Source organism: Protopterus annectens, chromosome 2.part0 (genome assembly GCF_019279795.1).
Source record: "Protopterus annectens isolate FY-2018-M chromosome 2.part0, PAN1.0, whole genome shotgun sequence".
Taxonomy (NCBI): Eukaryota; Metazoa; Chordata; order Ceratodontiformes; family Protopteridae; genus Protopterus; species Protopterus annectens.
The window spans coordinates 734,227,458-734,299,546 of NC_056728.1; positions in this window are offsets into that span (position 1 = coordinate 734,227,458).

The following is a 72,089-nucleotide window of genomic DNA, read 5'->3' on the forward strand; positions in this document are numbered from 1 at the left end:
CTTAAAAAGACACAATTTTCTAAGTGGTGTTCAGAAAAGTATATTCTTTAGAGTACAAAGAGTGTGCCTGTCTACACCCAAATCCATGGAGCTATTGGTTCAAGATCCAACCAAATAAATGCAACTGATCAAATATCCTACCCAATTAAAAAAAAGACTAAAATAAACATTTTTTTTGTAAGGGGCAAGCTCTGATGAACCCTGAGGAAGGCTCTGGCTTTACTGCCAACACTGCCTTACTTATGTATATCAGCTCCATAGTCACACCATGACAGAGAAAAGAGAAGCCTCAGCAAAAGAATAAATCACTGCAGCAGTTTTAACAGAAACTTCTTCTTTCGGCTTTTCCCGGTTAGGGGTCGCCACAGTGGATCACCTGTCCGCTCATGATTGGCAGTGGAGTTTTACAGTGTTGAGTTGCCAGCCCAGCGCCCAACCTTCCACAGAAGGCACACACATACACACACTCACACTTGGGGCCAATTTAGAGTGTCCTATCCACCTACAGCATGTCTTTGGTATGTGGGAGGAAACCGGAGCACCCAGAGGAAACCCACGCGACCACAGGGAGGACATGCATACTCCGCACACAAGGCACCCCAGCCAAGAATCGATGTCAGCAATAATTTCTTATGAGAAAACTCAATTGATAAATTGTATCTCACCAATTGTTCCAGACCATTTTTAAACCTGCCACTTCACAATAAACCAATTATAAGTAGTTTATTTTTGTTATTTATAAGGAATTGTAGTTTTTTGTAGCATTTTTATTATGCTTTAAATAATTTGCCACATATACATGCACTTTCTAATCTGGCTGATACATTTATGAGATATCCATATACAGTTTATTTTCATCAAATGGTGAAGCATTATATAACATTGAAATCCTACATATATTAATTACAGTACTTATTCCAACATTTCTGTTGTATAAAGTGCTTTCCACATACATTCATAATATGTGGCCATTATCCTTGCTTATCATTCTCTTAATATATCCACAAATTAAAAAAAAACATGTGCTGTAAGTTTCAGGTATGTATAGGTAAATATTTATTCATTTAATTTCTTCCCGTCTTTCCAACGGCTCCTGTCCATTCAAGTTTGAACTATATACATTATGTTTCTTATTTAAATATCACTTTTTCCTCATTGAATGCTAGCCTTTGTTATCTAATTAACTCAAGTTCACCCAATGTTATGCCCTATTTCTTACTTTATCACCTTCTGATAGGTATCTGTAATATCATCTTCCTTCTTTTCTTCGTTAGACCCTTTCTTAACTTCTCCTTCATTCACCTTTGTTTCATGCTTTATTTTTTTGTTGTTCCCTTCTCTCACATATTCTTTTAAATGCTTTTCCCAAAGTAACTTCCACATGTTTGATTATTTTTTCCTCTGGTCTTGTATTTCTTTACAACCTACAGATTGTCATATTATTTCGTTTCACTGCAATAGGCTCTTTCTCCCTCAGTCCCTTCCAGTTCCATGCTATATAGTGTTTCACTAAGTTGGTGAATGCTTCCATTCTTCCTCCCTGTTAGCATATCAGTAAAAACAAAATGAAAACTCCAGCAAAGCTAGAACTTCCACTGTGTGACCTCCCAAACCTCTTGTATCCGAGGCACATGGGATATATGCAAATGATCCTTATGAACATCAGGTGTTTCAGCTAATTGGTTATTCTGAATGCCCATGACTTGTTTCATCATTTTAATGGACAATTTCAGGCCAATAAAGCCAAACCCCACTAGCTGTGGATATGCATATTTCAGCCTTGTTATGACCTCATCAGCACAGCACAAGCTATATATATATATATATATATATATATATATATATATATATATATATATATATATATATATATATATATTTTAATATATATATGTATATCTGTGTAGAATATATAGGTATGTGTGCACTTCTGCTTGTATGTGTGAACGTTTGTGTATGTTTGTTAAGATTATTTTGAAAAACATTATTGACTGACAACTTCTGACGGTCTTATTTATATATATTTTTTGGATCTTTGCACTCTGGCTATACATGCAGAACTTGGTCACTCAGTATGGGATAGACCTTAGGGATGAGGTGTGGAGTCATAAATCATTCATTTTTCCCTCATCCCAACTGTTTTCCATTCCTAAGTAAATCCATGTCCACTAACTACTAATTGACTTCAAATTGCTAGCTACTACCCACTGTACTCTATCCTATAAACTTTAACTTACAGTGATACTTAGCAGTCGAATCCCCTCACCTGCTGTTCTACCAATCACTGGTATATGGCACTGACTACCACCGCTGCTGCAGATGCTGTTTTCTTTGTAACAGTTACTGATTGCCTTCTCTGTTATTCTCATAGTGCATGACCACTCAGGGGTATATGTTGGTTCCTACATGCAGGTCAGAGGCATCATTTGAATTCCATTGGTAAACTTTGTTTTGTAAAAATGTTTGTAACTCAGTCATACTGAGACGTCCAGCCTCACATAAAATGGGTCTAAACATTTCCAATTATCCTTACAAATCATTGGTTATATCTATCCAAACCCAGCTCTGGACCTTGACAATGCTGGCCTGTCAGATCTACTGGATCTCAACTGGTTTATCAGTCATGGTCCTAAATTATTGTATGTTATAAAATGGTTGAGGAAAACTGACAAATCAGACTGTTAGTTACATTGCATCAAATGTGTTCCAAGTATGGGAAAAAACAATACACATTCAGGCCTCCTAGCCCTGCCATTTAATCACAAAACTTTTCTCTCTCACATCTTTCAAAATCTTACTGGCAGCCATTTTTATCTTAAAGGTTCATAGGTTCATAGGTAGGTACTAGGCTATCTGCCTGAAGGCATTTATAAGCCTAGCCAGAATGTGATGGCTTTCGCTGCCCCCTTAGGTTAGTTCCCTGTACCTCTGTACAGCAGAGCCATTTAAGTGATTCCTGGGGTAAACTTTCTGTTTCCCATCCACTCGTCAAGGTTTCTCTTGAAGATGGTTAGCGAGGAGCTCTGCCTAATGTAGATTGGAATCTTGTTCCAGAGCATGGGAAGTCTTTGGGATGGAAATCTATCACTCCAGCATGTCCTATTTATTATTGTGGTGAGGTTTAGATCCCTGGAGTATGTGGCTTAAGGGGGATATGGTTTTCTTTAGGTGGAGTGTGTCCATCAATTCTGGGTTGGACATGGCCTTGTACATCAGGCAGAGATCACCTCTGAGTAGGCGGTAATGCAACCAAGTACAGCTGGAGTTTCTTCAGTGGAGCTGCATAGGGCATCTGCTTGAGGTCAGTGATCCTCTTGGTGAGGTACTTCTGTGGTCCTTCCAGTTGTTGCAGGTGTCTTGTAAGGTACATCCCAAATGGGGCATTGATCTCTATGATGGGTCTGATGAGTGATGCATAGAGGGGCCCAATGAAATATTTCGATCTGGATGCAAACCGTTTTGTGATTAGGTGGGCCACATAGAAGGATTTTCTAATCACGTTGGCAATGTGATTATCAAAGGAGATGTTACTATCTACTTGGGTCCCCAGATCCCTTATTATGTCTTCCGTATTTAGGGGGCTACCACCTATGTGGTAGTTTGTGGGTACTTTGTTTTTTCCAAAGGGGATGACTATGCACTTTTTGGCATTTAGCTTGAGGCCATGGTTTTGACACCAGGTATCTGTTTCAGTTCAACCCTTTTGGAGGATATTTGTGTCAGCCGGAGAGTCAGTTATAGCCCCTAGTTTGCAGTCATCTGCGAACTTGGTAAGCCATAGTCCTCCTGTGCTTGCCTGTACCTCTGAGAAGTATATGCCAAACAGGAGGGGTCCTAGGACTGAGCCCTGGTCAACACCACTTGTAACCGGTTTAGAGTCAGACCTAGCACCCGCAACTCTTACTATGTGGGTTCTGTCCGTGAGTCAGTTGGCAACCCATCTCATGACGTAGGGGTTTATGTTCAGGCTGGTGAGCTTGTCTATAATACCTGAGTGGGGAATGGTGTTGAAGGCCTTTGCGAAGTCTAGGTAGGCTGTGTGGACCACCTTTCCCTCATCTATAGCCTTGGTAACTGTCTCAAAGAAGTCTACCAGGTTTAGGAGGCATAATCTGCCCTTAACAAAGCCGAACTGGGTAGGGTCCAGTGTTTGGAGGTTTCCTATGTCTCTGTTAATGACATTCATGATGATGCGCTCCATAGCTTTGCAGACCAAGCTAGTCAGGCTTATAGGGTGATAGTTCCCAGGGTAGGTTGTGGCTCCACCTTTGTGGAGCAGAATAACCATTGCTGTGTGCCACTCTGTGGGCATGTAGCCTGTGGAGAGGCTGAGTTTAAACAGTGTGTTTAGGTGAGTTCATCTTTGAGCTCGTGTAGGATGCAGCCTGGGACACCGTCCAGTCCCATTGATGCTGTGCTTTTGGCTTTGGAGGGGGCTGTTTTAACCTGAGTGTCTGTGATTTCAGGGGCACTACATTCTTCTGGTATAGTTATAGGCCCTTTTGGGTGTGGGGGGGGGGTGAAGTTTGCACTGAACCTGTCTGCCAGGATGTTGGCTATATCGATCGATTCAGTGTATTTTATGCCATTCTGCACTAACTCTGAGCAGATCTGAGAATTGCTACTTAGATTCTTGACATAGCTAAAGAATGCCTTATGGTTATCTTTGGAGTCCATGGCAATTTTTCTTTTGAAGCTCCCCTTGGATGATTTTATGAGGGAATGTAGTTTCTTGCTGATACTGATCAGGAATGTCTTCCCTTCTTGGGATTTTACTCTTTTCTGTACTAGTTTCCTCCTTCTATTGTATAGCTTGTTTATGGCAGGGGTCCACCAGACTGGTTTCTTTTTCTTGGAGGAGTAAGTCTTGGTTTTGTTTTTAGCATGGGGGCTTTGAAACTTCCCACCTCGGTCTTAAGTAATGTGAAGTTTGCTTTTGAAAAGTTTTTCACAGTGGTTTCTTTGACCAGGGGTGATGGCGGAATGTGGATATCCCGAGTGATTAGTTTATGGTCAGATCTAACCAGTGAGGGGTTGACCTCCGGTGTGGAACACCGGTTGCCCATGTTGGTAATGACCAGGTCCAATATGTTGTCACCTCTGGTGGAGCTGTTGACCAGTTGATCCAGGGCAATTGAGTTTATAAATTCTAGGAAATGTTGGGCAAGGGAGTTTGTACTTGAGTAGTTCTCCCAGTTAATGTTTGGGTAATTGAAATCACCCAATATCAGGGTGTTTGGTAGGACCTTTATGTTTCCCAGTGTTTCTAGGAATGTGGAGTGGGGGTCATGGGACATGGTGGGTGATCTGTAGCAAGCTATAATTTGAATAGCAGTTTTGCCTGTTGCTTGTTACACATGGATGATCTCTGAAGCATCGTGCTGTGCCACTTACCTGGAGGTGTGGGTATCCTTGATGAATATGGATACTCCCCCGCCTTTTGTATTTTGGTCAAGATTTTGTGGCCAAAATATATGGTATGCGTTGTAGCCTGGTAGTGCTGGGGTGCTCTCTGGAGCCTTAAACCAGATTTCTGTTACTGCACATATATCGATTTTCTCCATACTAAGGAGTACCTCGAGTGCATGCATTTTGAGGTTTAGACTTCTGGCATTAAGTAGCATTACCCTCAGTTTTCTGTTACTTTTGCTATTTACAGTGGTGGGTTTGTCTTTTGAGCCTTGCCTAAAAAAGGCACTATGGGGGTGGCAAGAGCCTTGGCCAGTATTCGAAAGCCTAAGGGTGACAGGTGCAAGCTGTCTCTAGTGAAGCAGTGTGACTTGTCGAGCATGTCATCCCAGGCTGACAGACACTGGATCCCCTTTGAATGACACCAGAAGCTTAGCCAATTGTTGAAACTAATCACTTTTTCTCTATACCGTGGTATCATTCTTGGTGCGGGCAGGATGCTACTCAGGGTCAGGGTCATACCGGCTTGAGCTACATGATCAGAGAGCTCCTTCATGTCTCTTTTCATGTAGTCCAGGGAGGTACGGCTCAGGTCATTCACACCAACATGGACAATGACAGAGTCATATTTGTACTTGTTCTGGAGTGACCTGAGTGTGTGCGTTATGTGGCGGTTCCTAGCACCCGATAGGCAGCTAACAGTAACCTTCTCCTTGTTCAGCCTAGTGAGTGGAATGTCAGTGTGTATGACTATAGATTCACCTATTACTAGTGTGTTGGGTATGTTATTTTGCCTTAAGGGCTGTGATTGTGTGGCACACTGGTTTTGTGAAGTATGTGTTTAATGGTTTGTGTTGGGGGTGGAGGTTGTTTGGATGTCTGCTTTGAAGGTCTCTGTTGGAGGTCTCTGTTGCTTTTGCAGATTTTTATTTAGAGCCTCTGAGTATGTTTTCATGTATTTATGTGTGTTTTTTGCCGGTGCTGGTTTCATAGGTTTATGTGAGACTGGTGGTGTGATGCAAACAATTCCATTCTCCTCTTGACTGCCTGGTCCAGTCTTGGGTTGAGAGAGCTTAGCCTCCAGTTTGGCTGTATAATTGCATCTCTCACATGTATTAGTGTTTGGTGGAAGGAGGAGAGAATTGTCTGTGTACATGAGACAACTGTAACATTGCTTCAAAATGCCTAGATTCACCAGTTGGACTGGAGAGTACACCTGAAACTGCCCTTTTTGGACATGCCTGGATAGGTACAGTGAACTGTTTTACTGACTGGCTGGTAAGGTCGAATAGAGAGCCTTGTCCTTCTCTACAGTATAGGAGGGTCTAGTGCTAAGGTTTATTAGTGCTTGCTATGAGTTTTGAGCAAGTGCCAGGATGAGAAGTGAGTGGTTTGAGTGCTTAAGTTGAAAGTTTGCCTAGTTGTAAGGGAAAAGTTGAGGAGTAGACTTTGTGGAGCCGGGAATAGTTATACCCTAGCTAACCAGCGCCATCGGGCACGCAAAACCTTGAAAATGCAGGTTTTATACTAGGGAAATGAAAGAGATAGAAATTAGCCCAAAATGGCCAATAAACTACTAATTTCTGGGCTGAAACCACTCCTCCAGGGACAGATAGGCTGCTCAAAGCTCCTTCTCTCACAGTGATCAGAGAAACTTCCTTCTGTTCAAGTAAGGTATGGGCAAATACAGAAACTTGTAACACAGTCCTGAATTCAGCACTAACCTGAAAACTGGACTATACTAGCTTAGAAAGGTGGGAAAACAAATATTTTATTTTTTTTTTTTTTTCAGAAAATAAAGCAGATACAATAAAAAACAGTTTAAATGTACAGAAATGGCTATCACACTTGAGTGTGTAGCCTACAACAGTTAAACAGGTAATTTAAGCACAGAAACAACTTTGTTAAAGTCCAGGCAGTAAAATAAGTACAATATGTAGCTGAAACAAGCTTTCTAAATCACAGAAACTCTAGAAAATCAGCATTTTAGGTGGAATTAGCTAAAGGCAGCAAGAAAATGCAGAAAAATGATACTTAATCACTCCAAAGTCTTTCTTTTGTCTCTCTGCTGCTGTAGAACTCTGCAGGGCACCAGGCAGGAGCTTGCTGAGCTATATACTACCACAAAAGCCTTGCAAATGCGGGTTTTATAGCAGGGAAATGAAAGAGATAGAAATTAGCCCAAAATGGCCAATAAACTACTAATTTCTGGGCTGAAACCACTCCTCCAGGGACAGATAGGCTGCTCAAAGCTCCCTCTCTCACAGTGATCAGAGAAACTTCCTTTTATCCAAATAAGGTATGGGCAAACACAGAAACTTGTAACACAGCCCTGAATTCAGCACTAACCTGAAAACTGGACTAAACTAGTTTAGAAAGGCAGGAAAACAAGTATATTTTTTGGGTTTTTTTTTTTTTTTTTTTCAGAAAATAAAGCAGATACAATAAAAAAAAAAACTTTAAATGCACAGAAATGGCTATCACACTTGAGTGTGTTGCCCATAACAGTTAAACAGATAATTTAAACACAAAAACGACTTTGTTAAAGTGCAGACAGTAAAAAAGTACAATATGTAGCTGAAACAAGCTTTTTAAATCACAGAAACTCTAGAAAATCAGTATTTTGCCACTAACTCTGACTTGCAATAGAGGAAGACTTTTCTATCACCTTCCGGATATATTTAAGAAAATATCAAAGAACATATTCAGAAAAATGGACAAAAAAAAGAATGTCCAAAAATAAAAACTGTTATTACAAAAACTGAAATCACAACTATCTAATCCATTTCAGTGCATGCTTAATGTTAATATTTTCATTTAATCCAGTAAGTGCATCTGAATTTAAAAGGATTTGCCACATGAGTTCCAACACTGCTAATAACCCTTTGACATCACCAACAAATTCTCGAATAATTTAAACCCTTTAAACTCCTTACATTGAGTACTATGTTTAGCACATTCTTCACATCCTTGTTTTTGATTGCAAAACGATATTTTCTAATTCTTTCAGAAAGCTTTCTAACAGTCTTTCCAAAATGAAAAGAATTACAGGTTTCACAAAACTGAGGTATCCAATGTTAATTGTATTACAGTTGTTATACCCCTTAAATTTAATTCTGAAATCATTATGCTTAAGAACAAACTCTTTACAAATGTGAACATACTTAACAATAAGAACAACTTTCACGTTTATACGTACTAATGTTTGTAAATTTGTGCTTGTGGTTTCTACAAGAACTAGAATCAAAAAGGACTTGAAAGTTTTTGTTATCTTATAACTAAATTGAGGGAAATTGCTTAACACTCCCATTAAATCTTTGTTACCTTCAATAATACAGCATTTTTTCTTAAAATAGTTCTTAAATCAAACATATCTTGACTAATTGGTATCGGAAAACTTAATCTCATGTCTTGTACTGGGTCAGACTTTTTAAAAATGAAACCATGCTTAAGTATCGGAAAATATTTAATATACCTTAACTGAGATACCTCTTGGAATCATTTATCTACTAAGGCTTCAGGATAATTCAGGTAATGAAATAACTTTTTTCAAAAATAGACCTTCTTGAAAAAATAAAAAGATCATTGCTAATAAGTCTTGACAGCCTTATAAATTGTCTTTTAATTATATTTACTTTCATAAAAAATGGATGCTGGTTAGAGAAATCCAGGAAATTATTTTTAAAGGTTTTCTTCCTAAAACGAATAGATTGAAAATGCAGACGTTCTTTATCTAGGCTCAATTCTACATTCAAAAATTAGATGGTAGCACCTAACCCTGAAAAAGTAATCTTCAAAAAATCTATACTATTTTCTAGTTCTCTCAAGAATAAATCCAATTGTGCACTGCCAAAACAAAAAACATATCATCAATTTATCTCTTGTATAGTTCCACGAGAAAAAAATGGACTTCCCAGATTAAATGAAAATCTTAACATTGTGTGCACTGAAATGGATTAGATAGGATGTGAGATTTATTACATATTTTAGAGAGTAAGAAATGATATGTTCATCAGTTTTAATTTAATTGTTTGGATTTATATATAAGATCTACCAGAAAACCAATAAATCATGATGAAAGCACATTTAAGGGTATTCAGAAAAATATAGCAAACAGCATTGCTTGAAATAGCACAAGGAGTGTCAGCATGAAGGGAGAGGGCAATTCAGAGAGACACACAATGCAATCACCTTATGGGAGAAATAGCGCAATATTCATGGTATGCAAATTACTATATACTATCATTACAATGAGCGCCATCCTGGGAATGAGACTCAGAACAAATTATGATGAAATCAAACATGGTGGAGCAATCCAGAGATTCATAAATCCACCATTAAGAGCTGTGGTGCTCATCTGCTCTGAATGCCAGAATTTCTTAGAGTATAGGAGCTTTACAGACTTTAATATGCTAGGTATATCAGCAGCCTTAGCTAAACATCAAGTCCTAATGGCAACTCTCAGAGTCGATGCCTGCTATATTGCATGTCATCACCCTCCAGGTCACAGACAGATCCACTAGCAGTTAATTACAATCACTTACATGACCAATCTATTGTCATTCACTACTGTGTGGACAGAGCTACCATATAGGAGTTAGCACATGTGTTGCCCACTCATGGAATTGAGGAGGATGCACAGACTATCTATTCCAGTGGAAATTAAGGTTTGTGTAGTATTAACTATCTTTGCCATGGGTACCTATTTGCATCTGACAAGAGATATGCTAGAAATTTCACAAGTATCAGTCTCATGAGTCCTTCACCAATTCCTGGATATGGAGGAACATATACATCTGCCTTGGACAGGACAGGAAAGAACCAGTACTATGTAGGCATGTTATAATATAGCTCATGTTTCTGAGATTTTGTTCCATTGGCTGCACCCACACTGCCATCAAAGTGCCACCTTCATCACATTGACATCTAATACATTAATGAACAGCCTCCACTATACTAACTGCCCAGTGGTGTAAAATGCACAAGTTATGTTTCACTGTGCCACCAATTTCAACATCTCACAAATGTCCAATCTCCACCATAGTTTTGTATGGGGTGAGTTCCCGCAGAGTCATCTAGCTGATGGGTGTAAACATTGTCATGTAAAAAGGCCAGGATAAGCAGCAGTCATTTAAGTAGGAAGAAGGCCACATATAATGATGTCCATTGCTGGATGTTTGCTGCAGGCACTGCTTGGCTATACATTAGAACAGTGGCTGCTGATCTCTTCTGATACCCTGAGACCTTGGCTGAGAGTATAATACCACATATTTACAGACAAAGAGCATTGCTGAACAAAGTGTTAGGACTCCTGAAGAGATGCTTCAACTACTTGGATCTAATGAATGGTGCAGAGTAGTAAATATCTAATATCTGCAATAAGTTAGTTGGTGTGTGTGCACCATTCTACAGAACATAGTAGCTACAAACTGGGAGCATTGCAGTATTGCATGGGAGACCTATTGCAGCAATGGATGATGTGTCAGGTGCAGAGTCATCAGAGGGACCAGCTGCTCCAGTACACTATGCCATCGATGCAAGTTAGAGGCAGGTGTGGTATGTTGCATCACTGGAAAAGAGACAAAATGTGGTTCACAGATGTTGGTCATGATAAAGATGACACAGAATAAAACCAATGTATGTATAAAAACACCCAACATATGCATTGCAGTGCAATGACTGACCACACTGTACACATGACATTAACTTGCTCATACATGCTAGATGAATGGGCAAGACAAAGTCATTATCATTTGCACAAGTGGGTTGGGTCACAGTGACAGGTGACAGGAGTGCAATCATATGGGTAGGGCTCACAGAAGGTTATGCAGTAATCACTCAGGTAGGTAGACAATTGGGCCGAGAAAGGGATTAAAATCCTTCAGCATTGGGATGGAACACTGGCTGAATATACCATGTGGCCCAGTAGTTTTAGGGAATTTTGCATGAAGGATGGTGTTGCACTTCTAGAGCATTTACAAAAACTTTAGTATGGATCCCCATGTTGGGAGCCAATAGATGGATGTTGACCCCATACTTGATGATTGTCATTGCAATCTGTGGCAATCTGATTGCCAACAGGGCGCAAAGACAGTGTGGAACTGCAAGAACAAGAATGGCAAGCTTGGTGAGGCAACCTAAGGTGGAGCCAGATATGTATAATGGACCACAACCATGAGAAAGGACACACCTATGTGTGGTGTGTGCCATGGGAAGGGTGACAGTGATGCAGCTTCATGAATAATGTGTGCCATCTTTTTAAGCTGTCCACCTTACATCTGGACACTTGCCTGGCTAAGGCTGGTATGACTTACGATGCACAAAGGACAGCATTTGCCTCATGCTTCATGGGCATCTGTGGATACCATGTGGGCTGCCAGTGACCTGAGCATGCATGTATATTCCAGGTTCCTATATGTTCTATCACTCTACATGTGTTACAGGTCATTTTGCAATCCATGCAGCTGTTGAACATCTTCACAGAGCCACAAAACAGTCTCAACATCTCTACCATGGTGTATCTAGTGGGTGTCTGCACCTGTATCACTGACTTGCATGTCTAAGTATAACATCCAGATCAGAGAATGAAATGGATTCATGTTGGTGATGGTCAACAGAACATCTCTCATCTATGGTGGGCAGCATACACACAGAGCAGAAGTAGTGTAGCTCATGGTTGCTATTCATATTGGTGACTTCTGTGCAGCCTGAGTGGTGCTCACACTGACAAGGCAACCAAGGCTAAACACTGGTGGTATAGGAAGTCTAGCCTTCTCCTGCAAATCATCTCATGAGTGTGTGGGATGTGTTACCATTGCTGATTGAGTCACTGAGTAATCTGACATTGTCATGCACATGTTGTTAGCAGCAGCAGCTATAGGTGACACGCTAGCATCAGGCATGAGCTGTCATCTTGTGCTGGACACTCCATCAATGGAACCTGTGAAAATATGATATCATACCTGTGATAGTGCTAGAATATATGTTACACTCCCCTTATTCCATGCTCCCCATATTGGTGCATGCCAATTATAGGTGTACATGCATACATACCTTGTTATCCAGTATTGCATTTGCACCCCAAATTTATCAGTTGAGCATATATGGATAGGTGTGCTGCTGAATACCTTTCTCACATGAGTGTCACTGTACAGCTTTGCACATTCTTATTGTTAGTAAGCTACTACAGCCCTTTGGACTATATTTTAATACAATAGAGATAATACAAATGGGAAGTGAAAGTTGCTATTAGGTTTACTGACACCATATACTCTTTTCTTCAGCTGAGCTGCTTTGGTAGTCAACATAAGCAGACTTCCTATTGGAATAAATTATGGTCAGTGCCGTTTACAGATTGCAGACTCACCAAACGGATGTACAAAGATGGCTTTTCTTGGCTAACTATTCATGCTTCAAGTGAGTTGAACATAAAATGTGAGGGATCTCATGACTGATTAGAAAGCAACTATTGCTGAATTATTTTACCCATCTATTCAGCTAGGGACCCCAGTTTAGCTTAATACCTTTGCAGTGAGAAAATGTGAGGTATCATAGTGAGAAAGTATAGTAAAGTAACTTTTGCTTTCATTTCCTTCAGACAACACTTCAATTAAAGTTATGGCTAATTTTTCAGTGCCCATTTTCCAGTTCTTTCCCATTGGCCCCAAGACAAAAGTTCCAAAGTAAAGCACTACTGCAAGCCTTGGGACAAAAGTCACTTTATTTCCACTGGTGGCATTGTCAGTGCCCTAAATCATAAGCTTTCCCCAATTGTATTATTTGGATTTTGTATCACCTTTTGCTTTTTTTCTCAGACATCCTCTCATTTCTCATAGGTTTATAGCAGGTTACTAGGCTAATGGCCCTAGGGCCTTTACAAGGCTAGCCATTTGATACCAGTGTTCCCTAACTGACCATTGTTTAATGGTTTGATTATTTGCAGAGTGAATCTAGGATGAACACTGGCTGCCCCTGTCAATGAGGGACATAGGTGCCATCCCAGGGATGAACTTATGGTCTCCCATCCAGTTGTCCAGGTTGCTCTTAAATTGGGTCATTGAGGAACTGTGCTTCATGTGAACTGGGAGCTTATTCCAGAGTAGCATCAGTCTCTGGGAGATATAGCTGTATATCCAGCATGTTTTGTTTAAGTGACAGGCTTGATTGAGATCTCTGGAATGAGTGACTCTTGTCCCGTTTGATTTGGGAATGTGAAGCATTTCCATTAGGGCAGGGACAGAGACTGCTCTGCAGGCCAGGTACAGGTAATTTCTCAGTAGCCTGTAGGACACAGAGTACAGCAACAGGGCTTTCATTCTTTCCATGTAGGTCATGTTTTGGCGTCCCTGAATTCTCTTGATCAGGAACCTCTGTGGTCTTGCTGGCTGCTGCAGGTGTCTAGTGAGGTACATGCAAAAAGAAGCTTTGTACTCTATTAGTGGTCTGATGAGGTTGGAGTATAGAACAGTTATAACATCCGTGACTTGGATGCAATGCCTTTACTTATAAGGTATGCAACATAAAAGGGTTTCCTTACCACTGTGGGCACATGATAATCGAAGTTTAGACTGCTATCAACTTGTGTTCCCGAGTCATGCACCACTGGGTATGAACTTAGGGGGTGGTGCCTATAATGTAATTTGCAGGGGCTACCTCTTAAATAGATGCTACCTCTGAGGCAAAAAAGAGAGCCCAGCCCAGAACACTCCTTGGATCAATCCAGAAAATCATGCACTCATGTCATGGAGACTATAGAATAAAAATAAATCTTCTGAATCCCAAGCTTGGTGCAGACAGTCTTGCCACAATATAAAATGTAGGCTTCTGCAGAGGAAGACAATTGAATTTCTATTTTGGCAAACATCTCATTCTAATTATAATAATGAGTTTGGACATACCATTATTTAATTGCAATCTCCAATAAGGTACTCCAAATCACCGCTGTCCTGAAATCACTTACTTCTCTTGAGGTTGACATACAGAACTACAAATTATTTGCTACCTCTGTACTCTTAACAGGTCCCAAGAAAAACAATATTGCAGTCCTGAAATTGACTAAAGTGTGCTAGCCTGTGTAACTAATTTATCACTGTTTCTGCATTTTCTGTGTGTTTCTACCAAAAAAACAAAAAAATAATCCTTGTTTTCCTGCCTTCCTCGACAAGTTTAGACCAGTTTACAGGCATTGCTGTATTCTGGGCTGTGGTGTAGTTCCTGTGTTGTCCATTACCTTACTTGGATAGAAGGAAGTTTCTTTGCTCACCAGTGGGAGTGGGGAGCCTTGAGCAGTCTACCTGTCCTTGGGGGAAGTGACCTCAGCACAAGAAGCTGTAGTAATTGGTTGTTTTGGACCATTTCTAGCTATTTTGTAGTTCACTGTTTAAAATCCGCCTCTGGGCATTTTTTTCTGGCTATACTGCTCAGACAAGCTCCACGTGGGTTTACAGAGTGGTCCTAGCAGCAGGGAACTCAGAAAAGCGACTACCTTCTGGATTTAAGTATCTTTCCTTTTTTTTCACTTGGAATAGCTTCTGTAGCTTACCTTGAACTAGCCTGAACTGTTTTTTAACTGATTGCTGCATTATTTTAAAATCTGCACTTAAAGTTACATTTTACTCGAATTTGATCGAAAATTTGCTTGTTTGTTTGTTTAATTTAACTGTGGAGGCTGCCCACTAAAGTGTGCTAGCCTGTGTAACTAATTTATCACTGTTTCTGCATTTTCTGTGTGTTTCTACCAAAAAAAACCCAAAAAACAAAAAAATAATCCTTGTTTTCCTGCCTTCCTCGACTAGTTTAGACCAGTTTACAGGCATTGCTGTATTCTGGGCTGTGGTGTAGTTCCTGTGTTGTCCATTACCTTGCTTGGATAGAAGGAAGTTTCTTTGCTCACCAGTGGGAGTGGGGAGCCTTGAGCAGCCTACCTGTCATTGGGGGAAGTGACCTCAGCACAAGAAGCTGTAGTAATTGGTTGTTTTGGACCATTTCTAGCTATTTTGTAGTTCACTGTTTAAAATCCGCGTTTGCACGGCTTTGCGCGGTCGTGCCATAGCGCAGCGCCGGTTAAACAAGGTTAAACTTTTTCTGGCTCCGCCAAGTCTGCTCTTCAAATTTTCCCTTAAGGAAGCTCTACTCTTAGTATAACCAGACTACTCACTCTATTATAAGCCTACCACTTGTTCTCAATACTTCTCTACTAAGTAAGCACTCTCGTACTAAGTAAAGCACTACATCTACTTACCACCCCTGTGAATATCCACTTCCCTTAAAGGTATACCACTCCCTTATACTGTTCTAGCATGTCGAGTGGTAGATTACTGGCGTTGTCTCCAGTTCAGCTGGTCAATCTGGGTATCTTGAGACAATGCTACTATTGTCTCATGTACACAGACAACCCTCTCCTCCTCCCATCAAACACAAATACATGTGAGAGATGAAACTATATAGCCAAACTGGAGGCTGAACTCTCTCAACTCAGGGCTGGCATGACCAGAAAGGAGGAGATGGCAACCACACACACAACAATCCCAATCCCACATAGACCTATCACAACTGCAAACCAAACACATAAAAACACAACGACATACTCGGAGGCTCTAATAAAAAACTTACCAAAACAACAGAGGCTCCCAAAGCAGACATCCAAAAATCCACCACCTCAAAACAAAACACATGCAACACATACTTCAATAAATCAGTGTGTCGACCAATCGCAGCCCTTAAGGCCAAATACCTTGCCTGATACACTAGTAATAGGTGGCTCCATAGTCAGACACACTGATGTCCCACTGACCAGGCTGGACAAGGAGAAGGTGACTGTGAGCTGTCTATCGGGAGCTAGGATCCGCCACATAACACACGCACTCAGGTCACTCCAAAGCAAGTACAAATATGACTCTGTCATTGTCCATGCTGGTGTGAATGACCTAAGATGTACCTCCCTGGACTACATGAAAAGAGACATAGAGGAGCTCTCCAATTATGTAGCCCAGGCTGGTATGACCCTGACCCTGAGCAGCATCTTGCCCTCACCAAGAATGATACCACAATACAAAGACAAGATGATCAGCTTTAACAATTGGCTCAAGTACTGGTGTCATTCTAAGGGGAGCCAAGGTCTGTCTGCCTGGGATGATATGTTGGACAAGCCACGCTGCTTTGCAAGGGATGGCTTACACCTGTCACCACTGGGCTTCCGGATATTGGCTAAGGCTCTTGCCACCCCCATAGTGCCTTTTTTAGGCAAGGCTCAAAAGACAAACCCACCTCCTTAGAAAACAAAAATGGAAAAAAACTAAGGGTAATGCTGCTCAATGCCAGAAGTCTAAATCTCAAGATGCAGGCACTTGATGCACTCCTCAGCATGGAGAACATCGACGTCTGTGCAGTAACTGAAACCTGGTTCAAGGCTCCTGAGAGCACCCCAGCGCTACCAGGCTATACCTTGTATCATGCTTTTCGGCCCCAAAACCCGGGCCGAACCACAAAGGGAGGGGGAGTGTCCATATTCATAAAGGACACCCACACCTCCAGGTTAGTAGCAACACATGAAGCATCAGAGACCATACAGGTGCAACTAACCATAGGCAAAACTGCTATACAACTGGTAGCATGTTACAGACCACCCTCCCAATCTCAAGAACCCCACTCAGCCTTCCTGAAGACATTGGGGGATATGAATGCATCACAAAATACCATCATACTGGGAGACTTCAACTACCCAAATATAGATTGGGTACATTATTCTAGCCCTAATACCCTAGCCCAAAGGTTCCTGGAATTCATAAATTCAAATGCACTGGAACAACTAGTCACCTCTCCCACTAGGGGAGATAATATACTAGACCTGATCATCACAAACATGGGGAAAAAATGCTCCACACCGGATGTATACCCCTCACTAGTGAGATCTGACCACAAACTAATCACCCTGGATATACATATCCCACCTCCACCCCCAGCACAAAAGACCACAGTGAAAAACTTCTCAAAAGCAGACTTCACTCTTCTTAAGACTGAGATGGTATCGTTTAAGCCCACTGTGTCAGTGGATACCACATCCCACAATGCCGAATCCTTCACAAATGCTTTCTATGGACATCTCCAAGAATGCATAGATCATGCAATCCCAAACAAATCCAAGTCCCTCTCCACCAAATGTAAGCGTCCTGTCTGGTGGACCTCAGCCATAAACAAATTGTATAACAAAAGAAGGAAGCTACTGCACGTCAGAGCGAAATCCCATGAAGGGAAGACATCTCTGATCAACATTAGCAGAAAACTACATTCTCTCATAAAAACGTCCAAGGCAAACTTTGAGAGAGAAATCGCTAAGGACACTAAAGATAACCACAAAGCCTTCTTCAGCTATGTTAGAAACCTGGGCGGAAACCCTCAGATATGCTCAGAGTTCGTTCACAACAACAAAAAATACACTGAACCCACAGATATTGCTAACATTCTGGCTGACAGGTTCAGTGCAAATTTCTCCCCTCCTTCACTTCCAAAAGAAGAAATACTTATCCCAGCTGAATGTAATCTCCCTGTCATCTCAGATGTCCAAGTGAGAACCGCCCTAAACAAAGCAAAAAACACAGCATCAATGGGACCTGACGGTATCCCAGGGTGCGTGTTACGTGAACTCCAAGAGGAGCTAAACCCACACATAAAAATGCTATTTAACCTTAGCCTTACTTCGGGATATGTACCTGAACACTGGCGTACAGCAACAGTGGTCCCACTCCACAAGGGGGGTGCCTCTACAGACCCTGGAAACTACCGCCCCATGAGCTTAACTAGCCTGGTCTGCAAAGCTATGGAAAGAATCATTATGGAACTCATAAACAGAGACATAGGGGTCCTACAGTCACTTGACACCACCCAGTTCGGCTTTGTAAAGGGCAGATCCTGCCTTTTAATCCTGGTTGACTTTTTTGAAACAGTCACTAGAGCCATTGATGAGGGCAAAGCAGTCCATACAGCATACCTGGACTTAGCTAAGGCCTTCGACATAATACCCCACTCAGGCATCATAGATAAGCTAAACAGCTTAAAAGTAAACACTTATGTCACTAGATGGGTTGCAAACTGGCTAAAGGACAGAACCCATAAAGTTAAAATCGCTGGAGCAATGTCAGACTCAAAGCCAGTCACAAGTGGTGTCCCACAGGGATCTGTCCTGGGACCCCTCTTGTTCGGCATTTATTTCTCAGATGTTAAAGCAAACATGGGAGGGCTGTGACTGGCAAAGTTCACAGATGACTGCAAACTAGGCGCCATAGACGATACACCAGCAGACACACACATCCTACAAAAAGGCCTCACTGAAATGGACATCTGGTGCCGTAGTCACGGCCTTAAACTAAATGCCAACAAATGTATAGTCATCCCTTTTGGAAAAAACAAAGTACCCACAAATTATCACATAGACAGCAACCCACTGAGTACGGAAAATGTAATCAGAGACCTAGGGACCCAAGTAGACAGCGACCTCTCATTTGACACCCACGTTGCCAAAGTGGTTAGAAAAACATTCTACCTTGCACACCTCATCATGAAGGGATTCACATCCAGATCCAAGGATGTCATTGTACCCCTATATTCCTCCCTCATCAGACCCATGATTGAGTACAATGCCCCATTTGATATGTATCTCACCCGGCATTTGCAACAGCTGGAGAGACCACAAAAGTACCACACCAAAAGGATCAAGGGTCTCCAACATATGTCTTATTCTGCCAGACTAAAGAAATTTCAGCTCTATTCAGTAGCATACCGCCTGCTCAGAGGTGATCTCTGCCTGAAGTACAAGGCCATGTTCAATCAGGATCTGATGGACATGCTCCATCTCAAAAAATCCAAATCCATCAGGACCACGAGAGCTAAAGACTTAAACCTCAGCACAAGTATGAATAGGACATGCTGGAGGGATATATTCATAACCCAGAGGCTTCCCATGCTTTGGAACAGGATCCCAGTTCATATTAGGCAGAGCCCCTCACTGACTCTCTTCAAGAGAAATCTTGATGAGTGGATGGGAGATCGTAAGTTTACCCCAGGGGTCACATCTGTGTCACTGCTAGACAGGGGCACAGTAAACTAATTCTATTATATAAGGGGACCTTCATTGTGTCACTACTAGACAGAGGCACAGTATTCTAGATTTATTCTGTACATTTTTGTACCATTTCATGGGGTGGCAAAAGCCACATCACTATGGCTAGGCTTACAAATGCCCCAGGGCAGATAGCCTAGTACTATACTATGAAACTATGAAACTATATCCCTATTACTGTTCATTGCCTCTAATACTATCACTACCAGAAACTCCTAAACAAATTCACTCACTTTCCACTGATGGTATTCCAGATGACTCCATAAAACTTGCAGCAGACATACGTGAATACCTATCTCCATTCTAATCAATATGTTCATCTCGGATGCCAGCATTTGAAAGTTGTGTAAGGCAGCAGTATATGTGCCATGCTATAAAGGAAATGAGGAGGCATGAATGGGTATAACAACGTCAAGCCAGTTGTCATTCTACCCAACTATCTAAACTCTTTAAAAAGGCAAGTGAATTCAAAATCTTGAACAACTTACAAATCACATCTTGATCTCATCCACCCAGCACTTATTCTGTTCAGGTAATGTCACTGAGCAACACCCAACTTCTATTCCATTCAGGTAATGTCATTGAGCTACAGTCAACATGTGTTCCTATAGGTATTGTCACTGAGCTACACACAGCATGTATAACTTTCAGGTATTGTCACTGAGGTAAACTCAATGTGTATTCTTTTTGGGTAATGTCACTGAGCAACACTCAGCATGCATTCCATTCAGGTAATGTCACTGAGCTGCACTCAACATGCATTCCATTCAAGTGATGTCACTAAGCAACACTCAGCATGAATGCCATTTATGTAATACACTGAACTACATGCAGCATGAATTTAATTCAGGTAATGCACTGAGCAACACTCAGAATGCATTCCATTCAGGTAATGACACTGAGTTGCACTCAATATGCATTCCATTCAGGTAATGTCACTGAGCTGCACTCAACATGCATTCCATTCAGGTAATGTCACTAAGCAACACTCAGCATGAATGTCATTTAGGTAATGCACTGAACTACATGCAGCATGCATTTCATTCAGGTAATGCACCTAGCTGCTCTCAACATGCATTCCATTCAAGTAATGTTACTGAGCTGCACTCAACATGCATTCCATTCAGGTAATGTCATTAAGCAACACTCAGCAGGAATGCCATTTAGGTAATGCATTGAACTACATGCAGCATGCATTTTATTCAGGTAATGCACTGAGCTACACTCAGCATGCATTTTATTCAGGTAATGTCACTGAGCTACAATCTGGATGTATTCCATTCAGGTAATGTCACTAAGCAACACTCAGCATGAATGCAATTTAGGTAATGCACTGAACTACATGCAGCATGCATTTCATTCAGAAAATGCACTGAGCTACACTCAGCATGTATTCTATTCAGGTTATGCGCTGAGCTACACTAAACATGTATTGCATTCCGTCACTGAGCTACACCCAGCAGGTATAACATTCAGGTAATGCACTGAGCTACACATTGCATGCGTTCCATTCAGTCACTGAGCTAGACGCATCAGGTATAACATTCAGGTAATGCACTGAGCTACACACAGCATGCATTCCATTCAGGTAACATACTTGAGCTGCACTCAGAATGCATTCTATTCATGTAATGTCACTAAACTGCACACAGTATATATAACATTCAGTAATGTCACTGAGCTACACTCAGCATGCATTACATTCAGGTAATGTGACTGATTTATATCCAGAATGTATTAAATTCAGGTAAGCTCTCTGAGATACATGCAGCACGCATTCCATTCAGGTAATGTACTGAGCTACACGCAGCATGTATAACATTCAGGTAATGCACTGAGCTACACACAGCATGCATTCCATTCTGATAACGTACTTGAGCTACACTCAGAATGCATTCTATTCACGTAATGTCACTAAGCTATAGTCAGCATGTATTACACTCAGATAATGTGACTGATCTATATCCAGACTGTATTAAATTCAGGTTAGGTCACTGAGATACACTCAGCATGTATTCCATTTGGGTAATGTCTTTGAGCTAGCCCTTTCTGTCTTTGTCAACCATCTCTATTTCTGACGTAACCAAAGTAAGCATGAAAGGCACATTATTTCTAGACCTATCTAATGCATTTGATTCTGCCAGTCATCACATATTACTAGTGTCTTGCTAAAAAACTTCTACTTTACAAATTCAGACTGGAGGTGAAGGATGTTGTTAACTTATAGTTGTAAGTTTAACACAGTAAGAAGAAGCTGAACTATGACCACGGTAAGCATAAAAGGGCTAAAACATTGGACCAGGCTTTCTATATGATTATCAGTGTCAGAGAATAAATGCTATTATTTAAGTTTTTTTAATAACATTTTATTGTGTGTTAGTTACTGCTGTATGATGTTCCAGGATGAGATCTTAACACACTGTAAAATTTTGCTCATGCTCAACAGTATGGTAACAAAAAGAGATGGGTACAATAAAGTCAGTTATATCAGGAATTGGCATACTGTGCTGCAATGCAAGTGGAGAGCTGGAATGTGGAAGGTTGAGAAAATAAGTGATACCCTGGACACCATTGATTCAAATATGTAACAGTTGAAAACGATGTTCCTTCCAAATGGTTTACATCTAAAGCAGAAACATACGTAGTGTGGGCATTTACTGTGCATACAAGAATGAAGTTTGAGAGGATGCCGTTGCAATGAAAAAAGGGAGAGAGCGTTTTAGCAGAAAATTTTATTCAGTTATTGAGGACATCATGGCCAGAGAAGATGATGGTTAGATTAAGGATGAAGCAGTGTGTTTATATGGAAGCCCCAAACACAGAATACAGGAGGGGTTAACTTTATTGTCTGTGGCCTCACATTGTTAAGTAGAAATTATATTTGTATTTTTCTACTGTTCATTCGGCTGATTTTATTTAATGCTCTGGTCATCTAAAATAATAAATATATTCTGAAAAAAGACCAGTATTGTGCAATCTATCACTCAGTTTTATTTCACAATATTCTTTTTTTCTGTCTTACAGTTGCATCCCCTGATTACTTTGCTATGTGATCACTGGATTGTATGGTGACTGGAAATGACAAAGGAAACTAAACTTAACAAACTTTAATGTATTTAAGTTAAACCTAATGTCATACTTATTTGTTCTGTTTTGCCATTTGCTTGGAATGTTGTCTGTGAAATTGCAAATTACCTGGATATGGTAAAAGTGAAGATTTTTTGATGCATTTTATCAAATGTTAAAAAATATATGTGTACCTTTAGAATTATTTACTTTTATGTATTTATTTGCTTACAGTAAAGGCATTTATTCATCCATTGTGTACATAACTCAAGTCTTGCAAATCAATAAACTTGAACATAATTTTGTGACAGAAGTTAGATTTCTCAGTTTGCTGTAAGCATTGAATCACTACTAAAATGCCATTTGTTAGTTTTGGGGTTGATTTGCTGCATACTTTGATATTATCAAGATATAAAAGTAGGTGACTAAATATTAATTGTGTTTGATATCAGAAATGGCAAAAGTGAGGCAAAATGAATCCAAGTGCTGGAAGCTTTGAAAAAAAAACAATAAAAATTGGCAACATTAAGAAATGACAGTCAACTAAACAAGCACATGATCTCGACTACAGTGGCAAAAATTGTCACCATACCATATTCAAAAACTGAAGGAGTGAAAATGTTACATTCTGCTGCATATGCAGTGTTGAACATAATGAATGGAAATGCTACTTTTATGTGGTAAAAAGTAATACTTTGGGCTGGATCTAAGAAATTACAGCAATCACAGTCATGGGGTATCTAGCATGTTTTAAGGTTCTGGCCAATATAGTGGAAATTGTTTGCATCTTGAGGCTATCCTTCCAAACCGTAGGCTAATGAAGAAGGTTTCCAGACTGCCTCTGGCAGTCAACAGGTTCTTTCTTCTTTCCATCTTCTCTGAAAAATATATTGAGTACTTTAATCTTGCTGTGGAAGTGACTTTCAGATAGTGGACACAAAATCATTTTTGGGCAAGAAAAAATAAATTTAGCTTCAATGTAAGACAATGCTACATTTACCATGGTTTGTAGAAATCTTTTGTTGGTAGTGTTGGAAAAGAATGTTGAACATCTCTGGCTGGAATTCACTGACATGGTCTGTACTGCATTATGATAATGCAGAAAACATGCCAAAGAAAAGATTACATGTGATTGTCAGACAAGAGAACATCACAGATATGGAAGAGTTGTGTTACAGCACTGGAGGCAGGTGGGCAGATGACAGACAGAACATATAGACTAATGTGTCACTTAGCATGAATAAAATCACCCATGCATTTCAGAGGTACTCATATTACATACCACAGCTGTCATGCGAACATACATTGCAACATAGTTACTGAGGTCTTTTTACCATCCGGAAGCTACTGTGCTGCTAACACTATACAGGTATTAACATTGTCAGGACCACTGCAATAGTAAACCATGCACAAGTTATCCCACAGCCCAGTCCGTACATATGTATATATAGACACAAAGAGACAGGAATATTAAATGCATACATGCATATATTTTATATATATATATATATATATATATATATATATATATATATATGTTGGACAGAAACAAAAGATTGAAAATACGAAGAGTGACTCTCAAAAATCATTCTTCTCCTCTAAGCTTACTTTTTGAAGGGGGCATCCCAATGTGGGGGTGCAAACTCTTTACACACTCTGAACTTATACTTACCATCTCTGAGATCACCAAATGTCCGAGGAAAGGGAATATTCCAGGAAATGGGATATCTTGGACTTGGAATATGTAAGTCCATTTTTTTAGGTCATTCAGTCTCTGTGTTTCAGGATGCATCCTAGTAGGTCCCAACATTTCAACTGGTTACTGTAGGGTTACATTATATCTTATTGAAGTATACTGCTTTTGAACATATATATATATATATATATATATATATATATATATATATATATATATGAGAAAACCAAAATCAGTGCTGTTACAAGAAGGCAGTCCATAAAACACTGCTTTGACTTGAATAAAAACTTTACTAAAATAGTAAGACTTATAAAACTTCCAAGCAACTTATAAAACCAGCAGATAAGAGCTTTCAAGTACAAGATTACCCTTCATCAGATCTGTTAAACTAATCAGTGATGTCAAAATTTTAAAAACTTTCAGACAATCAACATTAATGCTTCAGCTTCTGCCCCTTAAGGGTGGGTTTCAGTGGAAAATATGAGTTTAATCCAGGATATCCATGTGCTTGGAACCTTCCTATCCACTTCATTTCTGCAAGTTCCAAGTGATTGTTATGATCACCACCTCACTGTTGTTTAGATACCACTTGTAATACTCTAAAAAAGAACTTGCGTATATTTGATTCATGCACATTTTGCCGGGAGATTTTTAAGATCTTTCAGACAGATATCACTAATATGCTTAAATATCCTTTCTTTAAACCCTCTCACAGTCTTGCCTACATAGAAACATGTACAGCTGTCGCATGTAGCCAAGTACATCAAACTTTTAGTAGTACAGTCAGTATACAGCTTCAGTATAAACATAAAATTAATAAATGGGTGTTTGAAATCTTGTTCTTTAGATATATATTTGCAACTAGAACAACAACATGGATAGGTTTCTTTCCTGCTGGATTGTATCTTTACAGGTGCTTTATGTTTAAAACATAGCATTTGCTTAAGATTGCAACTGTTCTTAAACAATCTCTTTAATTGTCTCATTTTATGTAAGGATCTTCCAGTTAGCTTCAATGATGTCACATACATACTTAATATCACTCATATAAGTCAGGACAACACGACTGACTTGCTCCATCTGTGGCCTCTTTTTCATCTGTGCAGAACTCTGTTGGGAGTGGGTGTCTTTCCGATACAAGTAGGGTCTCCCCTTTTATTCACATACGGCCCTAACCTTCTGTTGTTCCTTAACAATCTGTTTCTTATCATACCCTCTATGTTGAAAAAATGTCCCTATTCTTAATACTTCTTCATGAAAATTATGTTCTCTAATACTTAATCTGGAAACTCTGAGCAGCTGTGCTTCAAGTATAGTAGAGTAAATATGTTGGGGATTCATACTTAATCTTACCAAATAATTATTCTTTCAAGTTTCTTTGCAAGACAGTTGTGTATCAATCTTGCTATAGTTATTCTGAATGGTCATCACATCCAAGAAAGGTAGCATCACATTTCCATGACCATTAAGAAAGTGCACAAAAAACTAGGAGCATTATGTAGAAATCAGCAACTACTTACCAAAGCAGCTAAAATTTTGGTAGCAAATTCTCATCTTATCTCCACCCTACTCTACGCCTCTCCAATATTTATTAACTTTAGACAATGCAACCTAAATAAACTCGAAACCTGCTACAACAAAATTGCCAAGTTTGCCACAGGGGTTTCCTACTGTACTCACCACTGTCTCTCACTAGCAGAACTGGGCTGGCTAGAGCTCCCCCACCTCCTTCAATGGTACCAACTTGCACTTGCCCACAGACTAATAAACCAACCACTAAAAGTCCCATCTCTCCAGAATCTACTCCAACCCTACATAAACATGAGACCACTAAGATCCAGACACAAAAACCTCCCACAAGTCACAAGAGCCATTAACTCTGCTGGAGAAGCATTACTCTCCTGCACTATAGCCAAACTCTGGAACTCTCTCCAATCCTCAATTACCTCTGTAACTTCTTGCACCCACTTTAAATCCTTAATAAAATCCCACTTAAAAACTTGCCAGATATGCCCTTGCAACCCCCCCTCTAATACCATCCACTCCCCCCACCCACTACCTCTCTCAGCCCCCTATCAACAACCTACTCTTAGCAAGCTTTACTCATGTTTCCAGCTACCTACCACATAGTACTAACTTCTTGTAGCAACAACTGATAATGGCTGTTATGTACCTCAAAAACAGATTGTATCAATTGTTCACTGATGAATCTCAACTACATTTGTAACCATATTTAGTATATGTCACCCTATTTTAAAATTGTACGATGTTCTACAGCTGTTTTACATCTATGTTTTATTCTTGCCTTATGTCCCCAGCTGGACTAATGTCTATATTTTAAATGCTATGTTTTTTTTAACTGTATAATGTAAGTAATACTTAATGTGGAGCTTTTCTCCCCAGGCCTCTGCTGAAAACGGACATGTGTCCAGTTGGACTCTCCCGGTCTGCAAATGTAAATAAATAAATAAATCTCATAGGAAGAATGCATGCTGAATCTTAAAAACTCAGTAGTCCCTTCTAAGAATCTATGAAAGCTGGCAAGTTCTTCTTCATTTCCTTCCCATAATATATATATATATATATATATATCATCGACAAAACTCTAATAAAACTTCACATGCTGTGAGTATGGATTGTCACTAAACTCAAAATCATGTTCCCAGTTTGCCATTTCAAGATTAGCATAAGTATTGGCACATGGGGTGCCCACAGCTACACCCCATTGCTACCAATACAAATTGCCTTCAAAGATCATCTGATTGTGTTCAAGCACTAGACTTAACAAAGCACATATTACATTGATTTGATTGATACTAATATCAGCTTCTCGCCATAGGAATTCTCTAATAGCATTTAACCCAAAGTCATTCAGGATAGCCGTGAAAACGCTGACAACATCCATACTCACTACCAGAAGCCTATTCATATTTGGTTGTTGATTGATAAAGGCATTAAGAGATGAAAGAAAATGTCTAGTAGCTTTGATAATGCCCAGTGCTTTAACCAGAAAACCTTTCAACTGATGATTAATATAAATAGAAGTTGGCTCTGTAATCCATCCGTTGCCTGCCACAGTAGGACACATAGGTGGATTATTCTCATTTTTATGCAGCTTAGGAAGACCATTTAGTATCAGAATGGTCAGATGCTGTACTACTAAATAGACCTTAAAAAGGTCTTTCATAATTGATCTATGCATGAGCAGCTCATGCAGAGTATCATTCACTGACTTCTTTTGTTGCATCAGCTTCATACTTGTAATGGGATTATAAGTGTCATCATCATTAAATAACTCTCATTTTCATCATATAAAATGCCATGTTCATCAGAACAGTGGCTCCACCTTTATCTGCAGGTCTTATAATTAAATCATCATTCATCATCAAATCTTTCAAGGCTTGTCTCTCAGCACTGCTTATGTTATGAAATTGGTGCCTCGGCCTCAATAAACATTGCACAATATCTTGTTCACATAGTTTTAGAAAGGTATCTACCACAGAACTAGTCTGTGGAACAAAATCATTAGGCTTTTTGAATATATTAGCACAATGTTGCACTGTTACCAAAAATACTCTTTAACATAATGTCTCTTCCAAACATCTTCAGCTGTAAAATAACATCACATAAATTTGAACAATTTGCTGGAACATAACTTAGGCCTTGATTTAAGAGAAACAAGTGGGCATCTGTCATCCTAAAACCAGATAAATTCACAACTAAATTATTCATGTTGTCTAGTTGGCGTTCTTCCCTTGATGTTCTATTGACAATTTTCTCCTTTTTCTCCCTCTGCTCTGGCAGTGAGGGCCTTGTTTATCCTTGTAACCTCTCATCTGTAGGCAAAATTCTGAAAAAAGTGGCATCTGTACAGAAGTGCTTTTAGGTCTAGCAACTAGTGAGACATTCAAGTCTCCCGTTTAATCATTAACATGTGCAGATACTGTTGCCTGTTGTGGTGACTTAGACTGAGTACAACTTCCATTATTTTTAACTTCTGTATAGGAAGATAGTAAATGCAGTGAAGAAAACTCATTACTCTCACTACACATTGAATTATGCCTAACCGGGGACTTTGCAGCTTCTTGGTGTATGGTGTCAATCTGAGCTCTATCCCTTTTTGCATTTTCATTATCAGTATTGCGAGGCCATGCAAAGACACACCCTTTCATAAAATCAACATAATCTCTATTGAGTTTTTTTTTATTTTTCTTATTAAGCTAAGTTCACATTTTTTAGGTTGAAAGAAGTCAATTAAAAGCTTTATGTAATTAAAGCTTATCTCCATGTTAAATAGCTGCCACTTCTTTAATAAATCCATATATATATATATATATATATATATATATATATATATATATATATATATATAATTAGATCCCCATGTGATTCAAACAAGTGTAAATAAATTCAAATAATGTGTGTTGGATGGTCCCACTAGCTGAGCTGCATGGTGATGAGGCATTCCATGAGACTGACTAATGTTAATTAACCATGTGTCCTCCAGAGCCGAAGCTTGCTCATCTAGTGGCCAGCGCCACTCAATGATATGGCTGCCCCAGTGGAGCTCTTTCATGTTTGTACTTCCAATGGGCGTGACCTGAGGCTTTTAAAAAATTAAGTTATAGCCTCATATTTCAAAGAAATATTTGCATCTGAAGGACCACAATGCTATTAAAAAATGTAAATAGCAAGCTGTTCATCGCAACTTATTCTTTGTATTGGTTGTATTCATTCATGTTTAAGTGTTAAACTTTTTTTTTTATTTACAAGTCTCGATGAAGACATTCCCTGGGATTCAATAAACAGTTTTCATTGTGTCTGAATAGTGCAGCAGCTCCTGCATGGAATATGGCCGCCCAGTGATCCAGTAAACAAGGCTGGGGATGTGCACGAGCCTGCTAACAGTATTCTGCCAAGGACACGACTGGATTATGCTAATGACCTCATTTGCTGGTGAAAACCATGCAAATGAGGTCAATTAGAAATCCAGTAAGCAGGCAGGCATCTATGGCAAAATGGTGTAGCTTGCAGAAATGTATTTGGCTACTAGCCAAATACATTTCTGCAAAAATAAAAACGGAGGCACAACAGCTCTAAGTAAAGCATGTGTTATAATCCTTCAGCATGCCAATGGCCAAATATATGGCCATTGACATGGAAAAGTGTTGCAAAATTATGAAAATCAAAGTTTATTTTTTTTGGCTGACGTCGGCCGTTTAAGCATAGGGCAGTGATGCGCAAATGGGATCATGCGGAAAATAAAAAAAAATGTGAAAAGGCAAGTTTAAGTGAAATCTGCATTTTCCCATTATAGTCTGTGGCATGCATAATCAAAACAATATTAGGGAACAGTGGTTGCTAAGGGGAAAGCCTCTGTGTAGTGCTGCAACTAGGGACTAATGCAATGGGGTAAGCTAATGAGGGAAATTTACTGAATCACAAAAAAGAGACAAGTGCCAAACTGCACCTAACCATGCAGGAGCTATAAGGCAGTGGTTTAAGCAGGAGAAGCAGCTGACATGAAAAGAGTGTGTGTCATGCTTGGTGTAAGCACATTGGAGCTCCCTGCTCCCAGTTGAGCTTAGCACAGCTAAGCAAGGGTGTGTGTCTCAGTCTGAATTGACCTATTCCATGAAATGAAGAGCATGTTCATGTCCAGTGGAGGGCCATTTCTCATTGTTTACCTTAGCTAAACAGGTTTGCGCAGCATGCACTGGGTCTAAAACAAAAAAAAACCTTGGAAATAGCAGGACTGTTTACATTTGGGCACCGGGTTTGTGTGGTGCACCTCGGAGCTTAAAAGGGGTGGAAATGGGAAGGGAAAAAGAAGGGAAATAGCAGAATAAAAGTAATCAAGTACTAATAAAATAGCAAGCAGGTGGAATGCATCATAGCCAGCCAATCATACAGGCAGCATCTGCAGTACAACAGTATAAACTGTGCAAACACCTTTCAGTCTGGTTTTCCCACAAATCTTGCACCATTGGTGTACACATGCAAGGGAATTTTAACCAAAAATGTTAGTGGCTGCCATTGCTTTGATCTATCAGTATGTGCTAGAGACTGAGGGCAGTGAGGAGGATAATGCTGACAACTGCCCCAGACTGAGGAGGAGGAGAAGAGTGTTCAGACCCAGTGTAACCTACCAGGGGCTACATGATCTGGAGACAGTAGAGCACTACAGGCTGGACAGAGACATACTTCAACAAATCATTGAGCTGTGCCAACCTCAACTCAGACCCAGAGCCAACAGAGGGGAACCCATCCCAGTGGATATCAAGGTATGTGTAGCCTTAAGAATACTAGCTACAGGTACTTTCCAAAGACCTACTGGGGACATGATGGGGGTCTCACAGGCATCTACATCCAGGGTACTCCACCAGTTCCTGGATGCCATGCTACCACATACTGGTGAGCATATTTACTTTCCCAGCACCCATGAGGAGATGACCAGCAATATGCGTCTCTTCCACCATGTAGCAGAATACCCAGAGGTACTGGGTGCGATAGACTGCACACACATCCACATCAAAGCACCACCCGGTGAACAGGGTAGGGTCTGCATAAATTGCAAGAGCTTCCCCTCCATCAACTGCCAGGTCATGTGCAATGCCCAGGGCATTATCATGAATGTGTGTGCTGGCAGTCCTGGAAGCTATCATGACTCCCACATCTAGCATTCATCACAGCTGTACTAGGCATTTGCCAGTGGGGAAATCCCGTATGGCCATCTGGTGGGGGATGCTGGCTAATCACTGGAGCCTTGGATGATGACACCCATCAGAAATGCACACACACCCACTCAAGAATGCCATAATGAGGCACATGCACAAACCAGGATCCCTGTAGAGCATGTGTTTGGGATGCTCAAGTCACGGTTCTGCTGCCTTGACATATCTGGTGGAGCCTTGCAGTACTCTCCAGCCATATGTACGCACATGTTCATAGTATGTGCCATGCTACACAATATGATCCCGTGGAAACAGCTGCAGCAGGAACAGCACAGGGAAGGGCCACACAGCCCCCCAGTATTTCCAAGGTCCCCACAGGCACAGATGGACTAGGAGGAGGAAGCCCCTGAGCCTGCTCTTGTAGGCAGACGGAGGCATGCCCAGTATGCTCAGGCCTTGGCAAAGAGGCAACACATAACATACACACTGACACTGTGGGGACCCATGGACTGACACCTCTCTCCAACTCAAACACACAGTAAAATGGATGCCACACACATCACACTACCTGTAGCTTACCCTGTACAGACAGTGTACTGCATGCATCCGACAATGTCAGCCCTCACCCACCATCCCCACAACTGCCACAGGCACAAGGTAAGTCAGTCTTCTAAACAATAAATGAATGGAGTAGTATGTTGTGGTAGCATATTTATGGTATCACTGCATGCATGCAATGGAATGGGGTGGCCTACTGGGGTAGCAGCAGACAACTGACAGCTGTGTGGGACACCAGGAAATGTCTGCCCAATACTGGTTTCCTCACACTATGCAGTATTATCCAAGGTGACAAATTCCACTGCAGTATATACGGGGGGGGGGGGGCAACTAAGGAGGGGGTCATAGGTCACATGCATGGATGTCAATATGGGGATCCCATACTCACCCCTCAGACTTGCCCAGCAAGTCAGCTGTAGAAAACCATAAAGGAATGTCTGACAAAGGACCACAAATGGCGACAATGATGGAATACCTCCCTATAGACTTGCAAAGTGATATCACAGCAGGTCTTCCAGTTACAGTAAGGCTCTGAAGGGAAAGAAGTGTGAAACTCAGTTGTATGCCATTACAATCTAACCTGTGGTCTCTAGTGATATGCCTCTATTCTCCAAGACAGGGCACAATACTATGCTAAATGGAACCGAAATGTAAAGCCAATATCAGCACATTATGTGCAAATGCGTACTGTTAGCAGGTGTTCCCTTCCTCTACACCCATATTCCCTTAGAAATGCAGTAACATCTAGGTTTGTAGGGTAATAGCAGCAGAGCACACATTGCCAGGGCTGTCCCAATCAACATGAAAACTTGTTGCATGTCCACAATATGCATGGGTCAATGATCTATGTATATGTGTGGTTAATACTGTCAGGATGTGGCCAGCACTTACTCCTGGCTGTTGTGTCTTAGTGGCCTAGTTACAGTACTGTGGTAGACAGGGCCATATTCCAAGAATCACAGTGCCAACTATTTTGCATGTCGGCTACACCTATGGTGAGAGTTGTACACACTGTGCAGATAGCAATATCCACTACTGCCAGTAAGCTGGACAGGTCATGGATAGGGGGCCAAGCATATGAACAGTACACAGGTTGGCATAACCTACACAGTGCCTACCATACCTACCAACAGTACAGACCTTTTTGCAGAATGTACAGAGGTTTGCATCATATTTGTGGTTTCTCTATCATGAAATAGTGGTTGTGTGGCAAATCACTGGCAAGCCACGAAACTCTAAAGTCAGAAAATAATAACGGATTGTAGTGTCTCAGACCTCACACCCTATAGAAAATGCATGCTAATGCAACATCCATTATTGTATCACCCTTATAGATTTGTAAGGCCAATAGTTAAAATGGTCCCTATAGTTAGACCTTTGTCACCCAATTACATATGGTTTTGTCCAGATGTCTGGCTCTCATACATAGAGAGGTATGGTGCCTTGTAGCACAGCAGGTACCTGAAGATCAGTGTACTGGCAGGTCATAAAAGGCTGCCACCTTATTGTGTCAGCACTGACAACATGTCACTGGCCAACAGCCATACCCCTGGAATGGCAGGTTGTCACAGAAGGAGCACAAGTATGCCTTGTTTATCTATTCTGCTTGTCTTAACATTGCATTCACCTGCAAAGTATTTGCAAAACAAGAAAAGGTCATGTTAAAACATCAGTGGCAGACAGTGGAGAAGCACGTCACACCCATAACAGAAAGCAAGCCGGTAACAAACTGGTCCCCCAACTATCTATGTATGGCAGAACAGTATCAACATCCTGTCCGCATGTGTGGGTCTTCGTCTGACTGCCGTATGTGGGCCTGTCCAGATGTCAGACTCTGACAATTTGACAGCTAGGCCAACATGTAGCCACATAATAACATAGTAACGCAAACCATCTGAGGACCCCAGCAAATGTAGTGGTGCAATGATGGACAATCTGCCAAATAGGTATGCTCAGAGGTGTGTAGTCCATAACCTTGTGTGTGATGCTATGGCATTTACCATGCTCACACCAAAATTACAAATACATAACAGCAGCCACTGTGGGCAAAGCCTGTAACCAGACTACAGAAGGATAAAAAGACACACATAAGGGGAAGGGGAACCACTGGCCATACAAATGGAGAATGTGCACACCAGAGCACATTTTGCAGTGACATAGATGCCCTGCAGTGTATGGCATCAGTAAGCATCACCTGCAAATACACAACAAACATTCACATAAGTGGAAGTCCACAACAAAGCAAACCCCAAGTAAAGTGCACCTCAGAGGCAAAAACACATGAGAACTTCCCAAACCTACACACTACAGACCACGCATACACTACACACCAGGGTCCTGCAAACACTAAGGCCTTATCATACACACAACATATTACTCATAGAAGACTCCACTGTGAGACACACAGATGTGCCTCTCACCAGGCAGGATAAGGAGAAAGTCATGATTACTTGTTTGCCAAGTGCCATAAACTGTCATATCACACATGCACTCAAGTCACCCCACAACAGGTACAGGTATCACACTAGCCTGGTCCATGGCATTGTGAATGATGTCAGAAGTACCTCACCGAATATAGAAAGACAGACATGATGCAGCATGCTGAATATTTGTCCCATGCAGGTATGTCCCTAGCCATAAGCAGCATCCTATTGTCAGCCAGAGTGATGGATCAATACAAACAGAAAGTGATTGTCAGTAACACCTGACTCACTTACCATTGTCACCCCAGGGGGATCCACTGCCTGGTAGCCTGGGAACATATGAGTGACCAAACGCACTGCCTTGCTACAGATGGCCTGCATCAGTCTCACATGGCCTACAGGCCTCTGGCAAAGGCTCATGCCTCACCCACAGTGCCGATGTAGGGAATGTCATGGGGTCCATACTACCAACATAATACAGTCAACAAAATTCAAATGAAAGGCCATCCCACTAAATGCTAGTAGCATACCTCTCAACCTCATAGAGCAAGAAATCTGGACAAAGCCATGCATAATGGTGGGATAAAGGCCCAAATATATGGACACTTTTGAAATAATGCCCTCATAATCTTAGAAAGATGATAGAATAACAGAGTGGGTGTGTAGTAGTATGGATGTCATGAAGCATGTGAAGTCTGAAACTCTAATGTTAGGTCATTATTCTCTGACTCCAACCCTAAGTGATTTGCAACAAACTTGCTAGAATGTTAAGGGAAACTGATGAGATATATGAGGCATGAATCTGGATAATCTTTGAGAATCTGTACAGTTGAGAGGTATGGCCACACCAGGATATGACCTGTCAGGTAAGAAGAATTCCGCTCAACCAGGAGATCCCCAGCCAGTAGATCACCACGGTACTGGATCTTTTACACAGCTTCAGCAGTGAATCAGCCATAACCATACTGCCCAACTGGCCGGATTGTGCAAGAATGTCTAGCCTTTACCTCATAATATTGGTCTGTGCATCATCCATCTTGAATTTCTCTGGTAAATAACTGTGATGATCCAATGATATCTGTCAGTAGGCAATGACACAATACATTACAGTGTCAAACATTGCATAAGTCAGAAAACGTCTGCTATAACAAACCCTGTAACTCAAGCAACTCATACATTAGTGACAGTATCCCCCTATGTCTGGGCCATTGTTTCCCCATATTGGCAGCCTATCTCCAGATATCCTGCACAAACAGGTTGCAAGGTATAGGTGTAGCACACAACACCCTGGACTGGAGTTATAACTATTCCTGGAATGGATTTCCACACTTACTATAGAAGGTCATACTGGGCATGCTCCTACACTTAGAGAAATAAGGCCCATGTCTGAAACCACAATCGACTATTTATATCTGTATTATGCAGATGTCTTTGCATACACACATTGATGTACACCTAACTGTCTCCACACATACCCATCAGACAGGATTACCCAAAGCTAGCTGTAGGTGGCCCATATGTGGTATTTCTGCATCTATTGCATGTGATATACACACACACGCACACACACACACACACACACACACACACACACACACACACACACACACACACACACACACACATACACACCTAGATGCGCATGCAGAGTGACAGTGTTTTACACATATAAAGAAACCCAGATGCACATGCAAATGCAGACACACATACACACACACACACACACACACACACCTAGATGCGCATGCAGAGTGACAGTGTTTTACACATATAAAGAAACCCAGATGCACATGCAAATGCAGACATACACACACACACACACACACACACACACACACACACACACACACACACACACACACACACACCTAGATGCGCATGCAGAGTGACAGTGTTTTACACATATGAAGAAACCCAGACACACATGCAAATGCAGACATACACACACACACACACACACACACACACACACACACACACACACACACACACACACACACACACACACACACATATATGGGCAATATATTACAATATGTCAAGCATACACACACAGAGACATGGGGAAGAGAGAGAGACATACAGAGAGACACACACAGAGAGTGAGTCATACACATGGATACCGTGAATGGCAGAGAGTGATATCCTGCTGCAGACAGTTGCATACCAGTAGTAACCACTGGCACATGCCAGCATGATGATGAGATTCATTGTCTGATGGTACTGTGGTGGGGGTTGGAATATCACATCACCTACCTTTGTGCATGTGTGTGTGTGTGTGCGTGTGTGTGTGTGTGTGTGTGTGTGTGTGTGTGTGTGTGTGTGTGTATGTGTGTCTGTAGGTCTCACTATTATGATGTTTTACCCACCCAGTACACTTCCCATTGCCCTACTTTACAAGATCTGCTGATGTCATTCACCGAAGTACCTTTGGATTGGCATCAGCCCTATAAGCTCTGTGGTGCATGCGATAACTGCATAACACTAATGTATAAATAATGAGTTAGATAGGGGTTTTAACCTCTATCCTGGTAAATGCAAATGCATGTGTGTATGTTTGTAGATTAAAGATTTTGAGCCCATTCCCAACCAGTACACTTCCCATTGCCCTACATTAGCAGTCCTGCTGATGTCAGTCACCTTAGAGGTACCTTAGGGCAGCTCTCAGCCCTATAAGCTCTGTGGCACTTGTGATAATTATGTAATGCTGTAGTACAAACAGCTAATTAGGTAGGGGTTCTAATCTAATTCCTGGAAAATGTAAAAGTTTATGTGCCTGTTTGTAGGTTAAAGATTTTGAGCCTATTCACAACTAGTACACTTCCCATTGCCCTACTTTAGCAGTCCTGCTGATGTCAGTCACCTTAGAAGTACCTTATGGAAGCCCTAAGCACTATAAGCTCTGTGGCATGTTCAATAACTGAGTAACACTATAATATAAATAACTAGTTAGGTAGGAGTTCAAATCTTAGTCCTGGCAAAAGTAACCATGTGTGTGTTTGTATGTTAAAGATTTTGAGCCCAGTCACAACCAGTACACTTCCCATTGCTCTAATTGCTCTACTTTAGCAGTCCTGGAGTTCTAATCTCAGTCTTGGGAAATGTGTGCGTGTGTGTGTGTGTGTGTGTGTGTGTGTGTGTGTGTGTGTGTGTGTGTGTGTGTGTGTGTGTGTATATGTGCCATATCCATTGGGGGGGTGGGTTTTCCAATAATTTGTTTTGGTCCACCCAGTACATGCCCCTATGTCCACTTTACAAGGTCCACTGTTGTCATCCACTGTACAGGTAGCTGTAGACACTCTGTAACCCTATAAACACTGTGCCATGTGAAATAACTATGTAACGGTATGGAATAACTAAGATAGACAGGGCTTCTTATACTTTGATACCATTCCCCACTCAGGAATCATAGACAAACACACTCAGCTAGGCATCAACCTCTATATCACTAGGTGGGTTGCAAATTGGCTCACAGATAGAACCCACAGTGTGAAAGCAGTGGACTCCATGTCAGACTGCTGACCAGTCATGAGTGGAGTACCACAGGGTCTGCTCCTGGGTCCCCTCGTGGTTGGTATCTAAGCCTCTGAAGTCCAGTCCAACATGAAGGGACTCTGGCTGACATTGTTTGCAGATGACTGCAAGGTGGCTGCTATTATTACCTCCCCAAGTGATGTTGACATCCTGCAGAAAGGCCTCACTGAGACCTACGACTGTTGTCAAAACCTTGGACTTAGCTCAATGCTAGCGAATGTGTCGCAATCCCCTTTGGGAACAACTTGATATCCATGAATCGCCACATCAATGGTAGTCCAATAAACACACAAGTTGTTACAAGAGAAGTGGGAACACAGGTTGACAGTGACCTCTCTGTTGGCCACCACAGTGCCAATGTGGTCAGAAAGTCCTTCTATGTGGCACATCTCATTACTAAAGGTATTGCATCCAGGAAGAAAGAAGTCATAGTCTCTCTCTATTCTTCCCTCATTAGGCCAATCATCAAGTACAATGGCCCATTAGGCATGTACCTCACTAGACACCTGCAACACCTGGAGAGGCTGCAAAAGCACTTCCCAAAGAGGATCCTAGACCTTAAACACTTGTACTATATGGACAGACTCCAACAACTCCAAATATTCTCTGTATCATATTGGCTACTTAGAGGTGATCTCTGCGTGACTTACAAAGCCATGTCTGACCCAGCTCTGTTAGGCATGCTACATCTAAAGAAACCCAATTTGTCTGCACCACATGCCCCAGAAACCTCAACCCCATTTCCACAATCAACAGAACATGCTGTAGGGACAGGTTCATAACCCAGAGACTGACCACACTATGGAATAGACTTCACATACATGTCAAGCAGAGCACCTCACTGGCCCTTTGCAAGAGAAATCTGGATGAGTGGATGGGGAATTGAAATCTCACCCTGAGGATCACTCCAGTGGCTATACTCGATAGACACACTGGGGAGTAATGTCAGTGGCACGATGCCAGGGTAATCCTATAGGCTAGACTTGTAAAGGCTCCATGGCCATTCACCTAGTACACACCTATGAACCTATAGATCTCAGTACTGGCATGCATGCGTGTGTGCATTAGTGTGTATAAAAGTGTTTGTGAGTGTGTAAACATGTAGGTGAAAGTAGTTTGAGGCCCTTCTCACCCAATAAAGCTCCCATTGCCTTACATTACAAGGGCTGGTGATGTTATTCACTTTACAGGTACCTTGGAACACTCTTCACCCTACAAACCCCATGGTGTGTGTGGTACCTGCATAACACTATAGTACCAATAACTAGATAGGTTGGGTTTCTAATCTGAGTCCTGGTAAATGTGAGTATGTGTGTGTGTGTGTGTGTGTGTGTGTGTGTGTGTCTGTGTGTGTGTAAGTATGTATATTTGTAGGATACAGCATTTTGAGGTCTCACTCTCCCAGTACACTTCCCATTGCCATACTTTACAATGGCAAGTGATGTTTTTCACCTTAGAAGAACTAGGGGACACGCTCCACCCTATAATCTTCATGACATGTGGAATAAATGCTTAACACTGTAATAACAATAACTAGATAGGTAGGGGTTCTAATCTCAGTCCTGATGAATTTGTGTGTGCGTGTGTGTGTGTGTGTGTGTGTGTGTGTGTGTGTGTGTGTGTGTGTGTGTGTGTGTGTGTGTGTGTGTGTGTGTGTGTGTGTGTGTGTGTGCGTGTGTGTGTGTGTGTGTGTGTGTGTGTGTGTGTGTGTGTGTGTGTGTGTGTATGAGAACGGTATCCTGTGTATGTGTTTGAGTGAGAACTATATCCATTGTAGGGGTGGGTTTTACATTTTTAGGCCATGGTGCTCCCAGTACACATCCCATGGTCCACTTTACAAAGTCCGCTGCCTCATCAACCATAGAGGTATCTGTTGACACTCTTTAGCCCAATAAACCCCATGCCATGTGCAAGAACTATGTAACAGTATGGACTGACTAACAAGATAGGCAGGGCTGCTAATCTCGGTCCTGGTAAATGTGGGTATGAGTGCATTTGCGTTTGTGTGTATAACTGTAGGTGAATGTATTTTGAGTCCATTCTCACCCAGTACACCTCCAATTGCCATACTTTACAAGTCCTGGTGATGTTGTTCACCTTAAAATTACATTGGGACACTCATTACCCTGTAAGCTTTGTGGTGCATTTGATAAATGCATAACACTGTACTAGCAATAACTAGATAGGTAGAGGTTCTAATCTCAGTACTGGCAAAGGTGTGTATGTATGAAAACAGTGTCCTGTGCATATTTGAGTGAGAACTACATCCATTGTGTGACCGTGGTTTACAATTTTAGGCAATGGTACTCCCAGTACATGTTCCAAGGTCCACTTTATGAAGCCCGCTGTTGACATCTACTGTAGTGGTATCTGTAGACACTCTCCAGCCCTATAAGACCTATGCTGTGTGCAACAGCTATGTAACAGTATGGAATAAACAACATGATAGGCAGTGCTGCTAATGTCAGTACTGATAAATGTGTGTGTGTGCACTGGTGTGTATAGCAGTGTTTGTGAGTGTGTAGACTCATAGATGACAGTATTATGAGTCCTTTTCCACCCAGTACACCCCCCATTGCTATACCGCACAAGGGCATGTGATGTTATTCACTATAGAGGTAACTTGGAACACTCATCACACTATTAGCTCTGTGCCACCTGCAATAACCACATAACAATGGGGTAGGGGCTCCAAATCCAACACTGACAACTGTGATCCTGTGTATATGTGTGTGTGTGTGTGTGTGTGTGTGTGTGTGTGTGTGTGTGTGTGTGTGTGTGTGTGTGTGCGTGTGAATAGTATTCTCTGTGTGTTTGGTTGACACAATATCCTCTGGGGGTGTGGGTTTTACCAGTCTGAGGTGTGTTTCACCCACTACCCTTACCATTTTCCACTTTACAAGACCTGCTGATATCAATCACTATAGACTTACTTGTATACACCCCACAGCCCTATAAGCTCCGTGGCACATGCAACAATTGTTACATAGACCTGGTAAATGTGTACATATACAGCTGTACCTCGGCTATGACACAGTCGATGTGTTACCACTCTGTCATACCCCTTGTTGTCAATGTCTGCAGGGCCACATCCTGCTGACACACACACACATACACCTAGAACACAAACAGAATACAGCATGTGAGACAACATTCAGTCAGCATTACTAACACCAATTATGCATCATGGCTGAAAAGGTACACATTCTCTGAAGTGTACCCATTACAAATGCCAGCTGACAGTACCTTACACAGCATTACATAACTAAACTGTACTTAATTCACCCTGTTTATCAGAACCATATTAGCATGTCCTTGCATCGTTGGGATAGATGGCAGGGATGTGGCACAGGTATCATCATATGCACTAGGTGTTGTGTGGGTTTGCCAGAGGCCTATGCTGGGCCATGCAGTTGACATCATGTGTGTGTGTTTGGAGGGTGTTCTATGAATGGGCTGTGCAGAGGTGGTGTGTGTGTGTGTGTGTGTGTGTGTGTGTGTGTGTGTGTGTGTGTGTGTGTGTGTGTGTGTGTGTGTGTGCCTGAAGGTGACCTGGCTGTGATGGTGATGTGTGGGTTTGTATGCACACAGTTATGCCATGTGGCTGCCCTACACAGGGGTATGTTGGACAGCTGTAGGACCATACATGGCAGGGAGTAAAGTTCATCGTCTCCAGCCATGGACATGTGAACTGGTTCTGCCAGGGGTCTTACTGCCACCACCAGGCCCAAGGCCAGATGCAGTACTACTCCCTGATGGTGACTGCTGTCTGCTGGATCCGTGTCCCTAATGGGACCAGCCAGGACCACATGCCCATGGCCTGTTCTGTTGTGGTGTGGACAGCACCTGCCCTTCAGTAGTGCTGGTGGTACTGCCACTACAGGAGTGTGAAGTTGCATGGCCACGTAAACTCTCAGCTGATGTTGGTGCTGACCTATGTCCATGTGACCAATGCCCATCTCCCACCACACGCTTCAGCATAGACATTCCACAGTCAAGGAATGCCAAGGTCTTGCCCCACTGTCTATTTATGACCTCAGTATTTTGATGTGTTGATTCAACAAGGTCATGTATGTTGTTGCGGAAGCCAGGAAGAGTTGCATTCAAGACCCTGAGTATTTGTCTGGTGTTGCATTCACTATGTACCTGTGCATCCATGACAGCCCGAAACATGGATCAGGTGACAGTTGCTGTGGCACTTGCAACAGCAGCTTGATGGGTATCAGTCTTCCTTCGAGCACCCCTGTCCATCCGCCTGTGTGGGACCTCACCTGCACTCTGGCTATGGCTAGTGTCTACACTCACACTTGCCATAGTCACCACACTAGCCTGTTCCATGTCACCACCCACCAACTGTCCATTATCTGTGGCTGCTGGGGATGGGGTATGTGTGGGCATTGTGACTGTGTGTGGGGACATTGTGGATGACTGTGGGATGCCAACTGATGGCACAGATTCAGCCCCTGACAACCCAACCTGTGCCTCACTAGGACCACCATAATTTTCAGAGTCTGCAGAGACACTGACATCAGATTCTGAGCAGGAGGAACCATGACCACCATGTCAACCTGTGAGGGAAAAACAATGTATGCAAATTAATACCTGCACTATAAGGTTTGCTGGTACACAAGCACACAAAAAAGGCACCACACAGCTCTCATAATTGCCAACTGGTGACATTCACGACACACAGTCAGACCAGAACATGCACACTCTAAACAGGCCCTCAGCATCATGCAGTGTAGTCCTATTCACTTAATGTTACTACTAATATACACCTCTGGCATGCATCAGTAGTATTAGTAGGTGATGGGCCTTCTCCTAGCAAGCACTGCGCCCATGTACACATTATTGCTGTTCACCCATATAGCACAGTGGCAACTCCTACAGAACATACATCTCAACTGTACAGAGTTTTGCTGAATGTCTAGATGTGTGGCTTGTTATTTTGGTCTGTTCCTCATAAATCCTGTGTTTGTTTGACACATTACTTGGATGATCTGAGGATTGGCATCACTAATTAATGGCATAATTTGAGTAGCAGACTTCAAAACCTGCAGTAAATCTATGTTAAAACAAATCTGGTTACTCTAACAACTTTCTAAGCTTACAGTGGATATAATAAGTGCACACACCCCTGTTAATATCCCAGGTTTTTGTGATATATAACTTGAGACTACAGAAATCATGTCATAAATTTTCCCACATTTAATGTGACATATAACCTGTGCAATCCAAGTGAAGAACATACACATCGATTCGGGGTAACATATAGTAAATTAAATATATACACTAGACTGCTTACATGAGTGTGTACACCCTTACACTAATAATTGTTAATGCACCTTTTGATTTAATTACAGCATTCAATCCTCTTGGGAAGGAGTCTTTCAGCATGGCACATCTTGACTTGGCAATATTTGCACACTCTCCCTTGAAAAAGCCCTCCAACTCTGTCAGATTGCAAGGGCATCTTTTGTGCACAGCCCTATTCAGGTCACCCCACAGATTTTCTATTGGATGTAGGTGTGGGCTCTGGCTGGGCCAGTCCAAAATATTGACTGTCTTCTGGTGAAGCCATTTTTTTGTTGATTTGGATGTATGGTTTGGGTCATTGTCATGTGGAAAGGTGTAATCCCTCTCCATCTAGAGCTATCTAGCAGAGACCTGAAGATTTCAGCTTATGAAAAGCAACCCCAAAGCAGGATACTGCCATCACCGTGCTTTGCTGTGGGGATGGTGTTCTCTTGGTGATGTGCAGTGTTGTTATTGCACCAAACAAACCTTTTGGAAGTGTGGCCAAAAAGTTCAACCTTGGACTCATCAGACCATTACACATTTTCCCACATGCTTTTGAGAAACTTGATGTATTGTTTTTCAGATTTTAGCCAGGCCTGGATGTTGTTCCGTGTGAGAAAAGGCTTCCATCTTCCAACCCTACCCCATAGGCAAGACATGTGGAGAATATGGAAGAGTTTTGTCACATGTAGTACACAACCACTGCTTGCCAGAGATTCCTGCAACTCCTTTAGTGTTGCTGTAGGTCTCCTGGCAGCCTCCCTGACCAGTTTTCATATTGTCTTTTCATCAAGGTTGGAGGGGCATCCACTTCTTTGCAATGTCACTGTTGTCCCATATTTTCTCCACCTTATGATGGCTGTCTTCACTGTATTCCATGGTATATGCAATGCTGTGGAAATGTTTTTGTACCCTACTCCAGGCTGATACCTTTCAACAATGGGATCCCTTTGATGCTCTGTGAACCATGGCTGTGGTTGTAGCAGGTAATTGAGTAAATGTCAGGAAAAGCCTAGTAAAACAGCTGACCATTATTTGTTGTTAATCAGAGTCTCTGTAATTGGAGGTAGGTGTGTATCCAAGAAGACCTAATGCTGTAATTAAATCAAAAGCTGTTTCAACAAAGTATTAGCTTCAGGCTGTGCACACGTATGCATCTAGCTTATTGTATGTTTTTTTTTTTATTTTTCATACTTATTCCCCTAATAGATTTGTTTGTTTTTCAATTGAATTGTACACATCATAGGTCACATTAAAGGTGGGAAGAGTTGTGAAATGTTTTATTGTGGTCTCATTTTTGTATATCACAAATACCCAGCATTTTAACAGGGGTGTGTGCACTTTTTATATGCACTGTATAAGAGTACTTTTAAAATATGTCCCTAGTTTTGGCCCTTTGTCGCCCCATTTTTTCAGTCTTTGTCCAGATTTCTTGCACTGACAGGTTGTGAGGTATGCTACAGATATGTTTAATCTCCTGCAAATAGGCCCCTGTGATGACCACTTTGATGCAATGCAGTTAACCCCACCACAAGTGAACATGCACATATTGCAATATGACTAAGAGTAACAGTTGTATGCATGGAAAAATGAATGACCTTAACATGCCTGGGGTACTGGTGAGTCACAACAGGACAATACCATACTCACTGGCTTCAGGCTGCTGCCCCACATCCAGAACAGAGGTATCTATGTAGTTGTGGGGTGAGGTGGCATTGGTACAAGATGAATGCTACTTTTCTGCGCATGTACAGTACAAGCTCTGATACTACACAATTTGCTGTCCTTCACCATAGATGTGCACTTGTAAGCATTACAAAATCACACCCACAAATGCAGTTTGACCTAACATATGCATCTAGATACTCTATGTAAGGCAGTATGACTACTACAGTATTCAATTGATGTGCACTGAGGCCTTACCTGGATGTTTCTTGCCTTTTGCCTGGGTGCCATCCACCTCCACGACTTGTGTGTGTTGTCTTTGCTGGCATGTGGTGGCTGCCCCAAGGTTGGCAAGGAGTTCTTCTGTTGGTGTAAGTGGGGCCTGCATAGTAGGGCCCCCACCTGTGGTGGTACGGTCTTTGGCCATGGCAGCAGCCCTTTACTGGGCATGGCATATCAGGTCAGTCGCCTGATGCCTGACCTGATCATATGTGCTTCCATGGTGGCACAAGTTGTTTACTCTGTGGATGAGATCATCCCTCAGGATGGTTGGCTCCTGCAGATTCTGTTGACTATGGTCAAACATCATCCCATGGTACTGGATTATCATATTGGAAATGGCTGCAGTTTCAGCTGCAGTGTATGCTGGCTGTCTTACATGCTGCATTTCACCTGGAAGACATAAACAAGGAAATACATCACAGGACTTCATACATTGGTCAACATTATTTACATAACTTGCACATCAACATTGACTAGCATTAGCCACCACTTATGACCACATCATACCCCTGTCATCTATCAGCACAGTATGAGCTTGCATTGCACTCCTGATCCTGATGTGTCATGTTCCTCCCAATGAGGACCAGTAAATTGTATAATCCACCATTCATCATTCACCTCTGTGTAGGGAGATGACAGTGGCCACCTTCCTTGCGGATGGGATGTCAATGGTGCTTGTGTACAGTGTGTAATGGAGTTGGGAGCATATGCCTGAGTTCATGTAGGATGCAGACAGGGATGTTATCAGGTTCCATGGAGACTTACTTTTGTTGCCTTTGATCAGGCATTACAGACCTGCTCCCTGATGATGATGGGAGGGGTATGGGTGCTGTGCAGATCCACCTATACTGTTGGCTGGACAGGAGGGTGATGTTTTCCCTTAACCTATCTGCAGTGGGTTGGCTATAGCTATGCTGTGTGTGTATGTGGTGCCATTGACCACCAGTACAGGGTGGGTTGGGTTGTTGCCTTTGAATTTGAAGACATATGTGAAGACAGCCTTGTGATTGGCCAAGGTGGATATGTGCAATTTGTGCTCATAGTTAGCCTTACAGTAATTCACCTATGACCTTATATGCTTGTTCAGACACAGGTTGACTTGCATACAAGTTGGTGCCTGCTCCTATTTGGCCCTGTACAGCCAATATAGTGACCAATTATGTGGTGTGTGTATAGCTGCTATCCAGCAAAGGGGATTACTTTGCTTTGGTGGAGGCAGGTTTTATGAGTCAGGTATTTCTGAGTCCATACAGCTATGTAGGTGATCATATAGCTGTTTGTAGTAGGCATGGACACAAGGTCATAACACAGTTGGACACCTCTCTATTTTCAACCTGAGAATCATGATTATTCTAGTACATGTCTGTGTCAGGGCATTGCAACAACCAGTAGCTGTAGACATTTATGTTTGTTGGATGCACAGAAACTAATATTACACACCTGTACAACATGTACAACTTATTTACCTGACATTTTGCATCTCATGTCTGTTGGTTTGAGGCTTCCAGCTACACCTACTCATACATACATGTGTACAAGTAATAACTGATATTCATTTCTGTTCTATGTCAGTATGGCACACTGTATTTATACTCTTGTTGCTCAGTCATACCTCTCAACCTGTTAGAGCAGGACATCTGGAGGACAACACACATAAATGGGGGCAATGGCCCAAAATTAGTGACACTTTATTAATATTGCTGTAACATACTTAAATTAGTTGATAGCACAGTAGGCTTTGAATTCACATAAATACCCTGGAAGATGTCTGACACTCATATGTATGCTGTTATGTTCTAATGTCACTCTTCACAGATTTGCCAATGATTTGCCAGACATAACACAACTCTATGAGTAAATGACTACAAATATTAGGCACACATATGGTCAGTGTGCATAACACTGGACAGTTGAATGGTATGAGTTTAGTATATCACATGCAGTTAAACAGATGCATCTGTGACAGTAGTTTACTATGCACATACCCTGTATAGGCCTCTTAGATTTATGAGACAAACAGGTGTATCATGGTTGTATTTACAAGTAACATATGGATATTTACAACTTCCCATTAGCTGGCCTAGCAGTGTCACAGTCAGTATTGCTCAACAGACACTCCAGTAGTAGTCATATGTGAGCCGTCCTTTCCTGGGGTGACTTAGGAGCTTGAGCTGTGATGTATGTCACGGCAGATAAACCCAGATGCCATGGACATAGGTGCTGATCAGCAATATATCAGTACAGCAAGTCTTTCTGAGACATATTTGTTTAACATCCTACTTCCCATTATTGCATACCCTTAATGCATTCCACTACATGCTTATTTGTTTGACATACCTTTTTTTCCAAATGTTGGTTTCTGTTTCTATTTATGTCTGCCTGTCCCTTTCTCTCTCTGTCTACACATGTAGGGATATAGACCTGTTTTGCATAGGCTGCAGCTTGCCTTTTGTAGTTAATGCTAATAAGCAGGTGATGGCCTGTGCCCCAGTCAGTCTCCCCACTTGTTAATTGCATGCAGAATAGCTGTGTTGTTATTCCTATAGCCAATGGTATGGCCACACACTCCTATAATTCAGTACTTCATGTGGGCATTTTCCTTGCCTGTGAGGTGGACATCATGGAGGTGTGTGGACAACAGCATCACACAGGGTAGTTGGAAATACCTCTTACAACCAAAAATGTGAAGACAGCCCAGCAAAATGGGGGAGAAGGTTCCAGACTTAGGGACATAATGTAAGTATTGCTGTTATACAGTTGGATTAATGCTAGTTTAACAGAGTTTGTGTGGACATGGATTTCCTGCATGCTTTTAAGTCTGACAGTGTTATGTGGTTGACATAGCTCTCAAATATAGGGCTATCCACAGAAAGGCCAGAGGTTTGATTCTTATCTTTGGTCTGTTCCTCAGACAGCTTTTGTCTTTGGCAAATCAGTAGCATACTCTGGGGATTGCAGTCAGTAAATGCTAACATCCATTTGTGTTTCTGACTTCATATCCCTCAGAAATGATATATTACAACAAACCCTGTAACACCAGCAACTCTTTCAGTTTCTAACAGCCATAGTTCAAATATGCCCCTGTTTTTGGGCCAATGTCCCCCAAATATTTCAGGTTTTGTCCAGATGTCATGCAGTAAGAGGTTAATAGGTATGGTATATCATTATTTAGTGCCTTCATTCCTGATATCATCCCAGAGATGTGGCAGGATACCAGGCATGTTATGAGGGAGAGGCCATATATATGAGGACAAAACCTGGACGTTATGTGGGAATCTGTACAGTTGAGAGGTCTGTGTATGTCTGGTGATTGTTAGCAGACTGTCAGGATTGTGTAGCAGTGTAGTGTGCAAATGTTAGTTGGGCTGTGTAGGGAGGGGGGTAGATGTAAATGTCATGGCTCCTTTTCTATCTGACTGTGTGTGCTGCTCCAGTTTCTGGTGGTCAATCGGCTGTATATGCTTGTAGGGGCAGACTGAGACATGTTCCGTGCCACCTCAGGATTCCTACTACAATGTGACTTGGGGCACTATATTTAGGGGTAGTGTGTGTGAATGGCAAACATGATAGTTTTGTTCACACAGACATTATACTCTAGTGTTCATTTGGCTTAACAGTATGTCACTGTGACTGTGGTGAAATTGGTTGTGGGTATGCACTTTCACACCAGTGTGTGTTTTTCACTACTGTTACATCCCTGTAGTGTCTGATATATTTGCAAATGCATGTGTAATTCCCCATAGCTGATTTGGGATAGTGTTCTGTCAGTCTGACTGCAGTTTGGATGCTTGGTGACATGCCTAGCAGCTCAGTGTAGTTAAGTCACTAAATAATGATAAGCAACTGTGAGTCTTGCACTTGTGCTATTAGTCAATATATCTTAGAACAGACGGTGTTACTGCAACAACTGTCTCAGCTTATCTACTCAAGTATTTTGGATATGTCCCTCTTTTCATGACTTTCTCCCTCGACTTTGTCAGTCTTGGTCCAGATTCGTTGCACTAAGGGATTCTGAGCATACCTGTCAACTGGCTGGATTGTTTCAGAATGTCAAGGTTTATTGCTCATATTTTTGGTCTGTTCCACAAATTATTTGTATGTCTCTGGTAAATCACTGTGATGATCTGAGGATTTCTGTCAGTAAATAATGACATACATTTCAGTTTCAGACCTTATATCCTTCAGAAAATGTAGGCTGAAACAAACCATGTTACTCTAGCAACTTTCTACGTTTATAATAGCAATATTTAAAATACGTCCCTAGATTTAGCCCATTGCCCCCCCCCCTTTTGACAGCCTTTGCCCAGATGTCTTGCACTAAGAGGTTGAGAGGTATGGTTCTCAGGTATAACTACATTACATGTTATGTACATAGACATACATATATATATATATATATATATATATATATATATATATATATATATATATATATATATATATATATATAAAACCTGAGTGATTCCACAAAGCTTTTTCCCCTGCTGTTGAATGACTGTACTGCAAACGTTTGAAAAAGAATCAGAAATTAGCTCAAATGATGTAGTGAAACATTACTCTGAATATAGTTTACAGGGTCCTGGGTTTGAGACATGGCAGGGCTGATTATTTTGTTGCTAGGCAGAATGGTGGCTGATGGAGACAGAGTGATTAAAGCAGTTTTAAGTGGCTTTAAGTGGGTTTGCATGGGTTTGCGTGATGCTAAGCGATGCCAAGATATTGTTAGCCATAGAGATACTTAATCCATTTTGGCTTTCTCCCGCTTATTCCCACTTACACCCATGCTAATTTCTTTAAAAGAAAAGAAAAAGGAGTGATAGGAAAGTGGTGAAAAAGGGCACACAGAGAGAAAAACAATACAAAAGTAGCTAGGGATGTTAAGGACAAGTGTAGGGAAGGTCCATAGCTGTCTATTTCTTATACAGCAACAGTTGTGCATTTGTACAGAATTTGGAGGTGAATTTAGACACTCAATCCCCAGAGAGAGGAGTGAGGACAACAGAAATGTGTTGTCAAGCCAATTGGACTGGATTACATGTGTCCAGTGGACATGTGTGCAAAATGGACAGCTGTGTATGGGGTGATATTTTTTTTTGGGAGGGATGCCCTTTTTTTAAGGTAAGAATGGAATGTTGGGGAAAGATTGTAGGTATATCTTGGGAGGTATGTTGGGTAGGGAGACAGACAAGACAGACAAGACAGCAGACAGGGGCAGTGTATGACACAAGTGGGGGGTAAAAACCTTGGATGTGGAGGGTGGTTGGGAATCAGAGGCCCATGAGCTCCCATACGGATACAGTGGAACTGACATCCCCACCCGCAGGCAGTCACCACTACACCTTCATAGCCCCAACGGTGGCTGTGAAAGGGGCTGGACAGGAGGGCAGCTTGCTTCTCAAGGTGTGCCAGGTGGCCCCCCATTTGGCGCAGTTGGCCACCCAACTCAGAGCGGATGTCACAGTGCACCATACCCTGGAACTGACAGTGGATGATGGGCACATCTCTGTGCCTGCACCCAGGTGGTGCAGGGCCTGCAAAAGATGAAGTTCCGGGGTGGGTCCCAGATTTGCTGGGACCCAGTGCCACAGCCAGATGGGGCAGGGTAGGTGGATCCACTGGGATCAGCCTTCCCAAACGTGCTATGGTGTCGAGGTTTTCCAAGATATATTGGTTAGTCATGAACAAAACATTTCAATATTAGTTTTAACAGCATGCATGGGTATTCCAATTAACTCAAAACAACAGATGTGAAACAGTTGCATAGCAAACAGAACATATGCATAAATGGAACAACAGTAAATATTGTAACAGCATGCCAGTAACAATGATGGCAACAGGCCACATGTTAACATGCATGTTAACATGCAACCATTTATTTATATGAACAATAATGAAACACATGTCCCAACATTAGATTTTGTAAAAACATATCCGTAGTATATGAATAATAATTAGTGATGCAGATGAGGGGTGGGGGGGGAGAGAAGAAAAGTCCATTAACAACTGCATAGGCTTCTATTTTTCACAACAGTACTGCTCAATACTCTAGAGGTCTGCCCTCACTTTACATCTACCTATGGCCTACCTATGACATATCCATATTTGTGAGGTGGGCCATGTAGATGGCCTTCTGTACAATGGTGCCCACATGGTGGAAAACTGTCAGGTTGCTACCAACCTCAGTGCACAAGTCACCTCACACCTGATAGCATGCTCAGTACATTACTACTGTCATACTTAGTGTAGATGACATGTAGATGACATCTGCGACAGCAGGGAGAATGATGACTCTCCTGGCATTCAGTTTGCGGTAATGCTTCTTGCACCAGTCAGTAATTGGGTGAGTGCCTCTTGGGGGATGCTCACATCAGTAGGGAAATGTAAGGCAATGGCCAGCTTACAAGCAACTCTATACCTGGTTAGCCACAGACCACTGCTTTTGTCCTGTATCTCAGATACATATATCTCAAACAGTAGAGGCCCCAGACCGATCCTTGGGGTACACCATTGTGGATGAATCTACTACTAGATGTGGGTTCCACTACTTTGAATGAGTGGGTACTATTCTTGGACCAATTAACTACCCATCTGATAACCTACATGTTGGTGCCTAGCTGTGTATGTATCCTGTCCATCTGGAAATTAGTCTGAGAGGATTGAGCTAGGTGAAGGTAGGCATTGTTCACCATCGTCCCCTGTTCCCTGTGTTTGTTGACCACTTCAGAGAGGTAGACCAGGTTTAACAAGCCTGATCTCCCTTTGACAATACCATGACGTGTGAGCCCAGGCATTTTGATGTTGCTGATGTCGCTGTTCATAATGCCTTTGATATTGCCTTCAATGCCCTTGCAGAGCAGGCTAACTAGGCTGCTGTGCATAATATTGGCTGGGTCAGTGGAGTGCTCAACCTTTGTGTATAGGGATGACAGTGGCTGTCCTCTGTGCAAATGGGATGACACCAGTGCTCTGGTTGTGGTTGACAACAGTGCAGAATGGATCTGAGAGCCAATGCCTGTGTTTATGTAGGATGCAGCCAGGGACATTATCAGGCCTATGGAGACCTCTATGTGTTGCCTTTGAGAGGGCATTACGGACCTACTTCCTGATGACAAAGGGAGGGGGCAGGTGCTGTACATGCACATATGTACCAATGGGAAGACAGGTGGGGTGATGTTTACACTTCACCTGTCTGCAGCCGGTTGCCTATATCTATGCCATATGTGTATGTGGTGTTATTGACCACCACTACAGAGCAGATTTGTGTGTTGCCTCTGGAATTGCAGACATGTGTGGAAGGTCTAGTGATTTGCCTTGGTGGATGTGTCCAGTTTGTACTCAAAGACAGCCTTAGGGTACATCAACTCTGCCCTTATATGCTTGTGCAGATCAATGTGACATTGCTTCCAGTGAGGCACCTGTTCCTTCTTGGCCCATCCAGCAATTGTTTTCACCTATTTTAGCATTTTTGTATTGGTGCTGTCTACCAGAGGTGTTTAACCTATCTTGAGGGAGATGATGTTGTCCTGTCAGGTATTGCTGAGTCCATACAGTTATGTAGGTGCCCACATAGTGTTGTGGTGTGTGCCTGGACACTGCTGCTAGTTTCAACAAATGGGACGTTGGCTGTACAGTTACTTCTACCTGCTCTGAGGGGATTTATAGTCATTTGTGTACAGTTAATTCTGTTTGACACTGTAAATGGGGGGCAGGGGAGATGGTGGCATGAACAGTGATGACTATGTGGTCAGATATTACCAAGGAGGATGGCACTGTAAGAGTGCTACAGTGGCGACTCATGTTGGTTACGACCAGGTATAGGATATTTCCACCTGCTGCAGGAGTGTTGACAGGCTGATCCACTGCATTGCCATTGAAAAAGCCAAGGAATCTATGTGCACTCATGTTCAGGTGGCATAGGTCATGCACACTATGGTTGGGTATTTGAAGTCACCCAGGAGCAGGGTACATGATTGAATCCTGACAGATTCCAGCAGGTCCCAATAGGTGTGGTGGGTGTCCATAGTCATGGTTGGAGGCCTGTAGCTAGCTATGATTTGAGTAGGTGTTTTGTCAACTGTTAACCGCACTCAGCATGTCACCCATGCGTTATACTGTTTGGCCAGCTTGGAGGTGTGTATGTGTATTCTAATGTTCAACACTTCACCTCCTGTGGCTCTGCAGGCCTTCATTTGGAGTCTAAAAGTATGATGAGATGACTGACCTGGCAAAGTTGATGTGCTCTCCACAGCTAAAAAGCAAGTGTCAGTGACTGCACAAATGTCGGGATCCTACAGGACAAAGAACGCTTGCATTGACATGGGTTTCATGGTAAGACACCTAACTCCTGTTAGAGCAAAACATCTGTACAAAGACACACATCAGTGGTGTGCAAAGGCCAGTAAATAGTGTCACTTTATGAATCTAGCTGAAACACACTTAAATTGTCAGCAAAGACAGTGTCGCATTCACAGGTCTACTCTGCAGGATATGACATCTGACAATCAAATGTATGCTAATATGTTATTACTTCAGTCTTTAATGGTTTGCCAGTGATGTACCAGACAATACACAACTGTCTGAGGTATTCACTACAAATATGAGGCAGACGTGGTCAGTCTGCAAAACTCTGTTCAGTTGTCAGGTATGGGCTAGGTCACATGCAGATCAACATACACATCTGCACCTGTTGTGTAGTATGCACATACCCTATATACATCTCTTACATTTGTAAGACAAGAATATATATCAGAGTAGAATTCACAAGTGATGTATGAATAATTGCAACATCCCAGGTAGCTGGCCTACCAGTGACACACTCAGTATTGGACAACAGACACTCCAGTAGTAGTCATACATGAACTGACCCTTGCTGAGGTGACCCAGGGGCCAGAGATATGCTTCATGTCAATGCAGACAGGGCAAGCAGGAATGGCCATAGGTGCCAGACAGCAGCATGTGAGTCCAGCAGGTCTTGTTGTGGCCTAGTGTTTAATATCCCTTTTGACATCATTGCATCCCCCTTCTGCATTCCATTACAAGCTTACATAATTGACATACCTGTTATAGTGCTGAAGGGTTTTCTCACAACAATGCAAATGGTTAGGTTTGTGTAGTTGCAGTTTGTCTTTGTGTACATGGGTTGAGACCTGTGTTGCATAGGCAGCAGCTTGCCTTTTGTAGGCACTGTTCATGAGCAGGTGATGGCCTGTGCACCAGGTGGTGTCTCCCACTTGCTACTTGCATCCAGAGCAGCTGTGTTGTCTTTCCATTTGCCAGTGCCATAGGAATATTGTGCTATAATTATGTCCTTCATGTGGGCCTTGCCCCTTTTCCTTGCCTGTGTGTAGGACATTATGGAGGTGTAGGGCTACAGCTTCACAGGCAGTAGGTGGGAATACCTCTCAGGACAGGATATGTGGAGACTGCCCAACAACATGGGGGACAAAGCTCAAGAATTGGGTACAGATTGTAAGTCAGTAGTGCTGTTATACACATAAAGGGTTTGCTAGATTAACAGTGTTCATCTGGACATGCATTTTCTGCATAACGACATCTGACATACTTCTCAACTGTCCTGATGTCCACAGACTGCCCAGAGGTTTGGCTGTTATGTTTGGTCTGTTACTCAGACAATGTTTTTGTGGAATCAGTAGGATAATGTGAGGATTATAGTCAGTAACTGTTGACATCTATTGGTATTTCAGACATCGTATCCTTCAGGGATGTTATTTTTATTTTATTTTTATTTTACATTTGTTGACTGAGCTAGTCTAGCTGGATACATGTCCATTTTCAGTAGAGGCTCAGGGAGATAAGCTCCAAACATAAAAACATTACAAAAATAGAAATTACGAAATAAAATTACAAAATAGAAATTACAAAATAAAAATTCACTACTTACACTGAATAGCTTTCATGTGGAGATATGCTACAAACATAGCAAAATTACTATATATTATACTTAAAGTTACTAAGGTTCTACTATAGAAGAGAATTTAAAAGTGTATGGGTTATAATTAAATAAAATGTTTGTCTAAGAAGAGGAAAAGTAGTTTAGAGTTTTTGCATGGGTGTTAGATATAAGGAGATACAGGTACACTTGTGGTACTAATGTTGCCATTTGTAAGTCAAAGTAGGGGAACTAAAGATGTAAGTAGAGAAAAAAAGATACATGTGAGGGCTGAATAAAGTTAGCTTCTAGGATTAAAGGTTGAGATGGGACAAAGCCCAGAAGGAGGGCATATAGCAAGAAGAGATAGTAATAGGAAAAGTAAGGTTTAGTCGGGTTTAGTGCAGGGACAGAGCCAATGATTTTTCATGTGTTCTTTGAGGTGTTTTTTGTAGAGAGATGTAGATGAGAGAGATGTGAGTGACATAGGAAGCTTGTTCCATATTTTCCCCACAATGTTGGTAAAAAGGGAGTCTCCAGCTTTGTTATTAGATTTGATATGGGCGATTAGTAGCTTATTAGCTGAACGGAGTGTCTTTAGATTTTTATATGGGGAGATTAAGTTAGAGAGGATTGGAGTATTATTTGGGTGATGATGGATTTTTTGTATGATCAGTAGTTGATTATACACCAGCTGGTTTTGTAGTTCAGACCACCAGAGTTGTTTAAGGTTGTGACAGTGGTGGGTTCTAAAAGGGGTGCCAGTGGCAAATCTTGTTATATTGTTATAGCTAGTTTCAAGCTTATTTAGATTAGATTTCGATAGATTTGTATATATAGGAGAGGCATAGAATAGGGTAGAAGTGAGATGGATCTGGCCAATGGTGGTTCTAGCCAGAGGTGTGAGGTAAGGTTTAATTCTATACAAGGAGCCAAATTTTTTATTGACCATCAGTATACTATTGTTGATATGATCATCATAGCTGAGGTTATTATCTATAGTAATGCCCAGGAGAAGTGTAGTAGTATCAGGGGTAATAGTGGTACCATTGTTAGAGGTAATTGTGAAGGGGATGGATGGGGACTTTTGGGTGGGAGCAAAGAGTAACAATTTTGTTTTTTTTAGGGTTAAGGAGGAGGCAATGGTCAGTAAACCAATTTTCAACAGTGTTAAATACTGTTTGGGTAAGGGTTTGAAGAGAGATAGATGAATTAGAAGAACATATTAGAGTAGAGTCATCGGCATATTGAATACAGGTGGCTTGAGGAAAAACAGTATTGAGGTCATTAATAAAAATTGAAAATAAAAGAGGGCCTAATATAGAGCCTTGAGGGACTCCGATGTTTACGGGGAGGGGTGTGGATAGGTTATTATCCCATAGCACTGCTTGATGTCTGTTTTTTAGATAGGATGTAAACCAAAGTATTGCTTAAGGGTCAAGATATTGTGCTTTCAGCACACCGATTAGTAAGTTGTGGTTAACCATAGCAAAGGCTTTTGATAGGTCAATAAATAATGCGGAGGACAGAAAATTATTATTTCGATTTCTGTTTATACAGTCAGTAAAAGTTAGCAGGGCAGTGGTTGTACTATGAAAGGGCCTAAAGCCGTGCTGGCAATTGGCAAGTAAATTGTTGTCAAACAGGTGTTGAAGTAGTTGATGGTGAATACATTTTGCCATTATTTTGGCAAGTGTGGAGAGTAATGCAATTGGATGGAAATTGGAGATATCAGTGGATTTGCCTCCTTTATGTAAAGGGATAATGTGGGAGACTTTCCATATGGATGGGATGCTACCTTCTGTGATGGTACGGTTTATAAGGATGGATATGGGATAAGCTATGACTTTGGAAGCTATTTGAAGATATTCAGCTGGCAGGTGGTCAGCAGAAGGGGTACAAGGCTTGAGTTTTTGAAGGAGTTTGCAGATAAAGGATGTTGGTACAGGTTGTATGTGGAAGGAGGGCACTGGACTGTTTATGATTTGTAACGGGTTGGGAGGACTGGGAGGGAGTGTCTTTGCAAGATTCTGAATCATTTCAGTGAAGTAATTATTGAAGGCATCAGCTATTGCAAAGGATTGTCATGAGGAATTGAAGTAGGGGCTGGAGTTTTGGAATGTCCTGGTTGGAGAAGTTTATTGATGCCTGACCAGAACTTTTGTGGATTTTTTGTATGAGATTGTTGAAGGTGGTGATCATAATTTTTTGTGTCTAAGATAATGTCCTTTTTGGTTGCATTTCTTAGCTGTTTAAAGAGTAGATGGTCTGCAGAGCTCTTAGTGGCTCTCCATTTGGCCCATATTTTGTTTCGTAGGAACATTTTTTCCTTGGTTTGTTGTGTGAGCCATGGAGCTGCTTTGGTCCTGATTCGGGAGGATCAAAGGGGGGCATGGAGATCCAGGATTTGTAGGAATTTAGTATTAAAGTAAGAAACAGCTTCATCTAGTTTGAGGTGCTTCAGAGGTGACCAGTTACAGGCTTTTAGTTCATTTTGAAAGTTATCTTCTTGGAAGTGTTTTTTTGTATGAAAGGTTATAAAGGTGTTATTGGTAGGATTATGAGCCTTTTGCCTTATTATATAGGTTAAAACAAGGTCGCTAATGTCATCAGGTAGTGTTCCTGGTATATAGGTTTCAGGATGACTATTTACAAGGATCCGGTCAAGAGTGGTTTCTTTATTACTAGGTTTGTGAATTCTTGTGGGAGTGTTTATTATTTGGGTGAAACCATGAAGATTAATGTGGGTACTAGGATTATGGGAGCTACAGGTAGTCCAGTCAATATTAAAGTCACCTAGTATTATTGTTTCTTGAGGAAGTAGGATGGAGAGGTTACTAAGAATATTTACAACAAATCCTGTGACACCAGCAACTGTTTCATTTTGTAACACCATGATGTGAGATATTTCCCTCTTTCTGGCCCCCTGTCCCCTAAGTATGTCATGCTTTGTCCAGATGTCTTACAGTAAGAGGGTCAGAGGTATGTGATATCATTATTTATTGACTGCACTCCAGGTATCATCCCATTGACTTAGCAGACTCCTGGAAGTCATATGTGGCAGTGGCCATGAATATTGTCTCACACCCTGAACATTCTGAGGAAATCTGTACATATGAGGGTTATGTATGTCTGGCCATTGTGTACAGACTGCCAAGATTGTGTAGCAGTGCTGTGTGTAGATGTTTGTTGGGCTGAGTAGGGAGAGTAGCAGATGTGAGTGTCATAGATCCTTTTCCTATTGGACTGTGGATGCTGCTATGGCTGCTGGTGGTCTATCAGTTGTGTATGTTTGTAGGGGCATACTGAAAAATGTCCTGTAACACCTCAGGATTCCCAGTACACTGTGAGGTGGGCCAGTATATGTCAGTGTAGTGTGTGACTGGCAATCAGGATATGCTTGTCCAAACAGTCGTTCTACTCTAGAGTTCATTTGGGTACTGGTATGTTGCTGTGACTGTGGTGCAAATGGTTGTAGGTGGATATTTTTGCACCGCTATCTGCTTTTCCCTACAGTTCCATCCCTGTAGTGCATGATATAGTTGGATATACATGGGTAATTGCCTAAGGGCTCATTTGGGGTAGTGTCATATTTGTCTTACTGTGGTTCAGAAGGTGCTGGGTGAAATAGTTGGCAGCTGTCACAGGTTTTTTCCATTCCATTACATGACTGCGGTCATACCTCTCCACTGTCCAGATGTCTAGACACTGTCTAGATGTGTGGCTCATATGTTTGGTATATTGCTCATAACAGTTGTGGTTTTCTGAGAAATCACTGGGATGAAGTGAACATTGATATCAGTAAATAATGACATTCATTTGTGTTTCAGACTAGGAATCTATCTGGAATTGTACGTTAAAGCAAATCATGCCACTCTAGCAGACTTCTATGTGCATGACAGCCATATTTCAAAGATGTCACTAGTGTTTGTCCTTTATCTCCCCAGTTTGTCAGACTTTTTGTAGATGTCTTGTAGTAAGAGGTTGGTTATCGATATATATACATATACAAACACACATATATATATATATATATATATATATATATATATATATATATATATATATATATATATATATATATATTGGTATCTATATATACATATATATGTAAATAAGAGTACTATGGATACATAATTTGCCGTTATGTTAAATGACTATCGTGCATGATATGTTTGTAAAAACAGTGCAGTTTCTTACAGCTCTGATAGTGTGGAGGTGTGTTGCTGTGATTGTAGTGCATGGGGTCTTGGATTCCAGACTTGGAAATGATGACTTTTTTTTTCATTAATGTTAAATGACCAGAATGCATGATATGTTTGTAAAAGCATTACAGATTTCCACAGCTCAGATGGTGTAGTAGTATGTTGCTGTGGTTGTAGTACCCAACATCCTGAGTTCAAGACTTAACAAGGGCTGATTATTTTGTTGCCAGGCAGAACAAAAGCTGATGGAGACAGAGTGATTAAGGCACTTTTAAGTAGGTTTGCGGGGTTTTGTGTAGAGCTAAGTGATGCTAACAGATGGTTAAGCCCTGTTAGCTTCACTTTGCACTGCTTACTCCCACTAACACCCACAGTAATTTTCATTAAAGAAAAGAAAAAAAGGGTGATAAGAAAGCGGTGAAATGGGGGCAAGCAGGAGGTAAAACATTAGGAGGGGTAAAACATTAAGAAAAGCAGCTAAGTATGTGCCATACAGGTGCAGGGAAGGACCGTAGCTCTTCATTTCTTCAGCAGCAACAGCTGTGAATAATGTATAGAATTTGGAATTTACAGCCTCACACCCCACAGGGAAGGGTGTTGGCAATAGACATTTGCAGAACAATCTGTGGGTTGATTGATTAGTTTTACTGTACATAGGGTCAAACTGTAGAGCTAGGTATGGGACAATGTTTTTTTTTGCTAGTCAAATGCCCTTTTTTAAGGTGAGAATGGGATATTGGGGAAGAGCTGTAGGTATGTTTGGGGATGTAGGTTGGGTAGGATAGGTTGCATTTGCAGACAGACGAGAAAGCAGACAGGGACAGTATATGTCACATGTGGGGGGGTAAACACATTTGACGGGGAGGTTGGTTGGGAATCCGAAGCCCATGAGCCCTCAAATGGACACAGTGGGACTGAGGTCCCCACCCATGGGCAACCAACACTTCTCCTTCACGGCCCTAAAGGTGACTGTGCTGAAGGCTTTACAGGATGGGTGGCCTGCCCCTCAAGGTGTGCCAGGTGGCCCTCAATCTGGTGCAGCTGCCCACCCAACTCTGCTTGGATGGCACTGTGCACCAAACCCTGGAACTGACTGCGGGTGACAGGCTCCTATCTGCACCGGCTCCCGGGGGTGAACGGGCCCCATCCCCTGAGATAGTTCCTCCAAAGATGGTGCAGGACCAACAGATGAGGAAGTCCCGGGTTGGGTCCCAGACGTGCTAGGGCTCGGTGCCATGCCCAGATGAGGCGGGACAGCCGGATCTGCTGGGATCTGCCACCAAATGTGCTATGGTGCTGAGGTTTTACAAAACATGTTGGTTAGTCAAGAACAACACATTTCAGGATTAATTATAACAGCATGTGTGGGTGTTCCATTTAACCCCATAAAACAGATTTTGAAGAGTTGCATAGCAAACAGAGCACATGCATAAATGGAACAACATTATGCATCATAACAGCATGCCAGCAACATTGATGGCAACAGGCCACCAACAATGGTATTTGAACAAGGTATGTTAACATGCAACCAATCAAATATATGAACAATAATAGAACACAAGTCCCAACATTAGATTTGGAGAACAACATACCCATAGTATATGAATAACAATTATTGATGCAGATGAGGGGTGGGGGGAGTGACAAAAAGTTCATTAACAACTGTTTATGCTTCTATTTTCCACAACAGTACTGCTCAATACTCTATGGGTCTGCCATCACTTTACATCTACCTATGGCCCATAGCTTCTGGAGCACACGCATACCTATTAAACTGTCAGCCTGGAATGGCATGGGACAAACTGTGAGAACCCTGGGTACATGACTAGAGGGGATTTGTACATGTCAGGGTCACACATCTGACACAGGAAGGGTGCCCTAAACTGCTGTTATGTGAATGTGCTACTGGCATACTTCAACTGGTTTCCTATCTGTGCAAGGGTTGGTGGCAGCAGTGACCACTAGCCATGACAGTGTGATGCTTGAGAGACATGTATCAGGAAGTGCGCATGTTGTATGTACCTATCCTGCTGTCATTTGCAGGCATGTTGTGGGACAGTTGAATAGTTGTACACAGTTTATTAGTATACCATTCATACAGCTACTAACAACATTTCCTTAACTGTAAAACCTGTGGAGAAAATATCTGTTAACACTACCTGACTGTTTTTACATATTACACTGAGCTACTGGGAAACTGCTGTTTTTTGTTTCATTGGTTTCTGCCTATTAATCTCTTGGTTAGACAGTCTGAACTTGTAATCCTGTGATGCAATGCATGGCAGATAGTTAGTGTACTGTGCAATAATCCTTTGAATTACTACAATCTGGAAAGCAAAGGTTAACACAAGGCATTTATATCTTGTTTTACAGCTCCATTCTAAGGCTACAACAACATACCAGAGTAAACACAACCATTTATGTTATAGATGTTTATTTCAGATCAATCTTAGTTGGACATACTTTATTTATTCAAACAAAAAATAGCACCAATGTTGCAAGTCCACTTACTCCTTTATTATCACCAAATAGTATGAAAACTTAAGCACTTTCATCAATGAAACCTTGACTTCATCAGAAGCCAGTAAAAAATCACACAGTACATTTTAAATATCATAAAAAATCTAATGATTGGTGAATAAAAGTCACAAGATCAATAAACTAATTAAAGCAAAGCCATTCTTAAAGAAAGACTTGTTATAAAAAACAATATAACAATACAGTTTATAAAAAGTTTCTCCCAACATCAAAGTAACATTTGAAATCAAAATAATACAACATCAAAATATTGTATATATTTTTATACAGTTTCTGCTTTTTCTTTTAAAATAGGGTGAATACTCAAATAACCATTTAAGCCAGGGGAAAGATTTGCAGCCAACCTCAGTTGCCACATCAGCTCCTTCTTGTATAATAAATTCTGCCAGTCCCCTCCTCTAGCCTCCTGTTTTATATAATCAAGTGTTGCAAATGTATAACCTGTATAGAGTTCACAATTAATGCTATGCTTGTACAAAGCATTAGTTTCTTTCTTATTTTTAATATCGTACATATGTTTGTACATTCTAGTTTTTAATGTTCTTTCAGTTTTTCCAATATAGAACGAATTACAGGTATTACACCTGGCTATATATACTAGTCTACTTGAACAACAGTTGCCTTCCCTAAGGTAGATAACACTTTCATTGTGTTTTCCTGACAAATCACTGAGTCTTGGAATATATAACAACAATATTTGCATCTACCACAAGGTCTAGTGCCTTTTTCTGCTACTTTTTTGTTTTTTGTTGTCAATAGGTACATTATGTACCCCCTCCAAAATTCTTTTTATGTTAGGTCCAATCTTGGTAGTAAAAAAAGGTCCATCTCCTAGCACTTTGTATACCTCATGATCTACTTTAAAAATACTCCAATTTTTCTGTATTACTTGTTTTAGCTGTTGGCATAAAGGGCTATATTGTACAATACAAGCTTGTTCAAACTTCATGTTGTCTGCTTTCCCACTTCTTCCATCATATTTTTTGACTTGGTTTTCTTTTTTATCCAAACCCATACCAAGAAGGGGTGTATATTTTTTCCCCCACTGATCTAACACTTCTTTTAAAGTATTGTCCACCAAGCCCCCAGGGTAGCCCCTTTCCAAAAACATACTTTTAAGGAATTCAAATTCACTTATAACATCTTGATGTAAGGATGTCATCCTTGCTACTCTGATGGCTTGTCCTTTAATAACACTCTTCTTTTGAGTTAGGGGGTGGTGACTGTTGTAGTGCAAGTAGTTGTTACAAAAAGTGGGTTTTCTATAAACCCTAGATAGATTGTGTCAGTCATGCTACCAGTTCCTGCAGTCGACCTTAACAAACGTCGAGAGGGTACAGTGGTAGCACAGGTGCACCGGACTGACGTTGAACATCTTCCTTCTGGTTTATCAGCGCATTCTAGCTGCAATGGAAGCAAGTCGGAAGCACCTTTTCTTTTTTCGAATTCTTGATCTAACTGCATGGTCGACCTGGATCCAGGAATCAATTCGGATCATGAGATAGCTGTGATGGAGGGTTTTAATCAACCACAAAGCAACGGAAACGTTAAAAAAGGTACTGTTGTTTCTAGCATCTTAACTGGCAACAAGCAGGTCAGAGTTAACCACATTTCTGCAGTTAAAGACAGAACTTGTAACTGTAATAACGAAATGAATGTACTAAGCAATTCTAAGGTGGCTGCACCGCCTGGACCCAGTTCTAATTCCCATTGTATTAAGGATCGAACTACAACAACCAATGGGAATTCTTATGCTTATATTTTTGAAAAGCATTACTCTTTTTCGGGCACTTCTCGTGGTTTTTCTAACATTCAAAACAAAAATGAAAATGTGTACCATGAGTTTAAATCCTTCAAAGACATGATTTATATATTTGAAAAAAGATTTTTAAATATAAAATGTGCCAATTAGAAATATCTTATTTAAGAGAATGTATAAAAGGAAAAATAGTGCCCCAGGGCCTTAGGGTCTATAAGTTTCCTTTTGGTTTATATTATGATTCAGAAATTATTAATGTATTTACCAGTATGTTTGATAAATGGGGACTGGAATTACTTGAGAAAAGTGTGTTGGAATATGAAAAAATGGAGAGTAATCTACAAAAAGAAGTGGAGCATTTAAACCAATTGATTGTTTCTGATTTACTCTTTGACCAGTGTCAGGGTTTATTTGATAAGGTTTTGAATATAGTTGGTAAAAAATGTGACAACATTTTCAACAAAAAAGCTAAGAAATTAAACAGGGACAGGAAACAATACCAACATAAAAATGTTTATCCTACTGAAAGACTAATTGAATTTGAGAAAGAAAATGTAGCTTGTTTTAATGTTGGTACATCTAGTGAATTTATTACTAACTCTATAGACCAGGAGGTGATAAACGAAGTAGAACAATTTAACTCAGAAGATGAGGAACATTGTGTTGGTTATAAGGATTTTCCCCTACCAAGGCGCTCAAAAAGAATAGCCAATCGCAAGCAGGCGAATTTTTCTGCCTACAACAAGGTAGTGCAGAAATACAGAAATTCCCCGAGATGGTAGGAGATATCCTTCCAGCCCCTATTTCTAATATTAACATGTCTAAAATACAACACACTATGAATGGTTTCCATATTTGTAACTACGCGGAAAAGGAAATTACATCTGAATATTTCTCCTTATTTTCTAAGGGGTTTAAATTTGTGCCTACTAAAACACCAGATATAGCTGACACACTTTTGGAATTACAGTTATATTTAAGGAAACTTAATTTAAAACTAATATATGCTAAGAATGAAAAATATACTGTGAACCAAAATAGGACAGTTTTCAAAAAAAGTAGCACCTTCAACCCCCCATTCCATCCCCTTGTTAACACCTTTGAAAAGGTTATTAGAGATGAAATTTACAATATTTGGAGTTGCCATAAAAAAATTTTTTGTAATCTTAACAAAGCAGAGAGGGACCTGCTTGACCAACTTAGAAACGATAAGAGTATTCGTGTTATGGTTCCCGACAAGGGAGGAGGAGTTGTATTATATAATAGTATTGACTATACTAATGCTATGCAGGAAATTTTATTTAATGAAAATCATTATCCAGTATGTTCTAGAAATGAGATTCATATAGCTTATCGAAGAATTGACAGTTTTCTTTACGAATACTTGATGGATCAAAGAATTGACAAGACAGTTTATGACTTTCTAACTAACTTGCATCCAAAAATTCCTGCTATCTTTGGTATACCCAAAATACATAAGAGTATAGAAAATCCCCCTTTCAGGCCCATAGTAGTGGCAGCTAGATCCAAGACCCACAACTTATCAGTGTTTGTGGACAGGAAGATTAAACATGTAGTTGATTCTTGTCCACACTTGGTCAAAGACTCCTGGGATTTTCTTGGACAACTTAAAGACAATTTATGGCATGCTGACCTATATCTTTTGACTATAGATGTAATTGACCTTTTTACCTGTATTCCAAAGCGTGAGGGTCTACACTTTTTTGAGGAAACGCTATACAGCTTGTCTAAATTAGACAATGATGAGGTTAAACTGACAAGTGAAATAATGGAAACAATTTTGGATAATAATTACATCTATTTCGAAGGTGAATTTTACCAACAAGTCAGAGGTGTAGCCATGGGGGCTGCATGTGCCCCCACCTATTCCAATTTAGTTTTATTGGGATGGGAAAGACAACATTTGTTTAAAAGTAAGTTTTTTGAGAATATATCTTATTACTGCCGCTTCTTGGACGATATATTTATTTTATGGAAGGGAAATTTAGCTAACATTCCTTTATTTATACAATACTTGAATCAAACTACAGAATTTTTAAGATTTACTTTCCAGTATGATTTCATGAAATTAACTACTTGGATATCAAGATTATCAAAGACCAAGAAAGATTTATATCTAGGGTTTATAGAAAACCCACTTTTTGTAACAACTACTTGCACTACAACAGTGTACAAAAAACTACACTTTGCCCATACATGTCAAGCAGAGTGCCTCTTTGGACCTCTTCAAGAGGAACATTGACGATTGGATGGGAGAAAGGAAATTCACTCCAGGGATCACGTCAGTCACCCTGCTAGACAGGGGTCCAGGAAAGTAAATAATGTGGGAAGAAATAGCCAGGGAATTGTTATGGCTAGGCTTGTATAGGCCCTAGGGCTGATAGCCTAGTACCAACTTATGAAGCTATGAACCTATGAACAGTCACCACCCCCTAACTCAAAAGAAGAGTATTATTAAAGGACAAGCCATCAGAGTAGCAAGGATGACATCCTTACATCAAGATGTTATAAGTGAATTTGAATTCCTTAAAAGTATGTTTTTGGAAAGGGGCTACCCTGGGGGCTTGGTGGACAATACTTTAAAAGAAGTGTTAGATCAGTGGGGGAAAAATATACACCCCTTCTTGGTACGGGTTTGGATAAAAAAGAAAACCAAGTAAAAAAATATGATGGAAAAAGTGGGAAAGCAGACAACATGAAGTTTGAACAAGCTTGTATTGTACAATATAGCCCTTTATGCCAACAGCTAAAACAAGTAATACAGACAAATTGGAGTATTTTTAAAGTAGATCATGAGGTATACAAAGTGGTAGGAGATAGACCTTTTTTTACTACCAAGATTGGACCTAACATAAAAAGAATTTTGGAGGGGGTATATAATGTACCTATTGACAATAAAAACAAAAAAGTAGCAGAAAAAGGCACTAGACCTTGTGGTAGATGCAAATATTGTTGTTATATATTCCAAGACTCAGTGATTTGTCTGGAAAACACAATGAAAAGTGTTATCTACCTTAGGGAAGGCAACTGTTGTTCAAGCAGACTAGTATATATAGCCAGGTGTAATACCTGTAATTCGTTCTATATTGGAAAAACTGAAAGAACATTAAAAACTAGAATGTACGAACATATGTACGATATTAAAAATAAGAAAGAAACTAATGCTTTGTACAAGCATAGCATTAATTGTGAACACTATACAGGTTATAAATTTGCAATACTTGATTATATAAAACAGGAGGCTAGAGGAGGGGACTGGCAGAATTTATTATACAAGAAGGAGCTGATGTGGCAACTGAGGTTGGCTGCAAATCTTTCCCCTGGCTTAAATGGTTATTTGAATATTCACCCTATTTTAAAAGAAAAAGCAGAAACTGTATAAAAATATATACAATATTTTAATGTTGTATTACTTTGATTTCAAATGTTGCTTTGATGTTGGGAGAAACTTTTTATAAACTGTATTGTTATATCGTTTTTTATAACAAGTCTTTCTTTAAGAATGGCTTTGCTTTAATTAGTTTATTGATCTTGTGACTTTTATTCACCAATCATTAGATTTTTTATGATATTTAAAATGTACTGTGTGATTTTTTACCGGTTTCTGATGAAGTCAAGGTTTCATTGACGAAAGCGCTTAACTTTTCATACTTTTTGGTGATAATAAAGGAGTAAGTGGACTCGCAACATTGGTGCTATTTTTTTGTTTTATTGTTATTGGAGCACTTATTTACCACCATTTATTTTGGTGTACATACTTTATTTATTCAGTTAACATAGTAACAGTATACCTACTAGCACTACACAATGTACTCCTTCTTAGTTATTTGCACAATATACTGCAAAATAGATTTTTACTTACCAGCCTGTTGGGGCAGCCTTAGGAGTACGTCGGCATGGGCTTTGATGTTATTAGTCCTCTCTGCTGCAGCTGTAGGGGAGAAAAACAAACATAATCCATACATGTTTATCACATACTCAGTCTAAAATTTGGTTCACCTATTTATGTGATACTTATAAACTGTTGGAGCACGATTGGTCCTGGCATCTTGGATCCACTAGTCCAAGAGCACCCCCTTCCTCTGCTTTAGGTCATCATAGGGGTGCTCGACCTGCTCACCAGTTCGGGGGATGCTAGTAGCACTGGAGAGATCATGGGCAAGATGGTCCCAGGCCTCCGCTTTATATTTTGATCCCTGGTACTGGCCTTGCAGCAGGCTCTCATCATGGTTACTTACAAGGAGTTCAGCCATGACTCTAGACTCCACGATGCCCCAGCACTGTGCCCTAAAGCATGAACCCTCACCTACACCAGGCATGGTTCCTGCACAGGTTGAACTATAACAGGTACTAGCTGTAATCCCACCTGTGTGGTTTAAATAAGGCCATATTCCCATCTTTTGCCGTCATTGGTCGATTTTGGAAATGTTGTGCACAACGTAGTGGTGCACAAACCCGCTAAGCAAATTTTAGCAATGCTTAAAGGGGAAATTGTTGAGCACTGCTTAACAGTGGGGAAATCTGTTTAGCTGAGCTGACAGTTGCTTAGCATCACGTGTAAGCATTGCTTAAACCAGCTAATAATAGCTGAGCACTGCTAATCATTACTCACTTTTAATTTTTAGATATATTAGAATAATGATGTCATTCAGTAAGTGTATATGATTATTTTACATGATGCCCCTCTATGTGTTTTCATTCTATTACCAAGGAGTGTGACTATACTGTATGGGACACTTGTGTATACATGGGTAGTTTCACATGCTATATTCACTCACACTTCCATTTTAGACCATCTACACTACCTTGGTTGACAAATATCACTTACTGCATTATTTACAAAAAAAATAATAATTTTAACACTGCTTTCCTATGTAAAAATAAAGTGCCTATTGTGGTACTCAAACCATGAATGTCAGCTTACAAAGCAAGGACTATAGCCACTATGCTATCCCAGTATTAGGGTGTTAGCTGTATATTTTTATCTCCTCTGGGGTGTTTAAGCAATGCTGGGCAGAGGGTCATAATGCACACACCCACTCAGTTATGCTTAAACATCCCTTAGTATGGAAAAAAATATATTTTAATTATTTATGGCCTTGTACAGCTTTGTTACTCTAGAAGGTTGACGGGTATGTGAGGCAGGCATCTGGGCATTGTGCAGACACCTGTACATTTGATGGCTTTGCCCATACAGCACTTTCAGATGGCAGACATTTCTGTTTCGGTCTTCATATCCTGCAGGAGGTCCGTGCTACTGCAAACCTTTTATTCTATCAGCTTTCAGGTTTGTCAGTGCCATATTTAAAACATTTCCCTATTTTTGTGGCTTTGTCCCCCCATTATTTATGGCTTTTTATTGATTTATTGCTCTAGGAGCGTGACATGTATGTGAAACAGGCATTTGGGCATTCTGCAGACACCTGTACAGTTAACAGCTATGGCCATAATGCACTTTAACAATGCAGGGGGGTGTGACAGAACCTGTCACACACACACTTCATTTCCTTACTGATCTACTAGCTATTTCAGTGTCTGCAGACATAGCTATTTTATTGCAAAGTGCCGTATGGCACTTTTACAATGCAGGGGGTGTGTGTCAGAACCTGTCACACAACCCCTGCATTGTTTCTTGCTCCCCTAGCTATTTCAGTGTCTGCGGACACTGAAATACTCATTTTAATTTCATTTCAGTATCCACTATCACTGAAATACTTTTAAAAGTGCTGTATGGCCCTTTCTGAGTGCAGGGGGTGTGTTCAATGTCTGTGCACTACTTAAACACGCCCCCTGCACTTGTTCACTGTTCATGTCCATTTAGCCTTAACCGCAGAGTGCCTTCATGAGTATGGCAGGCACACTGCTGTTAATGCTAATGCTATACGGACATGAACCGCTCCATGCAGGAATTGCACTATTCCTGCATGGAGTTTATTGAATCCCGGGGAGTAAATATTACTTTTATAATGTTATATAATCAGTTTACAATATTTCAGTAACCATTCATGTTTAACACATATTACCTGCAGCATTTTATTCATCCATATGTGGGCTTTCACATGAGGCTAAGCAGTTCTGTCTGTTTCATTTGACTGTTTAGATATTTAAGGAAATATTAAAATTATTACAATACAAATGCATAGCAAACAAATAATATTCAATATCTCTTCTGCTGTACTATACATAAGTCAATTAAAAAAACAATTGTATTTACTGTCATTTAAGCTTTAATATAACATTTTCTAATAGCGTGTATGCTGCATGACTTTGAAATTATTAATGTAAATATGAGCAGGCACTATTGGATGCCTGGAGGCATCAGTAGGATTTAACTAGAGAAACATCTAGAGGCATCACTAGGCTTTAATGAGTTGAAAAAGGCATGTTCCCTGAACTGACAATCCCTTCTCTGCCTGTATAGAAATAAATGTGCCTGCAGCTTTTACCTCAGTCTAGTTACACATTTGCTGCTCTCCCCTGCAAATGCCTGTGACTTCAGATTTACTCTATTAAGTGATTCATAGAATCACTTAGCTGTGTGAATTACCACCAAAAAAAAATTATACCATCAAAAGATGGCGGTCATACATTGACTTCAATAGAAGAAACTGTGGTTCAGGTAAGTTTAGCAGAGACATGAAGTGGAAGGGGTCTAAGGGCACTTATCTGTGTAGAAGTATTTGTGCATGTCTGTTAAGGCATGGATGTATGCGTGACTGTGTGCATCTGCCTTAGTGGTTCCAGTAGGGGTAGTGGGGGTTAGGTAGAAAATTGTGTGTGTGTGTGTGTGTGTGTGTGTGTGTGTGTGTGGGTGTGGGTGTGTGTGTGTGGGTGTGTGTGGGTGTGTTTGGGTGTGTGTGTGTGTGTGTGTGTGTGTGTGTGTGTGTGTGTGTGTGTGTGTGTGTGTGTGTGTGTGTGTGTGTGAGATTTGATATCAGATGTTGTTGGTGAATTGGTGATTATGTCCATTAATCCAATCAAGTTTACTTGATGTTTAGTGGATAAGTGGGCTTGGAGTGTGAATATCTGGGAGTGTGTGTGTGTGTGTGTGTGTGTGTGTGTGTGTGTGTGTGTGCCTGTGTGTGCCTGTGTGTGCCTGTGTGTGCGTGTGTGTGTGTGTGTGTGTGTGTGTGTGTGTGTGCGCGCATGTGTGTGAGAGTGTGTTTATGAAGGTCTGCGTGACTGTGTATGCTTGTGTTTAAACAAAAATAATAAACCGAGCAGAATCACCACAGCTTTAGGACCAAAATACTTTAATGTAAAAAATGAGTAAGCACTTTCATTTTTTACATTAAAGTATTTTTGTCCTAAAGCCATGGTGATTCTGCTTGGTTTATTATTTTTGTTTACTTGATTTTGTACCTTTGACAGAATCTTTATCCAGGAACCATTTTTTATTTTATCATTATGTCTGTGTTTATGTTTAATAAAGCCTGCATGTCTGTTTGTGGTTGTATATAAAAGGGTGCCTATGCTGATACAATGCATAGGCCCACCAGTGTAAACTCTACTACCATTGCAGGTCTGACAGTGTTTATGGTAAAAAAGTGTGATTCAGAGACATGCTAATGAGCCAGTAATGATTTTTTCCTCATTGTGGCCATGGTTGTTTCTGAGTTATACTTCTTGCTCATTGCATTAATTAACCTAATTGAGGTAAACAGTTTATGAGAGTAGTGGGATTCTTTCTGAATCCCAACAATCATTCTGCAGGAACTCTTTAATGGCAATTAGAGAATGGGCATCAATACCCTGACTGGAGAACAAGCATTCTCCAGCAGGGTATCAATGTACAAGTAATACCCGGTGAAAAAAAGAGTCCCCCACTTCACTGCAGCTTATCAAGCTGCTGTGGAACTTGGACTGAGGAAACAGTATAGCTGCCATTATTTGACACTCACTAAGCAGCATTTTTGCTGTTTAGTGAGTGCAAAATATAGAAAAGAAGACAACAACAAAAAAGGTGCATATGTGTGTGTGTGTGTGTGTGTGTGTGTGTGTGTGTGTGTGTGTGTGTGTGTGTGTGTGTGTGTCTATGTCTGTGTGTGAGTGTATGCGTGCATGTCAGTGAGAGTGAGCAAGCCATTATTTTACACTCACTAAGCAGCACTTCTGCTGTTTAGCAAGCGTAAAATAAAAAAAAATAAAATACAGTGTGTGAGAATGTATGCGAGTAAGAGAGAGAAACAGAGAGAGAGAGAGAGATAGAAAGAGAGAGATCGAGCGAAACAGAAGTCTATGTTTCTGTCTGCATGTGTGCGTAGATGCATGGATGAAAGCAGAAAGACTGTGTGTGTGTGTGTTTGTGTGTGTGTGTGTGTGTGTGTGTGTGTGTGTGTGTGTGTGTGTGTGTGTGTGTGTGTGTGTCTGTGTGTGTGTGTGTGTGTGTGTGTGAGAGAGAGAGAGAGAAAGTGAGAAAGCAAGAGTGATATGTGAGTGCATGTATGTAAGCAGAGGAGACTGTCTATAAGAGAGATCGAGAGAGAGTGAGACTGAATGTTTACATGAAAGCAGTCGAGACTGTGAGAAAGTGAAAAGGAAGGTATGACAGATCTTGTGTGAGTGACTGTATGAAAGCAGAGGAGACTGTGTGTGTGTGTGTGTGTGTGTGTGTGTGTGTGTGTGTGTGTGTGTGTGTGTGTGTGTGTGTGTGTGTGTGTGTGTGTGTGTGTGTGTGTGTGTGTGTGTGTGTGTGTGTGTGTGTGTGTGTGTGTGTGTATGGGAGAGAGAATGGGCTGTATGTAAAATCATTGCATTTCACTTGCTTATTTTTTTATGGACTATATTATTTTTTATAAATATTTGATGTAAAATGCTTCCTCCGACGCCATTAATATATACTACAACAACTTTAATACAGTAGACAGAGGAACTATTTTACATTAAAAATATATAAAAAAATAGTACTTAAAAAAATAAATAAGCAAGTAAAACACAATAATTTTACAGACAGCCCATT